Raw genomic sequence first — 69,750 nt, forward strand, 5'->3', positions numbered from 1 at the left:
CCGCTCGGTGTGACCCCCCAGGAGGCTGCCCGGGCCCCCCCCGCCCCGGACACCCCCACTTGCTCTCCAGGAGGCTTTCCTGCCCACCCGGCATCACGCCTTGGATCCGCCACGTGCTCACTTCTCTTACCGTCTTTCCTGCGAGCCCACTGCTCCTTCGGGGCAGGGCCACGCCTGTCCTGGGCGCGCAGCCCAAGGGCGCCCAGAGCTCTCGGGCACTGCCCCCCGCCTGCCACCTGTGTGTCACGCTCGGCCCCCGAGTTCCGGATTCAGCTGTCAGTTCTGCTAACTCTTCCTTCAAAACCTTCTCCTACATTTCGGTTTTCCTCTTTCGTCCCCCCCCGGGTCCTGTGCCGTCCCCCACCCTGGGTTCTCCAGCGGGGGCCCCGCGAGGAGGGCTGACCGCTGGCCACACTCGGATCGACAGAAGCTGATTCGGACGGCATTGTGTTTACTTGCGGGGGCGCCCGGAGATGAGTCCCCCGAAGGCTGGTTGGAGCGCGGGCCTGGACACCGTCGGGGAAGGGCCAGAGCTTCTGGGCGGGGGGAGGCGGGCTGTGGGGGGACGGCCAGGAAAGTAGGGTGAGGAGGGCCGCGAGTCAGGTTTGCCGTGCGGAGTTAAGCCTGTGCCTGCTTCGCCGGGGGAACTGGTGAGGCCCCCGCTTCCCGGGCTGGGGCAGGGGGACGTGCCCCTTTCCCCACGAGAACGTGTGCCAAGCTTTAGAACTTGTTCCCACATCTGCTGGTTCTCAGGGGGCTTTCGTCCAAAACAATCTGTACGCCAGAGAGGCAGATTTTGGGGTGGCGTGTCCCTTGCCCTCGCTGTGTCCAGACTGCTGCGGTGGTTTACTTAACTCGTCCGCCTGCCTCTGTTTCCTCCAGCTGACCGGGCATCCCGCCTCCAGCACACGGACCATGCTGTAGAGCAGTGTTCAACCTGCTCACCGGTGCATGACCCTCAGGGGCTCTGAGGGCCTCTGGCTGTAAGGGTCAGGCGGCTCTCACTGCCTCGGACCGACCTGATCTTGCTTCTGCCTGCAGACCCCGGCGGGTACCGACGGGCCGTCCGGCGTGACTGACCATGTGGGCTGTTCTCACGTGTGCGGAATTATTCTCGTAGGACCACGACCCCCCGAGCGTATTTGGACGCGGCATAAAACCCGTTGAGCGTTCCTCTTTGAAGCGTTGCCCGACGGTGTATGCGGTGGGACTGTCTCCTGTCTCTAGTCCTCCCCGTCCCCCCCGACCCCAGGCCTCCTTGCTGCTGACCAAGGATCCTGAGGCTTTACTATTTTTACACCCCGAAGTGAGTTTTCTTACACGGGCGAGCGCGACGTCCCACACGGCAAATTCGGGCTTGAAAAAGCCGAGTCAGAGCCTCTTTATTCCTGTCTCCTCTCCAGGACGAAGCGTGCTGATCCCGCCTCCCCACCCCCCAGACGCCCGGGTGTCCTCCCCTCGTTCCTTTGTCCCAGCCGTCCTTCCCCGCGATGTCCCGATGCCCACGCTCTCCTGCCTGCGTCCTTCAGGAGACAGCGCAGGGGTCTGGCCGCCGACCTCACCTCCTTGAGAGCCCGTTTCCTGCCGCTCCTCAGGACCGTCCCCGGGTGTCTGTGCCCCGGATCGAACCCCCAGGGAGGCTGTGGTTGCGTTTTCTTATCTTTTGTCCCCGTATCAGCTAGCCGCGGGCCGTCCGAACACACACAGAAAACTTAAATCGAGCCTCAAGTGAGGTGCGGTTGGCTTTTTCTGCTATACCGTGGACGAGCTGTCCCTAGACGGGTGGCCCGGGGCTCCCTGCCCCCCACTGTCCCCTCTCCCCAGGGTGGGCCCTCTGCGCACACGCTCAAATGCCGCGGACGCCTCCCGGCCAGGCCCTTGTGACGTTGCCGCGCTAGATGCTGCCAGGCTGCTCTGCAGACCCAGGCCTCTGTCCCAGGGGCCCGCGTGTGCAGGCAAAACGCCCACCAGGGTGGGAGACAGGGCCACGGTCTGGGGGGGAATCGGTCTCTAGGACAGCACTCTCCCTCACCGCCATCACGGGGACCTCTGTCACGCGTTGTGACTCGCCCGCGGGGCCACACGTTGGTCCACAGACAGAACAAACTCCCGGAAAGTTTCGGCGGCTTGGGCCGAGGCTCTGGCTGGCTCGCATGAGATGCCCTCCTCCGACGGTCTTCCTTGAGCCCCGTGGGGCCGTGTCGTCTCTGCGTTTCCTACGGAAGATGCAGTTTTAAGCAGTTCAACGATCGGAGAGTGTGCGTGTGAGCGGTCAGAGGCTGGTGGCTTCGGGAGGCGGGGCCCCTAGCGGAGAGCTGCGCCCCGCAAAGGCGGCGGGACGGCCTCGGTGCTCAGCGCCTGTCACCCCGGGGCCGTGGAGAGAAGAGGAAGCCGGCCTGGGTGGGGGGGACGGCATCGAAAGCCCGTGTGGTGCAGGCGGCCCGCCGTCGCCGGGACAACCAACCCCGCAGGGTTTGTTTGGTTACAGCCGTGACCCTCCAGGAAGTGAATGAGGGACTTGGGGACAAAATAAGAAACAAACGCCTTTGTGAACAAGAGGAATAGGCTCTTTCCGGGCTGCTTAGGGTACGTGGCCAGTGACTTTTACTGGCAACAGCTGAAAAGACCAGTCACGGACAGAAGTCATTTCTGTCTCTCGTATGTCCAAGGGAATGTCCTAGAAACCAAACTAAGGTCGTGGTCCGGGAAGATACCCGGATTCTCGAGAGTAAACGAGGAGCGGAAGTGTGGACTCGGAAAGTCCTAACGAATCCTGAGGTCCCGATAAACGTTAACCCAAAGGATCACATTCTAGCATGAATCAGACTCTCGGTACGTACTGACCAAGTGAAAGAACTCTATTTGAGGAAAGTTTTGTTGACAAGTTTCTTCAGGTGGTTGGAGAGAAACAATGTTCGTGAGTTTACTCTTGCAGTCATCTTTTCTTTCTTTTCTTTTTATTTTGTTTTACATTTACTTATTTTTGGGACACAGAGAGAGACAGAACATGAATGGGGAGGGGCAGAGAGAGAGGGAGACACAGAATCCGAAGCGGGCTCCAGGCTCCAAGCTGTCAGCGCAGAGCCCGACGTGGGGCTCGAACCCACGAACCGTGAGATCATGACCTGAGCCGAAGTCGGACGCCCAACCGACTGAGCCACCCAGGCGCCCCTGCAGTGATCTTTTCATAAGGGCTAATGTGTTAGTAAATATCTGAAGAAAGTTGAAGAGCCTGGAAAGGAAACTAGGGTCAAAAACTCCCCGAACTATGATTGAACGGTACACAGACTCTGATTTTTTCAGTGTACATCCTGTGCAACCACGAGCAGCAGACCAGCTTACAGCTACTCGTGTGTGAGTTAACGTTCAAGTGCCCGGGGGAGCTGTGGCTGTGGACGCTTGGTGCAGGGTGGACGCATAGCCTAGAACACGAGAGGGTTAAGGAGGTGGCTTCTGTGGGAGTGTGGGTGGCAGCCCAGAGTGGGGTGTGAGGGCCAAGGCAAGTGGAGACGGTAGCTTCTCGGGACAGCGGCAGTGGTGATGGGAGCCTGGTTGGCTAGAGGGAGGGTTGATCCGAGAGATAAATATCGTGAGGATTGTGGAAGCCACGTTTCTCGTGGTCAGGGAAGGGAATTACGAAGATGGAGAGAGAGAAGACTAGAATAAATCATCGGGTGCTGAATTAAAATTGGGGGTATTCGTGGGGAGTCCTGGTTTCAGCCCATGTGGGCAGATACGCGTACAGGGGCACGTGTGTGCTCTAGCAGGTGAGTGTGTGTGTGTAAACGTAAGTGTATCCCCCAGCTTTTCCACCCAGAGGGCCTGGGAGCAGACACCCCACAGCAACGCACCCGCTAGAGCTCACGTATTAGTTTCTATATACCGTTCCCCGCAGAAAGGAGCCAGACTTGGAGAAATGGCAGATTCCGGGGCGGGGGCTGGAGAAGAACGGGACGGGCTGGACGCAGGATGTAGGAGGTCCCAGCCTGAAGGGGCTCCCACTGGTCGGCTCTGGAGTGACATTCCGGCAAGATAAAGAATGATGTTAACGTTAGTGGAGCAACAGCGGGTTATTCAACAAATAGAGTAGGAATCCATGAGTCTGTTCTGACATCGACGGATGGGGAAAAGAGGAAGCTTTCAGCAGGAGGCCAGTCTCTTGACGTCGAGGGGCTGGGGGAATGGACAGTCGCCCCTGGACGGTCGTGATGAGTAACGCGAGAGATACCCGGGAGTGAGGGCGCTGGCGGGGGGCGGGGACATGTGCAGAGCCTCACCAGCTGCTCCTCTTATGATGGGTATTCATTCCAAGGTGGAAGAGAATGATTTGCCAGAGGTGAAGTCTGGTAGGGCCACCTCCGTCACGGGGTCACTGTCAACACAGGCCCGGGGACACGTCCCGGCCGGGCACCAGCCGGCAGGACCCGGGGATAAGCGCACAGCGTCACCTCTGTGATATCTCCGCCAGAAGTGGGTATCCCGCGTCGAGGCTTAAGGACAAACCCAAACTGAGGAACATTCTGCAGTCATCAGGAGTCAAGGTCTTGAGAACAGCAACAGACTGGTCTCGATTCTGAAGGAGACCTTGAGAACGGGACAGGCCCCGGGACTGTAGACGGGCCGTTTTGCTCCGAATGGCTTTAATGGGACAAGTGGTGACCCCTGAAGGCAGCTGGCGACGGGTCTGTGCTGACGGTGAAGGTTTATCGGCTCTTGCGTCCGTGTCGTCACGGGATCCTTACCGCTACTCCGTAACATGGCGAACCGCAGCCTGGCCACAGATAGTTTCTTCTACGTTTGTTTGCTGCCCACTTAGAGCCGGGAAACGCGGGATGATGCGAAAAATGGAAGGTCCAGAGGAAGTGACTTAATGGAGACCTCGTAAGACACCAGAGAAGCATGTTCAGCGGTCGGATGGTACAGACCGTGGAGTCAGCGTTTCAGTTTTGTCATGGTGACCCTTTTCCCGTCAGACACTTGGGAGCTCACTCTATTTCGGAATTCCCTTTGCACTTATTTTCACGAACGAACCTTCCGTTTTATCTGACCATGTGTTGGTTCCGAAGCACGAACATAAACAGGGAGCATCACTGGAAAGCCGAACGCCCGAATGTGACCGATGTTTAGAAATTTAATCTTGGGAGAGATGTAAGGCAGCGCGTGGGACTCTATGATCATGTTCAGAATTTGACTATGACCTCACGTCGGCCCCTCTTCTTGGGAGCCGTGGGACGGCCAGGGGGGCCGAGGAAACGTTGAGCCGTTTTGTTCAAATCCTGGAAGCTCTGCCTTTAGGTAATAATCATGTCAACCCAGTACGCAACAACGGGTGCCAGCAATGTTTCTAAATAATGAGATCTCACTATGCACTAAGGGAAGTCATTACCACGAGGGTTAGAATGAACAGCCTTCATTACTTACACTCGTACGGAGTCTCAAACTCCCCGCGTGCACTAGCACACTCCCTGGTCGTGTTACTCGTGGTTATTAGTGGTTCTTCTTTAAAAAGAATCGAGTCCTGCGACGTTGTTCCGTTTGGCAGTAGGAGGCAGATTGGGCCCATTTTACTCTTTCAGAATAAACGAGTTTTGTGACTGGCACTGGTTTCCTCCTCAAACGTTAAGGAAGTCTCCTGCCTACCCTGCCAGAGCCCCGTTTGGTGTTCTCGCAATCGTGTCTTTCAACAAGACAAAACGTTTAACTGTGATATCTTTTGCATGTTTTGAAAAACAATGTATGTGTTAAAACAATCAAAACAAGGCACCTGGGGGGCTCAGTCGGTTGAGCGTCCGACTTCGGCTCAGGTCGTGATCTCGCGGTCCGTGGGTTCGAACCCCGCGTCGGGCTCGGTGCTGACGGCTCGGAGCCTGGAGCCTGCTTCGGATTCTGTGGCTCCCTCTCTGTCCCTCTGTCTCTCTCTGAAAATAAAAAAGTAAATAAAACATTAAAAAAATTAAAAAAAACCAATAAAGGCATACATTTATCTCAGGGCAATGTTTACAAGTTTTATGAGTTCTTTGGCATTTGCTGGAAACGGGCCTTGGGTTCGAGCTGGGACTCGCTCTGTGTGTTTCCGTGGGCTCAGGTGACTCAATTATTCCGGGTGGTGAAAAGTCGGGCCAGCCAGCTCAGTGGAGAAGAACTCACTCGGAAGGTGACTTACCTTCCGACTTCCTGCTTATTGGTAGCACGTGGGAAGCTCTGTGTGCGACCTGGGTCATCGCGGGACACCTATAGGGGACTCTCAGGGCCACCACACCCTGGTCCCGCCGCCTGCTTTCCCAATGGTCCCAGGGTTCTGACACTGCTCTCGGCCCCTGGCCACACAATTGCCCTTTCGGTGCCTAATTCCGAAGACCTTCTCTTTTCCTTATTCCCGTGCCTGTGACGCTCCTCTAATGTCTGGCCAGTGTCCGGGGCCGGGTGTTCCCTCCAGTTTAGGGTTAGTGGAGTGCTGGCTACATCACAGGCGAGGCCAGGGCAAGCTAAAATCAAAGGTTAGAAATCTCCGTGCCCCCAGATTCTTGTTATTTTAACAGGGTAATGTCTCCCAAACCCCAGCCCAGGTTGGTCTCTGGGCCTACATTTGATGTCTAAGAGCACCCATTATTAGCAAGCTTTCGGTATCAGTACGGGCAGGTAACCCCAAGACCGCTCATACTATTTATTGCACTCGCTAAGAACGCAGAAACGATTTCAGTTAGCTTTCGCTTAAGTAGCACTTTTACATGCCTGCAAAATATCTACCGCGTAAACGGCCCGATGCAGCGATCGTTATTATCGAGGACGTTCCTGTACGACACGTGGGCTTGCCTGCTAAATACCAGAACACGAGAGTGTATTAGATGCAGCGTCGGAGACAAAACTGTGGGTTGGCTAAACCCTGTGTCTGAAGCTAGATGGTGATTGTTATTTTTTTGGGGGGGGGTGTTATTTATCTTTGGGCCGTCACCGGGATATCCTGGTTGGAGGGGTCTGTCCATGGGCCATCACTGGAGTATCGTGGGTGACGTGGGTAGAAGGTAGCGTAATACTTCTGTTGCACACTGTCACCAACTGGCACTCTCTCTGTCTTACTCAGCTGGCTAAACCACGGCCCGGCTTGAATTAACCTCTCCTCCTACTCAGCTCTTACACCCACATAACTGATACGTCTACAAAAAGACAGCAAACAACGATGGTGGCTGGCCTCACTGTGGATTCATGGTTGCTCGCCGACTCTTGTCTGGCGGCTAGAGAATTCTCTATCTTTCCCCCCGTGGCTGCCTCATTCTGCTTTCTCTCTGGTCAAAGCTCTGACACCTCTCTTTCCATCGTTCCTCTCAGGGCATGGCCCGGTTTCCTGTCTCACTGAGAACTCAGGACCAATCGGAAAGGAACCTGCAGAAGCATGACCACCCCCACCTGCTCCCGGCCTCGGTGCCCACGGGTGCTGCCTCCGTGCAGGGTGGGGAGGGAGGGCCGCCCCGCTCCTCGCCCGCCCCGGGCCTCCCGGCCCTCTCTCCCAGACACCTCCGTCTCCTCGGTGATGGAGAGTGAGCACGTCTCCCTCTCTTGCATCGTCAACGTTTTCTTCTTTACTGGGCCATTCCCACCAATGTGCAAACCTCTCCCTTATTTCTTGCATCTGAACCAAATATTTTTGACTCTAGTATCATATCTAGCTACTGCCTATTTCTCTTTCCCTCATGCAAACTCCCTGAGATAAACGTCTGTATTCTCTATTTTTAACTCTCTTCCAGTCAGATTTTTTTCCCCTACACCACTCGACAGAACCCACGTTGAGGTTGCAGGGATTTGCATGTTGCTAAATGGTCTGGTGGTCAATTTTTTCAGTTTTGTGTTGCTTGATTTGCCGGCAGCATTGACATGGTTGACTATTCTCCCCTTCTGGAGACACATTTGCACTTGGCCTCCAATTCTCAGACCCCGGGCGTCTTCTCTCGTCCATCTACACCCACTCCCTTGGTGACCTCATAAGCCCATGAGCCCAGACAGTCCACGTCCGGCCCCGTGCTCTCTGGACTCCATAAACATGTATGTGCTAAATATCGCCGCTGGGATGGTCCACTTGTTCTCTGACGGGAAGGCAGAGGTGAAGTCATCACCGTGGACGGCACGGCCCCACGACCTGGCTCCTGTCACCTCTTTGACTTCAACTCCGGTCGGCCTCCCCTGGCCCACCCCACCCACACTGGCTTCGAGCATGTCAGGGACACGTGTGCTGCAGGGATGCGGTCTTTGCTGTTCCTTCATCCTGGAATGTTCCTTCCCCAGGCGAACGAACGTATGACTCACCCCCCCCCCTTCCTCAGGGCTCCCCTTAAGTCCTGCCTTGTCAGTGAAACTTTCCCTGGTTATTCTACTTGAAATGGCCTCGACAGTCCCTGTCTGACCCCCCTGCTTGATTTTTCTCCCTGGAGCTTACCACCATCCACCATACTGTATATCTTTTTATTTAGTTTATTGTCCAGCTCCCGTGACTCCCACGGGCTCAAGGATTTTGTCTGTTTTATTCACTGCTGTAAGTAACCCTTTTGCCTAGAAAAGTGCCAGACGCGTAGCAGGTGCTCAGTAAGTGTTTCTTTCAGCAAATATGGTGTAAGGAGACTCGGAAGACCTGGGGCTTGCTTTTTGAGGCCACTCACTATTCCTGATTTACAGACTCGGGCAAATCACTTAACGTTAACCTGGAATGTTAACATAAATTAACATCTACGTGCTAATTTCTTTCCATCTGTAGAACATTTCTTTTTTTTTGTCTTTTGCTTTTATTTATTTACTTCGAGAGAGACAGAGACAGTGCAAGTGAGGGAGGGGCAGAGGGCGGGGGGTAGGGATCCCAAGCGGGCTTTACGTTGACGGCATAGAGTTGGACGCGGGGCTCGAACTCATGAAACCACGAGATCATGACCTGAGCCCAAACCAAGAGTCAGACGCTTAACCCACTGAGCTACCCAGGCCCCCCCCCCATCTGTAAAACATTTCTATTCGTAAAACACTTTACGGAAGCTGTTTGTCAGGATGAAACGAAATGATAAACATGAAAAATACCTTCTAATTTGTGTCTACACAAGTGTTAATTGACATTAACAATACTACCGATTGTCCTCTGAAAAAGAAAGGAAGCAGACGAACCAGGGGTGTGTATTATCACTTTTGCCCAACAGAGTCCTGTGTTTTATATTAATGGTCGAGCTGGGACCTTTCCTGGGGCCTCTATAGCTTGAATAAGCCCATTTTAGATAGGTAGAGATGGTAACTCAGATTGCCCCTTAAATTACAGGGCTGTCCCCAAACTGAATTTTGACAGTTGCTCTGGGGATATGAAAACTCGGGTTTCTGCTCTCCTTAAATAGGTCAAGTTGTGATATAATGGCCACATGCTGCAGAAAACAGCTAGGAAAACAACAGGGGGGGATTTCTCCTTTGCAACTGGGTGATGTCTTCTTTCTGAGGTGATCACTGGCTGGTAATGTTTGCGACACACTGATCTCTATTCGTTGTATTTTTACCTGCAAAAGCATCACTCATATTTTCTTTCAGGCTTTTTGTTCTTTTCAGAACAGGAACGTGGGTAGTTGATTATAAAGTTCATTAGGTATTGTGTGGAGCTTTTCAGAGAACTTTAGAATTATTCTCATTAGTTTGGAATTTCCAAGAAGAATGAAAAGATATTCCACAGACTAATAATTCTGAAACAAAAAGAATGTGTATCTAAAATTGAGATTATCAAGTGACCTACTTGCATAAACTCGTCTTCCTTCCTCCACGTTATTTGTTACTTCTGTGTGATCTGAAGTATGTTCTGGAAGAAGAGAATTTGTGGTGAGGCAGTTCACCACACCGCCCAGCGTGTGGGCCAAGAATGAGAGAGCCGTCGCTCGGGAAGGTCGCCCGGCAGTGAGCGCGAGGACACCCAGGGCGCAGGGGTCCTTGGGCGGGACAGCATCCACACGGTCTTACGTGGCAAGAAGGCCAGGGTGTTTACGCCGGTGAAGACAACCCTGAAGATTTAAGAAATCTGAGATCGAAGGGGAAAAGGCAGTGGCCGCTTCTTTGTGGAACAAAGAGCTCCTTCTCCCACTGGTAAGTTTCTGGTTTGTTTTGGAATTTAGAAAATGTCGTACCTGTGTTGTCTTAATAACTGTTTAATGCCTTGAAGGTGAAAAAAAAAAAAGTTGCAAAGTTGATATCCTCAAGTTCCGATGACGGTCCTGGGAGGCGGGTGTGATTCGGGACTCGGACAAAGTCACCCGGTCAGTGTGGGGCAGTGGAGGGATTTGGGTCCAGATTTGTCCGACGCCAGCGTCGGTGCTCTTTCTGTCTCACAGAGACGTCAGACACGGCCTTCAGCTGCCTGTGACCTGATGCCCGGGGGCTTGCCCACTGAGAGGCCCGTAGCATTGGCCAGGAGCCTAGGAAAGTAGTAGCAATCGTGGGCATGAGCCATCACTGTAAGGGAGAGAGGCACACTCTACAAACCCAAGCCCCACACAGTGTCCCTGACTTGCCGTGCACGCCGTGGGCTGTGTTACGACACGGGGTGCTGCTGTGTGTCCGCATGGATGGAGTACAGAGGAGGGGAGAGGCTGTGTGAGGGAGGGAGTGACAAGGACGGCTGGAGAAAGGGGTGGGGGAGGCAGGAGGAGAGAGAGGGGTGCTGGCCAGCAGGGGTGATGGCAGGAGGAGGGGTGGGGGGGCAGGAGGAGAGAGAGGGGTGCTGGCCAGCAGGGGTGACGGCAGGAGGAGGGGTGGGGGAGCCTGGAGGGAGCTCGGCTGGGGGCGCTGGGCCACCGGTGAACACGCGTTCGTATGGGCACGTCCTCCTGGGTGCGGCCCAAGAGGCTTCCCCATGGTCTAATTCATGGGAAGATATTCTTGTGATAACATCACTTCCAGGCGAAAGTGACAAATGGGTGACAAATGGTTTCACCGTGTTGTGGGTTACGGTATTGATGCCATTAAAAAAATACCGTTGCTGCATTTACACAACGATGCTGGGGACATCTGCCTGGTTCTTGCCTTGAGTTTGCTCGTATTAAATGTCTCAGACCTTCTGAGCCGTCCCTTACCTGGAGGTCTCTCATCTAATAATATCAGGTCCCTAAGGCAGACTCAGAAAGAGGAAATGAAGCCGCAGAGAGAGGCTGCGCCACCAAAATAAGTCCCGCTGAGCCCGGACCTCAACCTTGTGAGTTTTTTCCCAGGGGAGACCCTCAGGTGCACACTCAGATGCGCCGACTCTCATTTTAGGCGCAGTTCTGCTAAGTGAGGCTGTTTGGCTTCCCGAAGTGGAAAGGTCAAGTGCCTGAGTCAGACCCTGAGAGCCGCAGGCCGACGGCAGCCGTCAAGGGCCTGGGGGGGGGGGGGGAGGGGAGGGGACGGATCCCGAAGGACAGCCAGGACGGCGCCACGCACGTCGCCGGGGGTCGCGTGGGGCCGACTGATGGGCGGGGCCCCGGGAGGCGAACAGCCGGTGCCCGGCAGTGGGCGCGACGCGGCAGAAGCGCAGGCTCCCCGCGCTGGGGACCGCGGGGACACCGGGGCGGGGCTGGCCGGCGGCCCGTTCGAGCCGGCGCGTTCGCGTTCGACGACCAGGTCTCGGCTTTCGGTGCAAAGTTGCCCACGATCGCCCTTCGTCGGAGTCACGTGGAACCGCCGGGCGCCGCCGAGTCGCGGAGGGAGGGAGGCTCGGTGCTCAGGTCCGTGGTCACGGCTCGGAGGACATAATGGCCACACACAGGGCTTAAAATCCGAGAAGGGTTCCGTGGCAGAGAGGCCTGTTTCGGAAACACAGACATTCCTTCTTGCCTTTTCAAAACTTGTTTCGTTTTGGAGGAAGAACGAGGGAGCGGGTGTGTCGAAAACAGCACCGAACAAAGAACACAGGTGCGAGAGACGGGCGGCCGGGGAGGAAGGGCGAGAAGTCGGAGGAGAGGGGCAGAGGCTGCAAAGGGGGGAAACCGAGGCAGGGCCGGCGGCCTCCCTGGCGGAGGGTCCCCGCCCACGCGGGGGTGTGGGGGTCCCAGAAGCGGGGGCTCTGCGCCTCCCCGCTCAGCGCCCTTCTCCCGCGATCGGCGTCCTTCCAGGTGGGGAGCACTCTGGGCTCCTCCCAGCCCCGGGCACACCCTCCTCCTCGCGGTACCGCGGCTGAAGTCCTGGGGGCCAGGACACCATGAGCTTCCTGAATGCAAACTCGGAGCACTTAGCGGAGGCCGTGTGGACCCTTCCTGCTCAAGCGTGGTGTTAGGATTGGGGGATCGCAGGCCCCACCCGGCCTGCGGGGGTGGGGGCTCCTCATGGAGCCTCAGCCGTAGGGACGGGCCAGGGTCTAGGGACGGGTCAGTGTAGGGACAGGTCACTGTAGGGACAGGCCAGTGTAGGGACAGGTCAGTGTAGGGACAGGTCAGTGTAGGGACGGGTCAGTGTAGGGACGGGTCAGTGTAGGGACAGGCCAGTGTAGGCACAGGTCACTGTAGGGACAGGCCAGTGTAGGGACGGGTCAGTGTAGGGATGGGTCAGTGTAGGGACAGGTCAGTGTAGGGACAGGTCAGTGTAGGGACGGGTCAGTGTAGGGACGGGCCAGTGTAGGGACGGGCCAGGGTCTAGGGACGGGTCAGTGTAGGGACAGGTCACTGTAGGGACAGGTCAGTGTAGGGACAGGTCAGTGTAGGGACGGGTCAGTGTAGGGACGGGCCAGTGTAGGGATGGGCCAGGGTCTAGGGACGGGTCAGTGTAGGGACAGGTCAGTGTAGGGACAGGTCACTGTAGGGACAGGTCAGTGTAGGGACGGGTCAGTGTAGGGACGGGCCAGTGTAGGGACAGGCCAATGTAGGGACGGGTCAGTGTAGGGACAGGTCAGTGTAGGGACAGGTCACTGTAGGGACAGGTCAGTGTAGGGACGGGTCAGTGTAGGGATGGGCCAGTGTAGGGATGGGCCAGGGTCTAGGGACGGGTCAGTGTAGGGACAGGTCAGTGTAGGGACAGGTCACTGTAGGGACAGGTCAGTGTAGGGACGGGTCAGTGTAGGGACGGGTCACTGTAAGGACAGGCCAGTGTAGGGACGGGTCACTGCAGGGACAGGCCAGTGTAGGGACGGGTCAGTGTAGGGACGGGTCAGTGTAGGGACAGGCCAGTGTAAGGACGTGACAGTGTAGGGATGGGCCAGTGTAGGGATGGGCCAGGGTTAGGGACAGGCCAGTGTAGGCACAGGTCACTGTAGGGACAGGCCAGTGTAGGGACGGGTCAGTGTAGGGACGGGTCAGTGTAGGGACAGGTCACTGTAGGGACGGGTCAGTGTAGGGACGGGTCAGTGTAGGGACGGGTTACTGTAGGGACAGGTCAGTGTAGGGACGGGTCAGTGTAGGGACAGGTCACTGTAGGGACAGGTCAGTGTAGGGACGGGTCAGTGTAGGGACGGGCCAGTGTAGGGACAGGTCACTGTAGGGACAGGTCAGTGTAGGGACGGGTCAGTGTAGGGACGGGTCAGTGTAGGGACGGGCCAGTGTAGGGACGGGCCAGGGTCTAGGGACGGGTCAGTGTAGGGACAGGTCAGTGTAGGGACAGGTCACTGTAGGGACAGGTCAGTGTAGGGACGGGTCAGTGTAGGGATGGGTCAGTGTAGGGACGGGTCAGTGTAGGGACAGGCCAGTGTAAGGACGAGTCAGTGTAGGGATGGGCCAGTGTAGGGATGGGCCAGGGTTAGGGACAGGCCAGTGTAGGCACAGGTCACTGTAGGGACAGGCCAGTGTAGGGACAGGTCACTGTAGGGACAGGCCAATGTAGGGACGGGTCACTGTAGGGACAGGTCAGTGTAGGGACAGGTCACTGTAGGGACAGGTCAGTGTAGGGACGGGTCACTGTAAGGACAGGCCAGTGTAGGGACGGGTCAGTGTAGGGATGGGCCAGTGTAGGGATGGGCCAGGGTTAGGGACAGGCCAGTGTAGGCACAGGTCACTGTAGGGACAGGCCAGTGTATGGACGGGTCAGTGTAGGGACGGGTCAGTGTAGGGACAGGTCACTGTAGGGACAGGTCAGTGTAGGGACGGGTCAGTGTAGGGACGGGTCACTGTAGGGACAGGTCAGTGTAGGGACGGGTCAGTGTAGGGACAGGTCACTGTAGGGACAGGTCAGTGTAGGGACGGGTCAGTGTAGGGACAGGCCAGTGTAAGGACGAGTCAGTGTAGGGATGGGCCAGTGTAGGGATGGGCCAGGGTTAGGGACAGGCCAGTGTAGGCACAGGTCACTGTAGGGACAGGCCAATGTAGGGATGGGTCACTGTAGGGACAGGCCAGTGTAGGGACGGGTCACTGTTGGGACAGGCCAGCGTAGGGACGGGTCAGTGTACTGATGGGCCGGGGTTAGGAGGCCGCCGGGGCTGCTGGCCTTGGTCTCCCTGTAAACTTGCTGCAGGGATGAGCAACCCCCCTTCTCTGGTCCAAACCATGGAAACAGCTGCCTGCTGTGACTCCCGGAGGGGTTTGGGGTGTGTGTGTGTGTGTGTGTGTGTGGTGTATGTGGTGTATTTGAGGTGTGAGGCATGTGCGTGTGGGCGTGGGGTGTGGGCGTGCAGGGGTCTGAGCTGCGGCGTCTCTGAGGTGTGGGGGGGTGGGAGCAATCTGTGACCGTCTATGCCCGCGTCCCCTTTCTCATGTCTGTAGCACCTTTATAAATCAGCCTGGCCTTTGCCATCAGAATGAAAATGCATCTGGTCCCGAATCTGGGTCACCGGGGAACGCAATGAATCGGCGGAGGCCTCCGGCCCTTTGCTCGACACCTCTCCCCTGCCATGCAGAGCGAGCCCCATGGGGAACTGAGGCGACGATGTCTTTACGGGCTCAAGGAAGGAGACTTGAGCCTTTCTTGTGGCTTTATCTGACATCAAAGTCATGTGACGTGTGGCTTCCAGATTTCTCTCTGGCAGATAAACAGATATTTGAGCACAACACCGTCCCCCGTCTTGTGCGTACAATTAAATGAAAATACGATGGGACAAGTCCGTGTCCTTTGCTCTCTTGGTCAGTTTGAGCTTTCTCGGGGTCTGTAGGGTCAGCTGGACTGAGCCGGGGAGTTCCTCCCACAAGCGCTTCTGAAACCGCGGTTGGCACAGGGGCACGGGGGTCTCTTGTCTCCAGCCTCGCGTGGGCCAGGGGGTCCGAGCCCGGCCCGGAGTCCTCTGGGCTCCCGATCTGGCGGAAAGGTGCCGAGCACACCCTCCCGTCGTCCTCGCTCTATCTTGTGGCGAAACTAGTCATGCCCGCCTGGAGGCATTTTGTGCTAGTTTTCAGTAAGTCTGAGACAGACCCGTCCCGTTGGAAGTCCGTTTTAGGGCTACTTAGAGCTGTTTTCTTCATCGCGATCATGTCGTCCAGTAGAGGAGGGCATGTTCCTTGGCTGCCCGGACCGAGCCGGGGCTGGTGCCCAGCAATCCGACATTTCCTGGATCTGCCTTGAAGCAAACTAGCCTGCTCACGGTTCTGGAAACTGACAAAAAATGGCACTTACAGGAACACCCAGACAGCGCAGATGGTCGGGAAACATCTAGAAGGCGCAAATTTTCCAGCAGTGGTACCTGTCATAGTCGTTGCCGTCCCCATCTCCCTGTTCTTAGAAATTGTTTCATTGTGTGAACGGCGTATCTCGTTGTTGACCGTGTGTCTGAGAGACACGGAAAGAAAGGGACACTTCTTATATTAACCCCCCAAGCCCTCACCACTGTCGCTGTAATGTTTCCCATCCCACGCTCCATTCTGCTCAGAGTTTTCTCATCCTTTCTCACTTTGACTTATAACAACTCATAATTTTTCACACTTACGGTGTCTAGAATGTTGTGGTCAGAGTTAGAACTTTATTTATTTATTTTTGAGAGAGGGAGAGGGGGAGAGAGGAGAGGGAGAGAGAAAGAGGAAGAGAACCCTAAGCAGGTTCCACGCTCAGCACAGAGCCCGACGTGGGGCTGGATCCCACGACCCTGGGATCATGACCTGAGCCGAAATCGAGAGTCAGAGACTCCACCGACCGAGGCACCCAGGCGCCCCAGAGTTAGAGCTTTAAACGTGGGACCTCGAGCAAAATTTTGTAGAGGTGGCTATCGGCGTGAGGCCAACCCCACGCCTTGAAAACCTCGCCGTCGTGCTGTGTCTCTGGAAGACGGGGGGAGCCCGCACCTGTCTCGCTCCCGCAGGAGCACTTTCCTACGCTGCCTTGCTCGCGTCCCTCGTTCTCCTGGACTCCCCAGCTATCCCAGACCCTCTCGCGGGGCCCCAGACTGCCTCTTCCACACGCTGCCCTCCCAGCCTTTCCCTGCTCCCACGACCGCCTAGCTCCTTAGCTTCAGGTCAGACTAACCTCCGTTCCCCGGGTACGTGAGGCCACAGACCCGCCGTGTCCAGTCTCCTGACTCGGCTGCACAGCACATCTGGGGAGGGGAGGGAACGGCTCCAGGACCGGTGAGCCAGTCCCCCCCCCCACCCCGCCAGTTCCTCCTGTCTCCCAGCTGAAGCATCTCCGTGTCTTTTGGCCCAAGTTTTCCTCTGGTACAACGGAGAAGGAGGCCAGCAGGCGCTTGTCCCGGGGGGGAGGCAGCCACCTTCCCCGTGGCCCCCCGGCCCCGGGCCGACCAGCCTCCCTCCTCCCCTCGTCCGTCCTGGTTTCAGGCCCAGTCATGCTCTGCCACGAGGCAGCCGGCTGTCCTAACTGTGGGAGGGTGGACGGGCTCCGTCACCCCAGTCCCCGGGGCCGTGACTTCCGTCACACGCAGAGTGACCGGCCCAGGACCGTCCTGGTCTCAGCCCTGAGGTTGCCGCATCCCGCGAGGCCCTCCCGTCGCTGGCGAACCCGGCTGGTCGGCCCTGATCCCGGCAGCCCCACGAGGGGAACGAGGAGGCCAATGCTGGCGTGAAGGGCTGACCCCTGTCGCTGTGGGCTCGGGGGTCCCGTCCAGGTTTCTCAGGGGCCAGGGTCTCCTCTGCACTCGTGGGCTGTGCCCGGGGGCTAAGCAGAAACAACCCGAGTCAGAGAGCCAGAGGGGGCGGTGTCCGTGCCTGGGTGAGGGTCCCGGGGGTCCGGTGTGGGGTCAGAGGCACTGAGTCTTGGAAACTGTGCTCATGTTTGCTGCTCTCCGTCGCCCCATTCCGTGGCCTCCAGTCTCACTGCTGATCTCTCGGCAACACATTTCCTACAGCTGTGGCCTCGGTTTCCTCAGTGTCGTCTCCTTTAAACCCTCGCAACCAGCCCTCACCTGGACATTTCCACTGAGAGTCTGTCCTCAGGGAGCACGGTGAACCCTAGCGACCGCACACGAAGGTCGCGTTTGAGTCTTCCCTCCCTCTGCACCCGCCTTCAGGCCCTGTCCTGCCCTGTCTGCCTCAGTAACGCCGTGGCAACTCTTGTGTGGCGTGCCCTTCCGGCCACTTCTTTTCCGTTTCCCTCACTTCAGTTTGTCCTTCTGCTCCTAAGCATAAGCGCAGGCTCCGAGAGCTTCCGTCCACACCTCTGAGCTCAACCACACCCTCTCCCCACAGAGCTCTTTCTGCACCTCCGCTATAGCTGCTCATTTAGGACCCAACACCACCATCACCATCACCAGCATCCCCACCATCATCATCACCATCATCCCCAGCCCCATCATTCCCATCATGACCACCGTCATCCCCACCATCATCATCACCGTCATCCCCAGCCCCATCATTCCCATCATGACCACCGTCATCCCCACCATCATCACCACCGTCATCCCCAGCCCCATCATTCCCATCATGACCACCGTCACCTCCATCACCATCATCACCGTCATCCCCAGCCCCATCATTCCCATCGTGACCACCGTCATCCCCACCATCATCACCACCGTCATCCCCAGCCCCATCATTCCCATCATGACCACCGTCACCTCCATCACCATCATCACCGTCATCCCCAGCCCCATCATTCCCATCGTGACCACCGTCATCCCCACCATCATCATCACCATCATCCCCAGCCCCATCATTCCCATCATGACCACCGTCATCCCCACCATCATCACCACCGTCATCCCCAGCCCCATCATTCCCATCGTGACCACCGTCACCTCCATCACCATCATCACCGTCATCCCCAGCCCCATCATTCCCATCGTGACCACCGTCATCCCCACCATCATCACCACCGTCATCCCCAGCCCCATCATTCCCATCATGACCACCGTCACCTCCATCACCATCATCACCGTCATCCCCAGCCCCATCATTCCCATCGTGACCACCGTCATCCCGACCATCATCATCACCGTCCTCCCCAGCCCCATCATTCCCATCGTGACCACCGTCATCCCCACCATCATCATCACCATCATCCCCAGCCCCATCATTCCCATCATGACCACCGTCATCCCCACCATCATCACCACCGTCATCCCCAGCCCCATCATTCCCATCATGACCACCGTCACCTCCATCACCATCATCACCGTCATCCCCAGCCCCATCATTCCCATCGTGACCACCGTCATCCCCACCATCATCACCACCATCATCCCCAGCCCCATCATTCCCATCATGACCACCGTCACCTCCATCACCATCATCACCGTCATCCCCAGCCCCATCATTCCCATCGTGACCACCGTCATCCCGACCATCATCATCACCGTCATCCCCAGCCCCATCATTCCCATCGTGACCACCGTCATCCCCACCATCATCACCACCGTCATCCCCAGCCCCATCATTCCCATCGTGACCACCGTCATCCCCACCATCATCACAACCGTCATCCCCAGCCCCATCATTCCCATCATGACCACCGTCATCCCCACCATCATCATCACCGTCATCCCCAGCCCCATCATTCCCATCATGACCACCGTCATCGCCACCATCATCATCATCAATTTTTGTGGGCCAAACACTGTGCGTGATAAGCACTTTATGAATCTTCACATGAATCCTTTATAAATCTCTAACCTTTATCTTATCAAGGAGGAGACAGACCCCCAGATTAACTTGACAAACAACCAGTCTGCGGCTGAGATGGATCTAAGTCTTGTCAAGAATCTCCAGTGACACAAGCCTCCATTTCCTCACAACCCGTGTGCCTTACATTCAACTCGTTTCCTTCCCCCTCAGATCAGTGTCTGTGATTTCTCCTCATAGGAACACGTTAGAAACTTAGAAATAACTTCCCCGGGCTCATCTCTCTACCCCGTTGAGATGAAAACTTTGGCATCATTTCTCTTGCTTCTTACTAACTTTTCAAAACATCTCCCAGACATGCCTGAACTTTGGGATCAGATGGCATGATGTTGAGCCTCCTCAAGTTCTGAAGCGTATGAATTTGAGGAAGTTGCTTTATTTCTCTGAGTTTCACTTGGACAACGCCAGCACGGTGTTGTGTGAGGATTAATGAAACAGAATAAGGGCAGCGCCAACGTATGCACCCACAGTGCCAGGTGCCAGTCCTTGGACAGCTTGTCCCTAGTCCGCCGGCTCCCCCCTCTCTGCATCACGATTCCGGTGTCTCTTCCTCTGCGGTGGGTTCCGTGACCTGTCACCGCACGACTCACCAGACTCGCCTGCTGCTGGTCTCCTGTTCTGGCCCCTGTTTGTGCTTCCCTCTCGGGCGCTGCTTGCCCCCCTGCCCCTTCCTACCTGGCTGGGTCCCCCTCGCGCTTCCTGGCCGAGCACCGTCCTTCTTCCCCAAGGCCCCTGGGACCATTGCAGCGGCCAGAGCGTGCACCCCCTCCTCCTCTCCACTCCCCCCTTCTCGACGCGTCTCCTCGGTGATGAGTCACATTCAGCCCTGCCGCACGGCACAGCGCCGTGCGAGGTTCTTAAAAGCAGGAACTAGACTGCGCCAGACATCTGTGTTCATGGGACCACGCACGCGGTAGGTCATCTGGAATGTGAGCTTATAGCAGGCAAATTAGGTCGGTGTGGAGTGCCTTTTACAAGTGCAGTTTTCAGGCCAGAGAGTTTAGGGCGTAGAGTAACCGTGTCGAAACTCGGCAGGTGCAAAGCCATAGCAGGCAGTGGACCCGAAGGGTGTACATCTTGACGTCTTTGCAAATCCTAAAGTTTGAGATGTTGGCAAAGCCGGTAAGTCCCCTACGAAATGCACTTTTATCCTAACTGGGGGATTTGCTGACATAACTCGATGAATAGCATTTTCTTATTTGTATACGGAAGAAAAGGGATAGACCCAAACGGTGTGGCACAGGTCTAAACCGCTGCTGGATTCGATACCCTATCACCGACGTACCTGCTCCTGCCTTTCCCGGAATACCGCCATTTTCCATTTCTCATTCCTTCCCTCGTCCTGCCCCCACTTCCGGCACCTGTGCCAACTGCTGCCTTTCTTGGGGAGGATGTGTTTTGTTCCTTCCTTCCTTCCCTCCTCCCTCCCTCCCTCCCTCCCTCCTCCCTCCCTCCCTCCCTTCCTTCCCATATAATTTATTGTCAAATTGGCTTCCGTACCACACCCAGCGCTCATCCCAACAGGTGCCCTCCTCAGTGCCCCTCACCCACTTTCCCCTCCCCCCCACCCCCACCCCCCCTCAGTTTATTCTCAGTTGTTAAGAGTCTCTTATGGTTTGCCTCCCTCCCTCTCTGTGGCTTTTCTCCCCCCCTTCCCCTCCCCTCTGGTCTTCTGTTAAGTTTCTCGCGATCCACAGAGGAGTGAAAACATATGGTATCTGTTTTTCTCTGCCTCACTTACTTCACTCAGCCTAACACCCTCCAGTTCCATCCACATTGCTGCAAATGGCAGGATTTCCTCATTTTTAATGCCTCTTGATGATTTCACGAGAGGTGTAGAATGCACGATGAACGGTAGAGAGCATTCCGGTTACCTATCTGCTGGCAAACCACGGCCAGCCGTGGCTCACAACAGTGACTTGTTATTAACTCTTGTGGCTCCGGGGGCTGACTTGGCTCAGCTGAGCGGCTCTGGTGCACGTGCAGTCAGAGGGCGGCAGGTACCTGAGTCCTGCGAAGGCTCCGGGGGGCTGGCTGGTGTCGGGGACCCCAGCCGAGCTCCCCGCCAGGCTGCTTCCGGCCCCTCCTCGCACGGTCTCAGCCGGGGTCCCAGAGGAGGCCTGCACCCCGGCCGTGGGGGGCCTGCCTTTCTGTGACTCGGCCTCCGAAATCCCCGATCACTACCCACGCTGGATGCTAGCGGTCAGGCCGCTGGCCAAGTGCAATGCAGGTTCAAGAAGACGGAAATTAGATTGTACCTTTGGACGCACGAGCGGCACTCCCAGTTGGGGAGGAAAGGAAGTGAAAGTGGCCTCTTCCAGGGCCATCCCAGGGAGGAGCACAGCACCGACCCACAGGTGCCCGGGTCGGCGGGGTCTCACCATGCCAGCACCCCGCCGCCCCAAACAAGACCCGGATGTGCTCCCCACAAACGCTGCAGATGACTCCGCTGTGACCCGCACCCTGGGCCGCGGGGACTGCTCAGTAGGAGTTGAGTCAGCGAGGGCCACGGGCCTTCCCAGCGGTTGAAGGGGCATCGACTTTTCCGGCCACGCGCCCACCAGCAGACGTCGGTCACCTGAGTGTCAAACACCTTCTGACACTAACCTCCAAGCTGAAAGCCCGTCAGACCCTCTGTCATCCTCTAAGGAAACAGTACAAACTGTGAGGAAGGCGACTGGACTGAGAAACGTTCTCTGCACGACTGTGGCTTGAAATCGTTGACATTTTGACGATTCTATACGTTTTATGATTTAAGAAGCAGTTTCTTCATGATTATCGACATTTGCCGAGTCCCTGGTTTCCCTTTGAACTTCTTCTTCCTTAAGGGAGCCAGAGTGGGTTCTCGGCCGTGGCTGCCCGGCCAGGGCCTCACTTTGGTGCTGTAGTCGAGGGTCCGGGGAGGCCCTCTCAGGCCCCAGGGCTGCCGGCCGGCAGTTAGTGTGGAGCAAACAGCCTCACCTCGGAGTCTAAAGCGATTCCTACGGCTGCGATGTTCATTCACCAAACCACACCCGGAATTTGTCCCGAACGGACTTCTCACATTCACCGTCAAACTTCCCGGACTGGAGCGTCGTATATAGAAAATGCATCCCTGCAGGCCGCATTTCTTGCTTTCACGCAGCTCGCCGTGTCGGTGCGGGTGAGCGGCCCGATTTAAGTTTGGGGGAGATCACGTAAGGCTGAGACCTCACAGGGTTTTCGACCCGGGCAGGCTCTGGAGAGATCAAGGCAGAGTGGGCCGAGCCTCCTAAGGAAGACCTGTGCTATGGATTTGCTTTGAAATACAGAAGGACTGTGGAAGCACAGGACACAGCAGGCACGTGTGGGACACTGGCCCCAGGGTAGCGGCCTCAGCCGTGGGGCCGTGGAATGGAAGGGCGCCAGGCCCGCGGCTGACTCTGCCCATCCGTGTCTCCCTGGGGGCGGGAGAGGAGCGCGAGGGGAGGGGGTCGAGCCTGGGGAGGCTTTGTGCCACCTCTGCCTCCTCGCGTTCCACTTCTGAAGGGTGGCCCGCGAGTCGGCCACAGGTGTCCCTGCCCCCCAGGTAGGGCGCTGTGACTGAGCCCCTGCTCTGTGGCTGCTTCCCTGTGTGACCGCACTGTTCAGCTTTTCTCCACTTGCTACTTTGCTGGACTTGGGGTCCTAGCACAATCAGATTTCCCTTTCTTTCTTTCTTTCTTTCTTTCTTTCTTTCTTTCTTTCTTTCTGTTTATTTTAATTATTTTGAGAGAGGAACCACAAGCAGGGGAGGGGCAGAGAGGGAGGGAGACACAGAATCGGAAGCGGGCTCCAGGCTCCGAGCTGTCCGCACAGAGCCCGACTCAGGGCTCGAACTCACAGACTGTGATATCGTGACCTGAGCCGAAGTCAGACGCTCAACCAACTGAGCCACCCAGGCGCCCTTACATTTATTTATTTTTGAGAGACAGAGACAGCGTGAGCAGGGGAGGGGCAGAGAGAGAGGGAGACACAGAATCCCAAGCAGGCTCCAGGCTCTGAGCTGTCCACACAGAGCCCCACGCGGGGCTCGAACCACGAACCGCGAGGTGGTGACCTGACCTGAGATCAAGAGCCGGACGCCTTCCCGACTGAGCCCCCAACGCCCCTCCTTTTAGATGCGGACCAGCTCCAGGCTGTAATCGCGGTGGAAGGGCTGACCTTCCCATCTGCCTGTCACACACGGCCATTGCAGGGGAGGTTAGCAGAGACAGAGAGCAGGACACACGGGGACCCGGTTCCCCAGGTGGCCTGGGGCCCCCAGCAGGCGGCCCTTCCAGCAGCTTCCACCTCCGGCAAGGGGCAGGAGCGCGAAGGGCGGAGGGATGGGCAGGAGGAAGAGCGGGGAGGCGGTCCCTTTTCTCTCCACCCAGCCCCGGCCTGTCACAGGGACAGAGGGAAGTCACTTGGAGGCGGGCCTCTCAAACAGCAGGGGACAGGGCACCTGCGTCAGTGGGAATCTTAAGCTCTGCCACAGACACCACCTCGGGACTCAGGGAGGAGAGATCCTTATTCAAAAGGACTATTGTAAGGCAGGGCCAACGGGTCCCTGCGACATAAGGTCTGTGAGTGGCTCGGAATGAACCAGAAAACGTTCTTGTTCTGCAGGGTGAGGGGAAGGAGGAGAAGAAGCAGGCGGTGTGGGGGGGAAGCTGGACACAGGGAAGGGCCGGTCCTGCCAGGACGAGCGACCGCCGTGGCCAGCCGGGTCCCGGGAGGAGCGCCGAGGGGACAGAGTGCAGGGGTGTGCGGGAGGCCTGAAGCCTGACTGACAGGCGTGGACACCGCGCAGGGTGAGCACGGGGCGGTCGGGGGCGCCCGGCGAGCTCAGGGAGGGGAGGACCGACAGCGCCGGCCGGTCTGGCCTCGGGCCACGTTGGTCTCTGGGTCCCGTCGCTCTAAGGCCTTTGGTACTTGCTGGGCCTCGACTTGCAGCAACACACGCTACGAAGACCTGGATTATGGTTCCAGAATTCTTTCTCCATTTCTTTTTCTTTTTGCTGTTTTTAAGCTGCTCGCACCTAAACATGAGCCCCCCGGGCGAGTCCTGGGTTACTACGTCGAACCGCAGGGCGCTCCCGCCTGTCACCTGCCGTCTCGCAAAGGGCCCAGGCCCAGGGCTTAAGGACTCGCGTGTTGGACCCAGACTCGCCGAGAGCCCCGTCCGCCTCGGCACCGTTCCAACTGCTCCACGGGGACGGCCGCCGATGCGTCTGGGGACACGCCGAGGCCGCTACCTGACTGGGGACGGGACCGGGGTGTGGAGAGGGCCAGTGGTCTACCTGTGGGGGCACAGGTTTGGGGGGAAGGCGGGCACAGGGGCTCCAGGGGCCGCCTCACGGAACACAGTCTCAGGCGCCCTTTCCCAAACATTTCTACGGCCCCCCGGGCAGGTTGCAAAGCGCCCTGGCTCACAGGAAGTAAACGGGCGCAGGAGGGGGAAGGCGCGAGGGCAAACCACAAGCGGCCACACGTGGAAAAGCAGCTCAAAGGCACCCTGAGGAGCACCCAGCTCGGCTCCGCGGCTGGCGTGAGCCTGCTCCCGGGGTCATGTGATCGCTCGATCACCTACGGGACGTACACGGTTAACCTTCTGCATTTGGGCACATAGGCGTCACTCTTCAGTAGGAAGTGGTCGCAGTTCAGCAACTCGCTCTCGGCCACTTTTGGTCTCTCCCTGCTTTTTTTCTGCACGACCAGTAGAAACTGCATCGGGTCAACAGCATCCCAGTGCTGACGCGAAGCATCCCCGGGGGCCTCGGGCAGGACGGTTCCCGTCGGATCCCAGCGCTTCTCAGGTGAGCCCGGCCGAGCCCCTCCCTTCTTTGAAAAGCATCTTCACGTCCCTGACGCCCCCGCCTGATGGGTGCCACACGTGGAACGGTGGCCCTCCGGGGATTTCCAGAAGGCTGGCGTGGTGACTGCGCCACTGGAAAAAGCTCAGTCTGGCCTTCGCCAAGACGCTGTCCTTCTGGGTTGAGGAACAGGGCCGGGCTGTCGGGGATCTTGCCTTTCCTCTCAGCGTGCGGGCGGCGATCTCATCTCCACCGCCCGGACGACTCGGGCTTTGCTACTTTATGGGGTTAACCCCCCACAGGGCAGCAGTCTCGCGTGAAATGCAGCCGTTTATGTAGCTAAGCACACAGAATCTGAAGAGCTAGCAACCGAGCTAAGAGATGTTTTGGAAGCAATGCAGAAAGCGATTTGTGCAAAGAAACACGGCGAGGGGCCGTCTTGCGCGGCTGGAGATTGAGGGGGAAGGAGCTTGTCGGGTGTTATTTAAGAGAAATCGATGGGGTGGAAACTTTTATGAGAGTCAGGGAAATACAGAAGAAGCTCTGATAAGGGCTGCAAATGCCATCACGACTGTGAAGTCAGTGTCTCGTGACCACAAAAGAACACATAACGATCTTCAAGATCTCAAGCCTGTCCCTGGCTCCCTCCAAAGCCTGTGTAGCAGCAAAATTAGGTACTGTGGAGATCGGCGCCGTGAGGCCGTACACGCGAGGTCCGGATTAAAACTATTCTTGAAGGGATGAAAAGTTTAATTTCTGCAACCGAGAAAGCAAATGTAAAAGCGAGCTTCCAAAGAAGCAAAGGAAACCAAAAGAAAAAAAAAAAATCACCAACCTATATACAAATCATTGGAAAAAACCTTCTGGCTTCTCTCTTAACCACTTATTCGAAAGCAGAAGGAAGCTGGCCTAGAGTTTCAGCTCTGCTGCTCTTTATCTAAAAAAGGATAAAACACCGTGAGCCCGCGGTTCAAGTGATTGAGAAAACACACGTTTATGAATACCGACAACTGCAGTGTGAGAGATTCTGGTATCAGTTAAGAGGCTGTACGATGAGTAGGTTGTTTAAGATCTTCTGGGGATTTCTGGGGCTTGAGTAAAACCCTCTGGAGACAGAGTGAACGGGACGGTAAGGGTGAACAGCCCTCCAGCCTTCCATCTGTAAACTGGGTATAGCGTCTGCCTTAAAGGGTTTCTGTGGTTAAATGAGATGATAGAGTAGTGACCCCAGCGGCCAGTGTGCACTTATAACTTAACGTATAGTACACCCCCACAGTGCTCTCACACACGTGCACACAGGCATGCACGCATATACGTACACACGCCCGCATGCACACAACATACACACGCGGGCACACACAACACGCATGCACACAAACACACGTGCACAAAAATACACACACGCACACACGTGCCCACCTAAGACACGCCTGTACAAACGCACGCACACGACATACATATGCAGGCACACACATAACACGTCCACACGTGCAAATATACACACAGAGCCCACGTATACTCCTACACTTAGGCACACAGGTACACGTGCACACGGGACGCACATACCCGCTCGTAGTTGGTTCTCGTTCTGTACCCTGCGGGCCACCGCTATTTACGAAAGCAAACACAGATTTAAAACCCTCTGCTTTAATTCCACTTATGACAGACCGTGAAAACGACGATACAATTTGTTTTCATTCAGACGTGAAGCTTTCCTTGCTGATGATATTTTGATGAATCCTAGGAACGTTTTCCCCTTAGTGTTCTTGGGCAGAGTCTGCCCTTGGCCAAATGGGCAGTGGAAGCCGGCCTGTCGGCCGCCCCTTCTGCTTTTTCAGCGCCTCCTCCCTTCTCTAGGGGATCCTACTTCCCTTTCGCTGCCCTGTGTCGGCCACCGCCCACTCCCGGTCCCAACGGGCGGCCGGCCGGCCCGAGGCTGTGTCAGTTAGCCGTCCCAGCTAGGACACTCGCAGTGGTGGCCACCTGCCCCCGGTCAGGTGACCGAACACCCCCCAGAGCCCTCAGGGCTCCAGAGCAGAGGTGCGGCGGGAAGGGTCCTCCTGTTGGGGGCGACCGGCCGGCCCGCCCCTGCGCTCTCCTAAACTGTAGCCAGTGGATGGGCCGCTTTCCTGGGCTTCCTGGGCGGGGTCTTTTAGGTCACAGACCATCAGACGGTCTCCTCGTCTGTGAACGAGTCAACCAATTAGCGGTTACTTTCTGAGACTCTCTTGCCTGTGGTCTCCAACAAAAACCACGCTAGTTTATTGCGATAAAACCGTAAGTCAGTATTTTTTCAACATTTATTTATTTTTGGGACAGAGAGAGACAGAGCATGAACGGGGGAGGGGCAGAGAGAGAGGGAGACACAGAATCGGAAACAGGCTCCAGGCTCTGAGCCATCAGCCCAGAGCCCGACGCGGGGCTTGAACTCACGGACTGCGAGATCGTGACCTGGCTGAAGTCGGACGCTTAACCGACTGCGCCACCCAGGCGCCCCCGTAAGTCAGTATTTTAAACGCTATCTTTAAAAGCGTTACTCCACTTAGGTAACATTACATTTTTCTGCAAGTAACACTTTCCTTTCACGTGTGGTCACAAAACCTTTGACGTGTCGACACCCAAAAGCAGACACTGTGATCACTTACCGCACGTCTACGTGTTGTCCTCGGATTTTAGCACATTTGCTTTTCGCTTAGAAGGGCGATGTATCTGTACAGTTTCAGAATGTGACTGCGCAAGTCACGCGACATTTGACCTGTCGTCACGTGACTCTAAAACAGGAAGGGGAGACCCACACAGGCACGTCTTCCAATGAAAGTTAATTTCTGAGTCGGGGCCACTGCGAGAAGAGTCAATCAGGCATCAGCGTGAGGCCCGCATCGTTTTTGTTTCTTGCGGTTTCTGAGCGAAGGGATACGCCCCAGGTTAAAGACTGAGGACGCCGCGCGATGCCTGAAGCTGGGTGACCCTCTTGCCTTGGTGGTGTCCCTCGCACGCTCGCCGTATCAGGCACCGTCAGCCCTGGCGGGACCGATCTATCGGCGAACGGCAGGTGTGCCCGGAGCGTGGCCCTCTCTTTGAATGAGCTGATGGATACCTCCTCTGGGTCAGCTGTTTCCCAAGTGGTTTCCAAAGAACACTGGCTCCAAAGGGTCTGTGGGTGAAGTAGGTTTGGGAGATTGTGATGGCTCAAGCAGGGCTGAGAGCCATCAACAATACACTGCCATGTAAGGATCCAAGAGGAGGGTGCGGTTAGTGGCATTTCCCAAACTTACTTAACCACAGAGCAGTCTCTTCCCTCTTCCCTTCCTTCCTTTTCTCCTTCTACCCAGAACCTTTCTGGGGACTCTCTTTTATTTTATTATTATTATTATTTAATGTTTATTTTTGAAGGAGAGAAAGCGTGAGCAGGGGAGGGTCAGAGAGAGGGGGAGACACAGAATCGGAAGCAGGCTCCGGGCTCCGAGCTGTCAGCCCAGAGCCCGACGTGGGGCTCGAACCCATGAACCGTGAGATCATGACCTGGGCCGAAGTCAGACGCTCAACCGACAGAGCCCCCCAGGCGCCTGGGGACTCAGTTTTAAAGTCTGGTCCGTTCCAGTGACTGCGTCGGTTGGTGCCGGAATCCCCCCTGGGAAGGAGCAGTTCCCGCACGGGAATAAGGGTGACGGTAACGTGCAGGGTGTGTGGACTCCAGCCGCCGAGTGGTCAAAGCAGACATTCACGGGACCCACAGATCTCACCTGAATCAAGCTGTTCTAACAAATCAGAAGACCCAGGCGACCACCAGGCACAGAGAAACGTCCCTCTCCTGGAGGAGCCCCAAACCACTAGACACAGCTCACTACAAACGGGCTTTGGTGACAAACTAGCATAAGGTGTGGGTGGAGAGTGAGTGTGAAAACAAGGTTTTCAGACACCCCCAGTCTACACCCACTCATCACACAGATGGAAGGTCCCGGGTGCCTAGTTCCCATCCTCCCGCGGACCATGCTCCCGGTCCCTAAACTCGGGTTTCTCTGCAGTCAGAAATGTAGGGGCACAGGGTCGGTCTGCTTAAAAGCATGTTTAGGTAGGGACCCCCGGGATTCTCTCCTGCGGCAAATGCCATTAATGTACTTCCAAGGACGGCTGGTCAAGGCTCCCGGTCCCTGGCGCCCCGGCTGGAAGGGGCCACTTGCAGCCTCCTTTCCAGAGGCTTCTAGCGCGAGAAACGCTGACTCGGTAGGTCCCATCCTCCTCACGCCTCCTCATTTTCAGTACAGACTCACCCCCCTGTGCTTGACAGATAAGCATCTCCTGGGGGAGCCCGGGGCCGATTTTGCAAACTCTTCCTGATGTTGGGGGTGGCGATGTGTTTGCGGAACCTCCGCTTGTTGGTGGGCGGCTGAGGCCGGACCCTCGTTCACAGGACAGCCTTGCGGGAGAGCTGGTGACTTCCTTCCCACCTGACCCTTGATCGTTTTTAGGCGAGGCGGCTTCCGTTCTGATACAGTCGTTCCTTGTTTTCATCGTGGCCGTTTGGCTCTAGCTGAGTCCCGCCGGCATTTTTCCCCAACTTACTCAAAATTGCTCTAAATCCGACGGAGCGGAGGCGGAGACCCATCACCCACCTCACTGCAGACCCCGCAGTTCTGCTTTGGCCCAAGAGGGTGAACACATTGAATTCAACAGGACGCACGGGCCGAGCACTGTTTTGGTTTTCTGTTGCTGTCCTCACGACGTCAGCCGCCTAACCCGCACACTCTTCGAACCTCCCAGTTCTGGAGGTCGGGGGTCTGATGCGGGTCGTGCGGGCTGAAACGGGCGTGTTGGCAGGGGCTGTGCTCCTTTTGGAGTCTCTACGGGAGGATCAGCTCTTTGCAGGGGCAGGGGTGGGTGAGGTCCCCGTTGTCACGTTGGCCGTCGGTGGGGGCCGGGCCCGGCTCGTGGAGCCCACTCACCTGCTTGGCGTTCAAAGCGCGACGGACTGAGTCCCCCCCGTGTTTGAATCTCTCTCTCCCGCTCCCATCTCAGCTGGGGAAGGTCCCCACTTTTAGGGCTGCACAGCTACACCAGGCCTACCTGGGCAATCTGGGGTCTGCGCTCCATCTCAAGGCGCTAACGCTTGGTCCCATCCGCAAAGCCCCTTTTGCCGCATGAGGGCACGCGCGCGCAGTTTCCGGGGATTCGGGCGCGGATGTGGGTCCTGCTGACCACCTTGTCAGTACGGTGTGTTTGTGTGTGTGTGTTAGTGAGTGTGCAAGCGATACGTGACCAAGGAAGGGGGATACGATGTGGGTGAAAGGAAGCTTATGTTAGGTGGCTGGCCAGCAGGCTGACTGGTGGTGTTCCCTCTGCATGGATTTAGTCGTCTCTCCATGAAATATCATATAAATCTCTTAAAATTTATCCTGCTGCCACACTTTCCGTGTGATTGCACCTGCGAGTTGCAGCCTTCGCACCCGTGTTGCAACACCTCCTACTTTCGCCACGGAATTTCGCCATATTGGATTTGCCTCATTGTTCGATTCTGTGCAGAGTTTTTTCACACTGATTCACCCAACATAATGATTATATTTTCAGGCGTCTGGTCACCTCAGACGTGATGAGCCTGCCTCCTCTCTTTTTGTGCCTGACATTGATAAAAATGACGGGCAGCACAGGGTTGAGGACAGGGCCCAACATGGGGCCAGTTGGGGTCTTTGCCCAGGCGGTCACCCTACTAGTGAGCCACCGAACTGTCCTCCATCCAGATCGTACACCGACGTCTTTGTTACTTATCAATTTCAGATTCTTTACACGTTTATTTATTTTGAGAGAGAGAGAAAGAGGCAGAGAGAGAGGGAGGAACGGAACCCCAAGCAGGCTCCATGCCGTCAGCCCACAGCCCGACGCGAGGCTCGGACTCACGGCCGGTGACATCACGACCTGGGCCGAGATCAAGAGTCGGACGCTTAACCTACAGAGCCACCCGGGCGCCCCTGCAAATTTCAGATTTAATCGCAGATTCGCGACGTCTGCAACGCCTGATCTGCAGGTTCGTGGCCAGGACAGCCAGGCGTGGAGTGCCAGCCGGGCGTCTCCGACTGAGCGCCCACCCCCTGGCGTCCTCGGTAACACGCTTCAGCGCCCTGCCGGGCATCCTCGCCAGACGTTTGACCCCACAGGAGGCGTTTACCTTCTCTCCCCGCACATGAGTTTTGAGAGTTCCTACACGGTCCGTCCTCTGCTGGGACTCCACGGGCGTCGGTCAGCGGAGGAGGACGCCGTGCTCCTCGCGTCTCACTCGGTGCGATGCCACGGCGGGCCCGGCGGGGTGCGAAGCCTCTGAGGGGCTGACACCCAGGCAGGTGGTGACAGTGAGTCGCCTCGGAAGCAATGCTCAACGCTTCACTCGAGGCGGCTGCACACCAGGGAAGGACAGTCTTACCTGCAAAACCAGATTGAGTAGCATAATATTTCTAACTGCATCATCACGATTTCCACCCGAGGCCTCAAAACTTCCTCCCAAGGGCAATTTAGAACCGTCTGTCCCACAGATTCTCTTAAAACCAACTGGTTTTGTAGGCGTGTCTGTATTCCCGTCAGTCTGAGAGGCAGCGACTTAGGAAACACTTCCATTTCAAAGCTAAGCTCATTACATTTTGGGAGTCAGTTGGGGCCCATGCACTTACATGTGATCTAGCGACTTCGAAATAAGGAAGGCCTGGCGGGAATGGTGGCGACGGTGAGGACGTGAGAGAGAGAGAGAGAGAGAGAGAGAGAGAGAGAGAGATGAGCTTTAAAAACAAGGTCGGGCAGGACTCCCGTGTCCGGAAGTCTCACAACTGTGGGTTCGTCGGCTCGGCAAAGAATGATCAGATTTGGTGGTAACGCCGGCCGCTCCTGTCAACCACTGGCGGCCAACACACAGTACCTGTCACCTCTGGTTCAGGGACACAGGTCTTCAAAAACGTCTCCGAGTCTTTACCACCCCGGTCTGTGCAGCGACGACAACGAAATGCAGAACTTGTGTCTCCAAAGAGGCGATCTTGCAGCTCAAGATCGGAGGTGAGCGAGATACGTGAGCAAAACGCCTTCTCTGCGTGACGTGGAAGCACAGATGCCAATCTGTCACCAACACGGTTTCCTTAAAACAACTCACATGATTTCCGTGGTGAAAATGGTGGCCGGGCACAGGCTGAATCATTTCCAGGCGCATCCACGTGAACTTGACGACGCTTTTTATCGAGAACACGGATTCCCGCTTGACCGCAACCGCGTTACCTTCGCCATCATCCAGACTTGCAGGCTGTGCCTTCCGAGCGGGCGCGAGCGCCATCCCCGCCCCGCCCCCCGGCTGCTGGGCTGACCTCACCACGGAGCGTCTCTGGCCCCAGCCTTCTCTTCGCCAAGAGCCAGTCACCTGTTCTTCCAGACCTTCCGGGGCCCCACGCACGTTCCCAACGGTCTGTTCACCCGACAGCTTCCTGGAGCTGGAGCTGGTGCACGACTGGTTTCTGTACCTACAGTGTCGTCCTCAACAGATGGTTCCTGAACGGTTGTTGGGCTCAGTTATATTTGAATTCGGGAAACATGCTGTGTCACAGTGTGGGGGTCCGGCTGGGCGCTGAGCACACGGCAGGTGGGGACGTCCCTCCGGGCCTTTCCACGGCTCCCTTGTCAGCCTCCCAGCCTCCGTGTGATCTGAATGTCACCGTGTCCCCCCCCCCCACGTGACCCCATCTCCCTGGGCCCCTCGGATTGGCACGTGGTCCATCGTCTCCGTCACCACGCGGCTCTGTTCCCTCTGAGCGTTTCCTGCCGTTCCCCGCAGTAGCCCTGTGGCCCCCGTGCTACGGCTCACACGCTGCCCTGTCCCCAGCCCCCTCCCGCTCACCTGTACCCCTTCTTTCCCAGGTCCTTCCTTGCGAACCTGCCACAACCCCCTCAGTCCTCTGTGAGGACCCTGACCTATGGCACCTGTTGTCCGAAGGTATTTCACTAGCCTCGTCAGGGCACGGTTTACTTACCATTGAGGTCACCGATTCGAAGTATGTGATGCGATACGTTGTGGCAAGGCACGCCGACGTCACCATCCTGATGGGGAACGTTTGCATCACCAGGACAGGGTCCCTGTGCCCCCTCAGCCAACGCTGACCCATGACAGTCGCCGATCTGATTCCCACTGCTGTCGTTTTTGCTTTTTCTAAAGCTTCACATAAATGGAATAATGTGGTAGCTGGTATTACACGTCTGGATTCTTCACCCGGCGGGAGGCTTTTGCGATTGGCCCGTGTTGGAGCCTGTATCTGTGGTCCGTTCCTTCTTGCTGCCGGGCGATGCTTTATCACCCAGGGACAGCGCGATGCGCTGCTCTGTTCAGCGGCTGATGGGAGCTTCCGTTCTTTCCACTTTCTAGCGATGAGTGTGAACGTGCCGTACACATTCAAGCGCTAGCCTTTCATTTTCTTGGGCTACGCACACGAGCGTCGGCTGCCGGTTCATGCGGTAAGTGCGTGTTTTACTTCGTATCGAACCACGACCCTCTTTTCTCACCGTGGCCGTGGGGGTTTGCGTCCCGCCACCAGAGCGTGAGCGCTTGGACGGCACATCGTCACCCGCACCTTCTGTCTTGTCTGCTCTTACTTTCAGCCACGCTTCCGGTGGGGAGCGGCGTCTCAGCGCAGTCTTAATTTGCGTTTCCCCGATGATTAATCTCCTCGAACATCTTTCCTTGTGCGGTAATTGCCATCCGTGTATGTCCTTTGGTGAACTGACTTCAGACTTTTTGCCTGTTTCTTGTTGAGTTGTGTCCTCCTGACACCGAATTGTAAGAGTTCTCTGTATCTTCTGGATACAATCTGTGATCAGATTTAAGGTTACAAATTTTTTCTCCATTCTGTGGTCTGTGTTTAATTTTCTGAAGCATTTTTCAAAAAGCAGAAGCTTTAAATTCTGATCAATTTATCAAAAGTTTTTTGTGTGTGTGTGTTTTTTTTTTTTTTTCCCGTTCATGCCTTTTGCAATTTAGATAAGAAATCTCTACCACTCCCCAGGGCACAAAGATTTTCTCTTCTGTTTTCCTCAGATGTTTCATGGTTTGGGCACTCGCATTAAATCTATAATTTATTCTGAGTTATCTTTTTGTTTGTAGCAGGAGGTCAAAGTAAGGATCAACTTCCTTTTTTTTTTTTTAATGTTTATTTACTTTTGAGAGAGACAGAGACAGAATGTGAGTGGGTTGGGGTAGAGAGAGAGAGAGGGAGGCACAGAATCGGAAGCAGGCTCCAGGCTCCGAGCTGTCAGCACAGAGCCTGATGCAGGGCTCGAACTCACGGACCGTGAGATCATGACCTGAGTCGAAGTCGGACGCTCCACCGACTGAGCCACTCAGGTGCCCCAGGAGACACAGAATCCGAACCAGGCTCCAGGCTCCAAGCTGTCAGCACAGAGCCCGACGCGGGGCTCGAACTCACGAACCCGGAGATCATGACCTGAGCTGAAGTCGGACACTCAACTGACTGAGCCACCTAGGTGCCCCAGGATCAACTTCTTATGCATGAACATCCAGTGTTCCAATACCATTTATTGCCAAGATTGCGTTTTCCCTATTGAATCAGTCGTCCGTTGACGTGCAGTCTATTTCTGGACTCCATTCTCTTCCATTGATTAGTGTGTCCGTCCTGCTACCAACAGGGTGCTGTCACGACACCTGTAGCTTCGTAGGAAGTCTTGCAATCAGATAGTATGAATCCTACGATTCTGTCCTCTTTTTCAAAACTGCTTTGGCTCTTCTAAATCCCTTGGATTTCTATATAAATTTTGGAATCGGCTTGTCGGTTTCTTCAGGAGTCCTGCCACAATTTTGATTTGGATTGTGTTGTATCTGTAGATCAATTTGGAGAGAACTGACACCCTAATATCGAGCTGTCTAATCCTGAACCCGATACAACTCTCCTTTCGTTTAGATCTTACTTTCTGTCAGCAACGTCATATAGTTTTCAGTATGGAAATCTCGTGTCGATTTCGACGACGTAGTCGTAAGTATTTTATTTCATGTTTTTGATGTCACTGTGATTTTTTTTTCCAGTTTCAATGGCCAAATGTTCCATATATTGCTAGGGCAGAGAATTACAACTGATCTGTGTATGTTAATCCTCATCAGTGTTTGTTTTGTTTTGTTTTTTACATATTATATATTTCATCTACAGAACATTGATTTGGGGCTTTTTTGTATCTTTTGTCATTTTCTCCACTGTATTTATGCTTTCCTCTACCTTCCTGAGCATTTGAAGTGTATTTGTACTAGCTACAGAGCAGTTTTTTCTTTCTTTTTTTTTTTTTAATTTTTTTTTTCAACGTTTATTTATTTTTGGGACAGAGAGAGACAGAGCATGAACGGGGGAGGGGCAGAGAGAGAGGGAGACACAGAATCGGAAACAGGCTCCAGGCTCTGAGCCATCAGCCCAGAGCCCGACGCAGGGCTCGAACTCACGAACCGCGAGATCGTGACCTGAGCTGAAGTCGGACGCTCAACCGACTGCGCCACCCAGGCGCCCCCAGAGCAGTTTTTTCTATCACCTCTGTTATTTTTCTGTTTGTTCATATAGATTATGGGTCATATTTTCCTGTTTCCTCAAATGTCCGCATTATAGTCCGTTAGTGGCTGTGACAGGTTACCTCAGGGTGGCTTGAACAGCATACATTTATTGCTACAGTCGGGGAGGCTGGGAAGTCCAAGATTCAGGTGCTAGCAGGTCCATGTCTAGGGAGGACCCCCTCCTGGTTCAGTCTTCTTGTCGCCTTCACGTGGCGGAGAGCAGACAGAGAGCAAGAAGGCTGTCACGTGTCTCTTCTTCTGAGGACACTAATCCCACACGAGGGGAGGCCCCACCTATAAATGCCACCACCTTGGGATTAGGCTTTAGCGTCTTTCAGGGAGACACAGACATTCAGCCTACGGCGGTCTAGAGATTTTTGTTTGGATGCCTGACATGAACTTCACATGGTCGAAGGCTGCATTTTGTCGCATGTTTTTGTTCTGGAATGTAGTTATATTACTGGAATCACATGGATCACATCCGAGACTTTCTTTTGTCATGGCAGGATCAGAGCAGCGTTTAAGGTAGGTTCATTTGAGCGGCATTCCTCCTAACACGGTATTGTTCTGAGGATGCTGTCCCATGATCTGGGACTGAGAAGGTGCCGCTACTCTTCCTGCGGGAGGGAACCGTTCCTAGCCCGCGAAGATTCCGAGGATTTGTCTGTCTCCCCTTTCTGGGATCAGTCTTGCCTTGCTTCCTCTCAAGGACACGTCTCTGCCGCTGTCCTTATTTTTCTGTGTGTGGCTCCCTCCTCCCCCGTATTTTGTCTTGCAAAGCATAGCTGCCTTGGCCTCCCAGGACTCCGATCCCTGTGTCCTCGGTGGGGTGGCCATGCCCGGGTCAGGTAGCCCCCACGCCCTGCACTTGGAAACTGCTCCTGTGTAAGTTGGGGCTTCACAGAGCTCGGGGCCATAGCGCTCTCTGCCTGCTCTCGTCAGGGGCCATAACCCTGTGACACCAATGTCTGAAAACTGTTATTGGACATACTTTACAGGGTTTTCTGGTTGTTGAATGCCGTAGGGTGCATTCGGTTTCCGTTAATCCCTCCTGGCTGGAACCGTTAATCTTGTAGTCGTGTTTGATTGATATGGTTCACCTGATGATCTGATTGCTATATCCACCCTCTCCTATTCTTTCACACACAAAGGCTTTACTTTCTGGTTCTTCTGCACGCCCTAAAGCCCCGAGAATGTATGCTGGAGGTGACTGCAGATGCGCACAGGTGACCCACGCCTCCCCCTAGTGGCACATCCAGGGCAGTGGCTGGGAGGCAGCAAAGACTCCCCAAGTGACAGCTCCAGGCATCAGAGAAGGAACGGGCTGGGGGCCGCCCCATCCATGACTGTGGAAGCAGCAGGATGAGAATCCAGCGATACGACAAGTAGGCTCAGAAAATCCTTCAGGGCGAGGGCGAGCTTTGCGTTATCCTGACTTCCTCCCAGAATGTCAGGTATGGGTACTGACTGTGTAGGTGATAGATTCCCTGCCGGTGAACCTGGGGCGGGGGGGGGGGGGGGAGGGGAGGAGGAGGATGAAGACACATTTGACACGATTATCAGCGTCCTGGGCCAGGGAATTTATTGGGGACGGGGAGGGACAGACGATATATCAGGACGGTCACACTCAATAACAGGGAATGGTTGGATGTGAAGATAAGAGAATTCTCCGTCCTTTCCTGTTTGAGTTTGTTTCAAACGCCAGTGGTCAGAGCCCTTCCCTCTGAGACTCCAGCTCCGCACTCACTCGTATCCCGGCGAATTTCTTGAGCCGGGCCCCGGGCACTGCCCCTCTTGGCTTTGACCTTCCTCCCCGCGGTCTGGTTTCTGACGATTAGGATGTCGCTGTCCCTGCAGGTTAGTGTAGGCTGCAACAGCCGTGACTTTTAAGAAGCATATACACGTCCCTCCTGCCTTTCGAGCCCAGGAATCGTAGTGTATCTTGAGAATGACTGTCACGTTTAGACTTTAAAAAAAAATTCTACGGGAGATTCTCACATCCCCAGCAGGATGAAAAACACCGAATGATTCTGTCAACTAGTTGCAGGCAAAGACTGTAAATTCTAAGTATTGTAGACACACGTATACTTCTGTGGATGTTGTTCAGTGGAATCTTATTGAACGTAATTAAATTGACTTTTGCACCAAGATTTCTGTGTAGGTCAGAATCTGTGGTTTTGCTGCTATCACCCTTCTTTTTTTTTTTTTTTAATTTTTTTTTTAACGTTTATTTATTTTTGAGACAGAGAGAGACAGAGCATGAACGGGGGAGGGTCAGAGAGAGGGAGACACAGAATCTGAAACAGGCTCCAGGCTCTGAGCCGTCAGCACAGAGCCCGACGCGGGGCTCGAACTCACGGACCGCGAGATCGTGACCTGAGCCGAAGTCGGACGCTTAACCGACTGAGCCGCCCAGGCGCCCCCACTATCACCCTTCTTTACGCTATAGATCGGGGATTGACAAATGATGCCCCATGGACTCAAGCGCATTCATTTGTGAAATTGTTTATGGTTGCTTTCACGCCACCGGGGCAGGTCTGAGTAGTTGGGACAGAGACTATATGACCTGCAGAGAGAAAATATTTACCATCTGGTCCTTTACAGAAAGAGGTTGTGGACCCCTGTTCTAAATGAATATTTTGAAACAAATATTTTGGGGGGGCGCCTTGGTGGCTCGGATGGTTGAGCATCCAACTTCAGCTCAAGCCGCCATCTCAGGGTTTGTGAGTTCAAGCCCCGCATCGGGATCCTGCTGTCAGTGCAGAACCCACTTCGGATCCTCTGTCCCCGCTGCTCCCCCACCCCCCGCCTCTCTCTGCACCCACCCTGCTCACACTCTCTCTCTAGAATAAAAAATTTTAAGTTGATGTATTTATTTTGGGAGAGAGAGAGTGGGGGAGGGGTAGAGAGAGAAGGAGACAGAGAATCCCAAGCGGGCTCCGTACTGTGAGCACGGAGCCGATACGGGGCTCGAACACGCGGACCGTGAGATCATGACCTGAGCCGCAGCCCAGAGTCTGATGCTTCCCTGAGCCCCCCAGGCGCCCCCCCCCCCCCCGAATGGATATTTTCACGTAAGCCAGCATGCCGCGCACGCTCTGGGTCCTCGTGAGACGGAATGCTGGTAACGCGATTCTCCGGCTCCCTGGGAACATTTCTGTCTCAACTACAGTGTATCTTGCTTTCTTTCCTCCTTAGACTCACTTCTCTACTGTCTCCGCTGGTGAGCCGGAGGGGCTGGACGCCCACCCCCTTCCGTACCAGGCCCGTATTTTCCGCCGAAAACAAGAGCGCGATGAACGGGGTGAGCGTCTAGTCTCCTTTGGCGGGGGGTACCGTTTCGGTCAGCCGGGGCTCCTCGGAAATCACACGGCAGCTAACTCTACCTCTGTTCGCCTTCCAGGAACCGATGAACATCAGCGACGTCTTCGGTCTGAGTGAGGATTACTTTGGGTCGGGTAATAATAGCTCGGATTACTCACTCGATGACAACACGTTACTGTGCTCCCTGCAGGAGGTCAGAACGTTCTCTGGGCTGTTTGTGCCCATCGCTTACTCCCTCATCTGCGTCTTTGGCCTCCTGGGCAATGTTTTGGTGGTGGTCACCTTTGCCTTCTACAAGAAAGCCAAGTCTATGACAGACGTGTACCTCTTGAACATGGCCATCGCCGACATACTCTTTGTCCTCACCCTCCCGTTCTGGGCCGTCAGCCACGCCACCGGCGAGTGGATCTTCAGCAACGCCGCGTGCAAGCTGATGAAGGGCATCTACGCCGTCAACTTCAACTGCGGGATGCTACTCCTGACCTGCGTCAGCATGGACCGCTACATTGCCATCGTCCAGGCCACCAGGTCCTTCAGGCTGCGGTCCAGGACGCTGGCGCACCGCAGGGCCATCTGCTTCGTGGTCTGGGTGGCTTCCGTCCTCATCTCCGGCTGGACCTTCACGTTCAACCAGAAGTACGACGTGCACGGCAGCCACGTGTGCGAGCCCCGGTACCAGGCGGTCTCGGACCCCATCAGGTGGAAGCTGCTGATGCTGGGACTCCAGCTCCTCTTCGGCTTCTTCATCCCGCTGGTGTTTATGATCTTTTGCTACATGTTCATCGTCAAAACGCTGGTGCAGGCTCAGAACTCCAAGCGGCACAAGGCCATCCGCGTGATCATCGCGGTGGTGCTGGTGTTCCTGGCTTGCCAGATCCCCCACAACGTGGTGCTCCTGGTGACGGCCGCGCAGCTGGGCAGGATGAACCGCTCCTGCCAGGGCGCCAGGCTGCTGGGCTACAGCCAGAACGTCACCGAGGTCCTGGCCTTCCTGCACTGCTGTCTCAACCCCGTGCTCTACGCCTTCATCGGCCAGAAGTTTCGGAGCTACTTCCTGAAGATCGTGAAGGACCTGTGGTGTGTGCGGAGGAAGCAGAAGGCGTCGGGCTTCTCCTGCGCCAGGCTGCACTCGGAGGCCTTCACCTCCAGGCAGAACAGCGAGACCGCGGACAACGACAACGCGTCGTCCTTCACCATGTGACCGGCCCGGGGCCGCGGCCCCCCCCCCCCCCCCCGGCGGCTCGGGGAACGTGCGCTTGGACCGGGACCCCGTCCCCCCGTGGGACCGGCCGCGGGGGTCTCATCCTGACGGGGATGCCGGGGCCCCCACGTGGCGTGTCCCCACTTTTCTTCCCCGCAGCCCCGAGCCCCCCGGGGCTCCCCACGGCTGGCGTTCCCCAAAGCAGAGAGGACTCTTGGCAGACGTGGACGTTTTCGGAAGCAGGCGCGGAACCGCCCCCTAGAGCACGGTGTCTCCTGGTCACTTCACACACGTGCAGGGTTCGCCAGACGGAAGCAGAGAATGTCACACGAGAGCCTCACACGAGGCAGACGCCGAAACGCGTTCCCCGGGCTGGAGAAGCGGCCTGGGGGACGGGAGAGAGCGGGTCGCAACGCGCCGTCGGGAGAGCAGACGTTTGCTTTATTTCCCTGGGAAAACAGTCACTGCAGATACAATTCTCCTCCAGAAATCTGTTCGACAGAGTTCCACGAAGACGCATGCCATCGGCACACTTTCAGCACTCGGAGGGGCTTAATAAACACTTGTTACACAAAGCGTAGTGAAATTGGGGGTTGGAGTACAGTCGGGAGTGTTAGGTGTTTACATCTGAGTTTTAGAACGGAGCAAGGAAGCTTCCTGAGACAGTACACAGACAACTTTTGCTGCGCGTCCACAGCGGGTCAGAAGCCACACACACACGGGGGGATGTGGGTAGGAAGCGCTTCACGCTGGTGGCGAACAGGGAGGGAGGGAGGGAGAGAGAGAGAGAGAGAGAGAGAGAGAGAATCTTAAGCAGGCTCCACCGTCAGTGCAGAGCCTGATGCGGGGGCTTGATCCCGAGAACTGTGAGATCATGACCTGAGCTGAAACCAAGAGTTGGACGCGTAACTGACTGAGCCGCCCAGGCGCCCCAGTCATGGAACCAGACTTTAACAGCGCTCCTCAACTTTGCAAAGTTCCTAGACTGCAAGTTTTGAAAGTGCTTTGTAAATATACGAACGTGAGTGGAAGAAGGACGAATACTACAAAAATGCAGGTAGTGTTACAAAGACGCTGACGTGTTTAATCCTGACTCACGTGTTATTTGAAACTTTCTACCGTTCTTGCAAGCTTCAACCGCATCTTTCTATGAAATTCGAAGTGATAGCTTAGGACCCAACGTCTGTATGTTTACAGATAGTTTTGGCTTTGCAAAATAAAACTACTTTGCACGGGAAGTAGGATTCGTCTTCCGGAATCGGTGTTCTGACTTGGGAGACTGTGGTGTTCAGAGGTCCCACCTCCTTGGAACCTGTCAGCGTTCGACTCCAGAAATCAGAGCACGGGGACATTACTCAGATGCCCCTCTCAGGACGGCCGATGCGCCGAGCGGGTCTCCGCAGCTCGGCATGTGTCCCCGGCTGGCACAGAAGCACCGCGTCTGCTGGGCACAGCAGGAATAAGTTCTTGTGTATAATTTTTCAGATAAGTGAAGCTTACTTCTTTATGCATTAGCCCGTTTAAAACTTCAGCCATAATGAATAAAAACGTTTCTAAAATATGACACATACTTTATTTCATTACGTATCGTTTCTTGCTGCCTTGGGCACACCCGTAAGTGTTCGGTGCCGAAATGCACTGCCGCCCTAGGGGACCCAGAGCTACACGGATCCGCTCCCATATTAGGTGGCTCTGGTTTGTTCTTTAACAGTCCCGGTGTCTTCTTTTCATTGGTTTCCCCAAATCCGCTCCCGTTGCAGGCTCTGGCTGGACCTTATGTGTGTCTCACATTAAGCCACCCTCCGCGCCTTGGCGACGCGACTCTACGGTGGCTGGGGAATCACCTATCTGTTCTTGCAAGAACCGTCTTCCCAGGGGCAACGACTTAGGATTTGCCCGTGTGTTGTTCGTAAGTTAGTCGTATACATGTGCTTACGTTGATTACATACGCACGCGTGTGGATTTATATACAAGCACAACTACTTGTACTGGCCAGAAGACAAGTTCTCTTGGTTCCTGTTCCAGAGTAGTTGAGGCGATCCTGAGCACTTATTTCCGGACAAATGAGATTTCCCTACCCATAAATCTCGACAAAGGGGACACCGTGGGCAGGGAAGCATCACCTTGCAGACAGCGTCGTTATTTGCTTCCAGACAGATAGGCTAGTTTTAAAAGGAGGCCGGAGAAGTACAATATTTTCAAATCCTTTGAAGATTTCTGATAACGCGTGCCAATTCCAGGCACTGCGGAGGTGCAGGAACAGAGAACCTGGTCGAAAGGAACACAGCGTGCGTGCGAATCGCGCGTGAGTTTGGGAAGGTGCCGGAATAAAATGGCACCGACCCCGCAGCCGCCGTGGTGGACCTTTACTGCCTCACGGTCCCGGAGGCTGGATGTCTGAGATCCAGGCGTGGGCAGGGTCGGTTTCTCCGGCGGCCTTTCTCCTGGCCGTGTAGACGGCCGCCTGCTCCCTGTGTGTGACCCGGTCACGTTGGGTCAGGGCCCACCCACAGGCCCTCACTTTGCCTTACTCACCTCTGTAAGGCCCCGTCTCCAAATTCGGTCCCATCCGAGGAACCGAAGGTGAGGACTCCACCAGGTGAATTTGGGGCCACAAGTCAGCTCCTAACAACCCGTTTTCTGAAGGCGGAGCAACTTTTCACACTCTGGTTAACGTCACACACTCGAGAATTCTTTCCCGGGGAGTCTCCTTCTTCCTGACAAGCTGTGTTGCAAATACCCGCTCCTTTTTCAGGTTTTCAGACGCACATCCCCACGGAACGAAGGTGGGAAGGGGCGGCTGCCTGGGGTCAGGCCACGCCCGCCGCCTAACCAGTGCGGTAACTGAGCACCCGCACCCACCCACCCCCACCCACCCGCAACACTCCGCGCGGAGAGCCTCCGCCCCAGGATTCCAGAGGCCGGTGGGTCCCAGCCTCCCCAGGCCGCCCTCCAGCTCCTCTGTGCTGGGGTGGACAGCGCCCTCTTGTGGGGGCGGGGGACGCAGCGTGGCCGCGGAAGGGGGTGCCTGGGGGGCCCGGTTGTGCCCGCCCCGGTGCACACGCAGGGCGCTCCCGCGGCCGAGCTCGGGTGGCCTCTGCTGTCGTGGCGCCGTTCCGGGAGCCCTCACCTCCTCCCTCGCAACGCTGGGAAGAGCCACGATGTCCCACGATGTCCCACGTCTACTGTTAACTCTGTGGACGGTCATACCCCAGCGAGTCCAGCTCCTGTGACACTCTGCGCCCGACACTCTGCGCCTTGCCCTACAGGGAACCTGGCACGTGCGGTGTTTGTGCTCAGAGATTTTCCACCAGCGGGGGGCGGCAGCGTGCGCAGCTCGGAACCACCCACCGCGGCTTGTTTTCGCGTCTCTCGGCTCAGTGCGCGCACCTGCAACACCGCAGCCGACGGCCAGCGCGCAGTCTCACGCCCCTCCCCGGCTTGCATTGGCTGATGTAGTAATTTGTCTCGTGTTTCATTTCGGAAATCCATAAGGGAGCTAGAGGCAAGCTGACCCCTAGGCTGATTTCTCTGTTGTTTTTGAGTCCACGGAGCCGATCCACGATGACCAGTAGGGCGGTCCTCTTGGTGCAGGGGAGCCGCCCCAGCTCCCTCCGTCACGTCTCCATCCCGGCCACCGGAAAGGGGAAAAGGGGAAAGCAGGCGGCCTTTTCTTTAACGGGATGCCCTTCAAGTTGCGGGAGTCGCTTCTTCCTTGGCCTTACCTTCGCCGTGGGGTTACGAGCAGGGGAAAAAAGCCGGGGAGGAGTCCCCCGCCGGCTGCCCACGAGTCGCGTCCACACACCTGTAAAGGCAGGGCACACACAGCGGTTCCGCTGCTGTGTGCGAGGGGAGAAGGGGCGCCGGCAACCCGAACTTCAGGGACAGGGAGGACGGCGGTACCGCTCACGTGACGCAGGAGCAGGTGCAGCCGCGGGGGGGGGGGGAGGCCCCGCCCCCACCGCAGGGGCCAGAGGCCGGCCCCCTCCCCCGCCCGGCGGGCAAACGCTCCGGGAGACCCCGCGGGGCTGCGGCCGGCTCCCCGGCGGGGCGCTGCCGCCCCCTGGTGGCCGCAGGCGGCGCGCGCAGGTCCCCTCAGCGCTCAGCGCCCCCGCACGGTCGCCGGGGTTGCCGGCAATGTGGCGGGCGTGCCCCGGGACTCTTGGGGGGGGGGGGGGTTAGGCTCAAAAACAAATATTCGACGTGGAAAAAAAGGAACCGCCTGAAAACGTGTACTTTGCTTGCGCTTCGAGGCTTCTGAGTTCAGCGTGGCGCGTTTTCCGCTTGTGCTCTGTACTCTGTCACTACATCCCAGGATTTGATGTTGTGTCGTGCCTTACTAACTCCTGTTACGTAGCACGCGTCTCGGTGCTTGCTAAGTAATCGTTTCGTTTTGTGTTGTGCTGGGATGATGCTGGAAACAAGGTGGGGACCGGGAAGGAGGCTCTCCAGGGAACGTTCACGACTCTGTGCCAACCCCCCTTGCTTGCTTCCGCCGCAGGAAGTAGGTTACCGGAATGCAAAGCTTTAACAAAGCGTGGGGCTATACTTCCTGATTTGGAAAATAAACAAAAGGAAAAGTAACCGAATGGGCGATGACGGATCCAGGAGCTAAAATACTGGCTCTGACGGGAAAGGGGCATGTAATAAAAAAGGAGATTCCAGATCGTTAGTTCCACCTTTTGAGGGGAGAGAGACAAAAATAAACTAGATGCCTTCGGAGTTGGTAGTTTTAGTAGGAGACCATTTATTTGCAACGAATAAATCTGTTTCACAGAAAGAAACCAAACGTACAAAACGAATGGGATCTTTTACCATTCCTCCAGAAACTGGTATTTCCAGAAACCTCCAGAAACTGGAGGCATTTCCTCCAGAAACTGGTATAAAATCGTTATAAGAACTATTAAGTTTGAATCCGATGGCAGCGTGGCTCAATTCATTTTTAAGTTGCCTTTCACATTCACATAACAGTAGATTGGCTCTTTATTTTAATTTTTTTCCACGTGAGTACATACAGTTTGGTTTTCAGGTCATGGTCTATGCATATGTGTTTATGAATGTGTATGTATTTTATTAATGATCTAGAAAATACAGTATCTATATACCCTTTAAAGTATATGTTTGAGGACAGTTTTTAGGGTCTCCTAAAGTCATAAAGAACAGACTTTTTTTTAAAGAAGAGGTATAGTCTCCTCCTCACCAGAAACAAATTCTCAGATTCTAAAATTAAACACTCATTTCCTCAGCTTTCTAAATTCTGGGTCGACCTGGTTCATTTTCCTCGAATTATTAGGACGACAGGGCAGGAGCGTGGCACTGGGGCGAGTCAGCACGCGGGGAGAGTCCTTATGCTTCCGGTCTGTGCCGTGATGGCCCGGGGCGTGGTGGGTCGTCCCCCCTGCAGACCCCTCGCCGGTGGCACCGGGGGAAAAGCCAGGAGCCGGGCCTCACCTTTGGGAAGAGCCTCTCAACGGAGCCGGAGCCGGGCCTCAGTCATCCGGAGAGGGCCACGCAGCGGCCGCCACGGGACCCACTGTGGAAACGCGCGGGAGGGACCTCGACAGCCAGGTCATCAGCTGTCTGTCCTTCCCCTCGGACTCCCGGGTGGGCTCCAGGTTTTCCGTCACTGTGGCACAGACACGACACGCCTACCGCCTTCCGCCCGGTGACTCTGTTCTAGCCGGAGATGCCGGGTACCTGTGTGCCCGTCATGCCGGGTGACCCGGGTCCCGCTGGCCGGTCCACTCCCGGGTGCTCCCACGGGAACAAGAAATCGGGTTTGAGCCAACCTGCCTTTTGCTGTTACCATTACAGGGCTGGCCTGGCCGAGCAGGGCCTGGCCTGGGCCTGGCCGACCTCCTCGGGCACACGATGCTTCCCGCTGCAGGCCGCGCCGTCCTCCCACTCACTCCTCCACGCTGTCCTCCCCCTGCGGAGGGGGAGCCCCGAGGGGATGCCATCACGGGGAGGCCGGTCACCTTCCGCAAAGATGGCCCAGGCGTCTGCAGCGGGTTGATCATTGATCTGAGTGCCTCTCTCCCTGTTCCCCCCCAGCCTGCGCCCATCGCTGCCCCTGGCCACGGCCCCCCGTGGGCCCCGCACGCGCCCGACCCCCTGAGTTTTGAGCCATGGTTAATAATAACAAGCAGAAGGCAGAGGTGGATTAAAGGACACGTGTCGCGGAGAAGCAAACTCGGAGCCCTCTCTGTAGGTCCGATGTGGGTCCTGCTGGGAGGTGACGGGTTTGGCTTCCCGCCCCTCTCCCGGGGACGCTCACGCCCTGCGCGCCCACCCTGGGGTGTTGAGGACTCTGTCAGGATCTGACACGGAAGGAGACCCTCAGCCCAGCAGCTCACCAGGCGGCTCCGGCTCCTGATGGTTCTCCAGGCTGTGGACGGTCACCACAGTCACCACGGTCAGCCACTCCAGGGGGTCTGGAGGGGGCGTGGGCAGGACCGGGAGGAGAGCCTCGGACGTCCCCTGGGACATGCTGAGCTGAGGTCTGGGTGGGAGTGGGCATCTCTCCTGCCCTCTCCCCCCACTGAGGCTGGCAGGCTCTGTCTCCCTCTCTGCTAATGACCCTGTTCCTTTCCATCGCCCCCCAGGCCCCTTACATGTCAGGTTGGGAATGTGGTTTTCAAGTGATGTGACCTCCCAAGTCACCATGGCTTCTGGTGAATTTCACTACATCATTTTTAAATTTAAAAAATTAAAAAAAAAATATTTATTTATTTGTGAGAGAGAGAGAGACAGAGAGAGAGAGCAGGGGAGGGGCAGAGAGAGAGGGAGACACAGAATCCCAAGCAGGCTCCAGGCTCCGAGCTGTCAGCACAGAGCCCGACGCGGGGCTCGAACTCACGAGCCGCGAAATCACAGCCTGAGCTGAAGCCGGACGCCCAACCGACTGAGCCACCCGGGCACCCCTTGCTACATCATTTTTGTAGTTCCTTTCCTTTACTTTCACAGCGTTCACCTTTAATTGCAGAAGATAGAAGCGATGTGTTTTTCCAGGCAGCTAGCTCCGAAATGGTCTCGTGCTGGGGCTCGAAATCACAGAAACCCCGTGTTTCAGAATTTACGAAAAGCTCTGACTGCTCGTAACGTGTTGTGGGGAAAATAGTAAACCAGGGGAGGGTTTCACAGTTATTTAGTCACGCTAACAGGTTTGTGATTACACAGCCGATTGGAGTCTGAAAACCTAGAGGTATGATCGCGTCGGAGCTCAGCAAAAATGCAAACAGTGCGTCATGAAAGGCTGGGTCCCTCCCCGACAGCAGCCCCGCGTCTCTTGTCCCGCATCCGGGCTGCGCTCTCGTGGCCTCGGGCTCGGGGAATCACTTCCCGGGAGCGTATTTATTTTCTCTAGAACGTGCACTGTGTTTGCTCCTCAGGCTACTGCTCAGGCTTAGAGTGGCTTCTTCGGCCTGCGTTTTTGACGCTTAGAAGTAATTACCAATTATTAAATATGCCTTTTGTGTGTTTTAACTAGAAACGAGCACACCGCTCAGAATCGGCGATTCTGTTTCATGCCGGTGTTAAATGGGGTGGGTCTGTGGGGAGGCTGTTTCCTTGTGGCTAAATATAAAACCTGTCACACAAGTTTATTGATCATAGAGCTTTGAGGTTGAGCTTTGGTGCAGAGGTAAAAAATGCACCTGGGTTTGGTAGCTGGACGGGCAGTGGCCTGACCCATGTGGTGTGGCCGTACTGTGAGATTTTTAAAAAAATGTTTCTTTTACGTTTATTTATTTTTGAAAGACAGAGAGAGACAGAGCATGAGTGGGGGAGGGGCAGAGAGAGAGGGAGACACAGAATCCGAAGCAGGCTCCGGGCTCCGAGCCGTCAGCACAGAGCCCGACGCGGGGCTTGAACTCACGAGCCGCGAGATCACGACCTGAGCGGAAGTCGGACGCTCAACCGACTGAGCCACCCAGGGCCCCCTGTACCGTGAGGTTTTTGGTGTGACACAAAAACCAAATGACGAGCTTTGGGGGCTTTGGACTGTCCTCAAGCCGGTAAAGGAAGACCGAGTAGGAGAGTCGGGGGTCAGGTGCCGCGTGTGTTGGGAGGAATGAGGGGCTCCAGGGACAGGAGGGCGCTTGGACGAGGAAGGGACAGAGCCTGGGTGAAAGTCTGAAGAATGTGAAGGAGACGTCAGTGGGGGCTGCAGGTGACAGCCACAGGAACAGAGTGACAAAGTAAACCTGAAAATCGCACTGACAGGTGACAGGTGTCACCAAAGTCGCTGCTCTGACACATGGGAATGGGGGGCAGCAGGGCACAGAGTTTGTGAGGGCTGCAGAGAAACAGCCCTCCGGGGTGCACACAGACACAGGGCTTTACTTACGGGACGTGGCTCGTGTACCTGTGGGGCGGGCAAGTCTGAAACTCAGGGGACAGGCTGCGAGCTCAGGCGGGGTGGCTAATCCCAGTCTGGAGGCACACTCAGAGTTTTGGCTTTTCAGACCTTCACCTGATTGGACGAGGCCCACCACACCAGCAGGGACAATTTTGTTTACTCATAGACAACTGGCTGCAGATGTTAACCGCATCCATAAAACACCTTCACACCTCACCTGGGTTAGCGTCTCACGAATCATTGGCCACCGACGTGTGGCCAAATGGACACAAAGTCAACCATCACATTTATTAAGGAACACTGAAAAAGCATGCTTGGAACACGGTGGGCTGTACAGGAGGGGCCACAAGCTAAACGCCCTCAGGGACCAGGAAATGACACACATCCGTGGACATGGGATGGGTAGGCACGCTCCACCTCACGGGGCAGGGCTCCGCCCCCCCGCCGATGTGTGCAGGAATCAGGGTCCAGGGCTTGTAAATCTTCCGGTTTTCAAGAAGCGCTGAAAACCTAGACTTTTAAAAATGTGGTCTTTTTTATAACTACATGTACTATGAAAATATAAAAATAACTCGTGAGCTCATCAGAACCTGTCTGTAGGGCTGAAATGCAGCTTTGGGCAGCCAGTGAAAGAATTCTGAGATGGACAGTCATTTAACGGTCTACACCCGCACACACACCGGGACACCCCGCCGGCCCCCCTGCTCCTGTGGCTCCGTAGGCCTGGGGGTCTGATGCTTCTCCTCCGGGTCCCCCGCGCGGCCTGCCCACCGCCTGAGCCTGTCTGCGGGGGCCGCCTGGCCCTGGGGGTCCCTGTCGTCTTCCTCATGCACCTGTTCTCTGAACCTGCTGCAGGTGCAAAGGGAAGACGGCAGAAGAAATGTCACAGAGTAGTGACTCCATTCCCTCCGGTCAAAGTGGCCCATGAGGCAAACCACCTAGTGAACGAAAATGCGGAAAGCCTTCTGTGCTCCCGGCAGCCGACTGGAGAGAAGATTCCGGGGTGTTCCCAGAGGCCGCAGCCTGGGGACGGGAACGCTTCTCGGGGAGGAGATCCTGTGCGCAGCTGGGGTCCGACCCTGTGCGGCTCGGAAATGCCGCCCCTGCGTCTCACCAGCAGGTGGGAGAGAGGCAGAACCCCGGGGGGCGGGAAGGAAGGCCCGAAGGAAGGAGGACCGAAGGAAGGAAGGACCGAAGGAAGGAAGGCCCGGAGGAAGGAAGGCCCGGAGGAAGGAAGGACCGAAGGAAGGAAGGACCGGAGGAAGGAAGGCCCGAAGGAAGGAAGGCCCGGAGGAAGGAAGGCCCGGAGGAAGGAAGGACCGGAGGAAGGAAGGACCGGAGGAAGGAAGGCCCGGAGGAAGGAAGGCCCGGAGGAAGGAAGGCCCGGAGGAAGGAGGGCCCGGAGGAAGGAAGGCCCGGAGGAAGGAAGGCCCGGAGGAAGGAAGGCCCGGAGGAAGGAAGGACGGAAGGAAGGAAGGCCCGAAGGAAGGAAGGCCCGAAGGAAGGAAGGCCCGAAGGAAGGAAGGCCCGAAGGAAGGAAGGACCGGAGGAAGGAAGGCCCGGAGGAAGGAAGGCCCGGAGGAAGGAAGGACCGGAGGAAGGAAGGCCCAAAGGAAGGAAGGCCCGGAGGAAGGAAGGCCCGGAGGAAGGAAGGCCCGGAGGAAGGAAGGCCCGAAGGAAGGAAGGCCCGGAGGAAGGAGGACCGGAGGAAGGAAGGCCCGGAGGAAGGAAGGCCCGGAGGAAGGAAGGCCCAAAGGAAGGAAGGCCCGGAGGAAGGAAGGCCCGGAGGAAGGAAGGCCCGGAGGAAGGAAGGACCGGAGGAAGGAAGGACCGAAGGAAGGAAGGACCGAAGGAAGGAAGGCCCAAAGGAAGGAAGGCCCGGAGGAAGGAAGGCCCGGAGGAAGGAAGGCCCGGAGGAAGGAAGGCCCGGAGGAAGGAAGGACCGGAGGAAGGAAGGCCCAAAGGAAGGAAGGCCCGGAGGAAGGAAGGCCCGGAGGAAGGAAGGCCCGGAGGAAGGAAGGCCCGGAGGAAGGAAGGCCCAAAGGAAGGAAGGCCCGGAGGAAGGAAGGCCCGGAGGAAGGAAGGCCCGGAGGAAGGAAGGACCGGAGGAAGGAAGGCCCGGAGGAAGGAAGGCCCGGAGGAAGGAAGGCCCGAAGGAAGGAGGCCCGGAGGAAGGAAGGCCCGGAGGAAGGAAGGCCCGGAGGAAGGAAGGCCCGAAAGAAGGAAGGCCCGAAGGAAGGAAGGCCCGGAGGAAGGAAGGACCGGAGGAAGGAAGGCCCGAAGGAAAGAAGGCCCGAAGGAAGGAAGGCCCGAAGGAAAGAAGGCCCGAAGGAAGGAAGGCCCGGAGGAAGGAAGGCCCGAAGGAAGGAGGACCGAAGGAAGGAAGGCCCGAAGGAAGGAAGGCCCGGAGGAAGGAAGGCCCGAAGGAAGGAAGGCCCGAAGGAAGGAGGACCGAAGGAAGGAAGGCCCGGAGGAAGGAAGGCCCGGAGGAAGGAAGGCCCGAAGGAAGGAAGGCCCGAAGGAAGGAGGACCGAAGGAAGGAAGGCCCGGAGGAAGGAAGGACCGAAGGAAGGAAGGCCCGGAGGAAGGAAGGCCCGGAGGAAGGAAGGCCCGGAGGAAGGAGGCCCGGAGGAAGGAAGGCCCGGAGGAAGGAAGGCCCGAAGGAAGGAAGGCCCGAAGGAAGGAAGGCCCGAAAGAAGGAAGGCCCGAAGGAAGGAAGGCCCGGAGGAAGGAAGGACCGGAGGAAGGAAGGCCCGAAGGAAAGAAGGCCCGAAGGAAGGAAGGCCCGAAGGAAAGAAGGCCCGAAGGAAGGAAGGCCCGGAGGAAGGAAGGCCCGGAGGAAGGAAGGCCCGGAGGAAGGAAGGCCCGAAGGAAGGAGGACCGGAGGAAGGAAGGCCCGGAGGAAGGAAGGCCCGGAGGAAGGAAAGCCCGGAGGAAGGAAGGCCCGGAGGAAGGAAGGCCCGAAGGAAGGAAGGCCCGAAGGAAGGAGGCCCGAAGGAAGGAAGGCCCGGAGGAAGGAAGGCCCGGAGGAAGGAAGGCCCGGAGGAAGGAAGGCCCGAAGGAAGGAGGACCGGAGGAAGGAAGGACCGGAGGAAGGAAGGCCCGGAGGAAGGAAAGCCCGAAGGAAGGAAGGCCCGGAGGAAGGAAGGCCCGGAGGAAGGAAGGACCGAAGGAAGGAAGGCCCGGAGGAAGGAAGGCCCGGAGGAAGGAAGGCCCGGAGGAAGGAGGCCCGGAGGAAGGAAGGACCGGAGGAAGGAAGGCCCGGAGGAAGGAAGGCCCGAAGGAAGGAAGGCCCGAAAGAAGGAAGGCCCGAAGGAAGGAAGGCCCGGAGGAAGGAAGGACCGGAGGAAGGAAGGCCCGAAGGAAAGAAGGCCCGAAGGAAGGAAGGCCCGAAGGAAAGAAGGCCCGAAGGAAGGAAGGCCCGGAGGAAGGAAGGCCCGAAGGAAGGAGGACCGAAGGAAGGAAGGACCGAAGGAAGGAAGGCCCGAAGGAAGGAAGGCCCGGAGGAAGGAAGGCCCGGAGGAAGGAAGGCCCGGAGGAAGGAAGGCCCGAAGGAAGGAGGACCGGAGGAAGGAAGGCCCGGAGGAAGGAAGGCCTGGAGGAAGGAAAGCCCGGAGGAAGGAAGGCCCGGAGGAAGGAAGGCCCGAAGGAAGGAAGGCCCGAAGGAAGGAGGACCGAAGGAAGGAAGGCCCGGAGGAAGGAAGGCCCGGAGGAAGGAAGGCCCGGAGGAAGGAAGGCCCGAAGGAAGGAGGACCGGAGGAAGGAAGGACCGGAGGAAGGAAGGCCCGGAGGAAGGAAGGCCCGGAGGAAGGAAAGCCCGGAGGAAGGAAGGCCCGGAGGAAGGATGGCCCGGAGGAAGGAAGGCCCGGAGGAAGGAAGGCCCGGAGGAAGGAGGCCCGGAGGAAGGAAGACCCGGAGGAAGGAAGACCCGGAGGAAGGAAGGCCCGGAGGAAGGAAGGCCCGGAGGAAGGAAGGCCCGGAGGAAGGAAGGCCCGAAGGAAGGAAGGCCCGAAGGAAAGAAGGCCCGAAGGAAGGAAGGCCCGAAGGAAGGAGGACCGAAGGAAGGAAGGACCGGAGGAAGGAAGGCCCGGAGGAAGGAAGGCCCGGAGGAAGGAGGACCGAAGGAAGGAAGGACCGAAGGAAGGAAGGCCCGGAGGAAGGAAGGCCCGGAGGAAGGAAGGCCCGAAGGAAGGAGGACCGAAGGAAGGAAGGCCCGGAGGAAGGAAGGCCCGGAGGAAGGAAGGCCCGGAGGAAGGAAGGCCCGGAGGAAGGAAGGCCCGGAGGAAGGAAGGCCCGAAGGAAGGAGGACCGAAGGAAGGAAGGACCGGAGGAAAGAAGGCCCGGAGGAAGGAAGGCCCGGAGGAAGGAAGGCCCGGAGGAAGGAAGGCCCCAAGGAAGGAGGACCGAAGGAAGGAAGGCCCGAAGGAAGGAAGGCCCGGAGGAAGGAAGGCCCGGAGGAAGGAAGGCCCGGAGGAAGGAAGGCCCGAAGGAAGGAAGGCCCGGAGGAAGGAAGGCCCAAAGGAAGGAAGGAAGGAAGGCCCGAAGGAAGGAAGGCCCGAAGGAAGGAAGGCCCAAAGGAAGGAAGGACCGGAGGAAGGAAGGCCCGGAGGAAGGAAGGCCCGGAGGAAGGAAGGCCCGGAGGTAGGAAGGCCCGGAGGAAGGAAGGCCCGAAGGAAGGAAGGCCCGAAGGAAGGAAGGACCGAAGGAAGGAAGGCCCGAAGGAAGGCCGGAAGGAAGGAAGGCCCGGAGGAAGGAAGGCCCGAAGGAAGGAAGGACTGGAGGAAGGAAGGCCCGGAGGAAGGAAGGCCCGGAGGAAGGAAGGCCCGAAGGAAGGAAGGATGGAAGGAAGGAAGGCCCGAAGGAAGGAAGGCCCGAAGGAAGGAAGGACGGAAGGAAGGAAGGCCCGAAGGAAGGAAGGCCCGAAGGAAGGAAGGACGGAAGGAAGGAAGGACGGAAGGAAGGAAGGCCCGAAGGAAGGAAGGCCCGGAGGAAGGAAGGCCCGGAAGAAGGAAGGCCCGAAAGAAGGAAGGCCCGAAGGAAGGAAGGCCCGGAGGAAGGAAGGCCCGGAGGAAGGAAGGACCGGAGGAAGGAAGGCCCGGAGGAAGGAAGGCCCGGAGGAAGGAAGGCCCGAAGGAAACACCGTAAGGAAATTGGTAACCGTCCTGCTAATGACACCGTGAACGCAGCCTCTTTCCCCAATTCCTGCTGCGCTGTGTTCAGAGGGTCTAACTTAGAAAGTAAGAATATAGTTTGGGTCCAATATCCCTGCTGCTATCCCTGATTAGAACGTTAAAAAAAATTGTTCCATGTTATTGTACACTTTCCGAATAAAATATGTATGTAGAAGGGAAGCCCTGTGGCGGTTTTCGTTAATACCTCTTGCATTTGTAAGTTTTCTTTTCATTTAATATTCTTAATAGTATTTCATTCTAAATCGTCTGAATCCCCTACCACAGATGTGCCGCTGTTTCGATCACTCCTCACGGAAAGGGGGAGAGGGCTGACCCCCGGCGGGTGTGGAATCCGGGGTCTCCAGGCAGGTTGGACCTGGGAGCCCTTTGCCGTTGAGCACGTGGGGAGGGAAAGGGCGTGGGTGCCACCAGAAGGACCTCGATCAGCAGGCAGGAGGCGAGCGGAGTGGCCTTGCTCTGGCTGGTAAGTGACAGCCCTCGAGGGGAGGAGCTGGGATTTTGTCCCAAGAGCGTCTGGCTTCCCCCGGAGCTTGTGGCTTTCAGTCCCTTCGAAAGGCGTCTCAGAAGCCTTTATGAAGAGCTTCCACTGCAGGACGTTTCCAGAAGTTTCCACGGGACATACACAAAGCTCTGCTGACAACAGGCGGGGGGGACAGGGTGACACTGGCCCGGGACACGGGAGGCTTCCCTTCCCCAGCTCTGCCTTTGTAGTATTCTTGAATTTCTCCGTGGGCGTCTCCATGGGCAGTCTTCGTCCGTGCATCTCGCTTCTGTCCGTCTCCCTGTCTGCACGGTGACAGCGGGGGAGGGTAGACCCGCGGGGTTTTCGGGGACTGATGCCAGCTCGCAAAGGAACAGAAGGGGGGTACAGCAGTGCTGTGCTGGCGACTCAGCTGTGGAACATTCTGGAATCGGCGAGCTGGCCACGGGGGGCTAGCAAACCTGCTTTTCTCCCAGAGGACCAGTTACTGGGACGCCACCAGATAGGAGGAAAATCAAGATATAAGTAAGCAGTGAAAGGCCAAAGAGAGGTCATCTAGGAACGCATCGTGCCAGGTCAACAGGCCAGACACAAAACCACGAACGCCATTCAAGTCCACTCACACGAGGTCTCTACGGTGGCACCATTCCTAGAGAGCGGATTTCTAGGAGGCGGGTGGGCGCCAGGGGCGGGGGAGTGGGGACTGCTGTCTGATGGGGGCAGAGTTCAGTCTGGGAAGATGGAAAGTTCTGGAGACGGATGGTGGGCGCAAGCGCAGCAGTGGGATTGTCTCACCGCCACTGGGCTATGTGCTAAAAATGGTTAAGATGCTACATTTTCTGTGATGTACATTTCACCACAATTTCAAAGGAGACATTTCAAGGAGGACGTTGTTTGGGGATTCCGTGAGCACTCCACGAGCACTGGAATGTTCCAGAAGCCTCTGAGAGCCACCGACGCACCTCTCAGCCCCCGACCCAGCCCACAGGCAGATAGGCGGTCGGTTCATTCTCCTGACCCCTCAGCAAATCAAAATTATTGACTTGGCTGTTGGCAGAAGTGACCACGAAAATAGGAAAATCTTTCTCCAAAAAATATGAAAAATCGTCATATTTTCGTTTGTATTAGTGTCTTCCTAGAAGACTCGGGAAGATACATTGTAAGTTTGCCTTGGGATCCTTGCCTGAGAATTTCAAACTGTATTAAAAAAATCACTTTTTGTAGCCCGTGATAAAGTTTAAATCAGGTTAATTCGTTCATCGATTTGTTATTGAGTCCACAAGGGCACCGTGTGCCAGGCCTTGCACACAGTGCTGGGGACACAAAGATAGGTGGGCATTTCCCAAGCTTCAGGGAGGTGACGCAGAGGGGAAGGCGGGCGTGAGCACCGGAGGGTGGCCTGTGGGGTGTGGGGAATGTGTTGGGGTGCAGGTGTCGTGTTGTCGGGGGCTCTGTGAAGAGGCAGGTCTCAGGGGTCAGACCAGGAAGGGCAGGCAGGAAGTTAGAGGACAGAGATCAGAACGTTCCGTGAAGGAGGCCCAGCACCCGGAGGACGTCTATGTAGCCGGGGAGGAGTCAGTGGCCGACTGGATTTTGGAAAAAGACAAGACAACACTTGCTGACTTTAAAAACACTGATAGCATCATCTGCCTGGGGAAAGAGACTCATCGCTCAAGTTGAAATTCGGGCTCCCGTCTGTCCTGCCACAGTTCAGACAATGCTGAGATTTGCAAGACTCACAGATGGGACTGTGCACCTGCTCTGTTAGAAGAAGCGAGTCAAAGAGAAAAGAAAGTAAGACTTGCGGCCGGCATCGAAGTGGTTGTGGTTCTGAGGCCCGTCATCTTCTGCCTGCCCACGGTTCCCTCTGACCCGTTTCCTCACCCAGAGAAGAGAGTTTGGAACGGGACAGCTCCTCCTCGGATGTCTTTGGAGGAGACAACCGTCTGAGGGCAGAGCTCCTGTAGGCTTCTGTGATGGGAGTGACAGGACAGGAGGCCAGAGAAACATCCCCAGAGGTGGGTGTTGGCAGGATCCGGAACCTTCCAGCGTACCGAGAAGTTATCCCCTTTCACAGATGTGCAAAATAAAACTCGAGTCAGACAGAATGCTCGCAGAGGATCTGGAGAGGATTTACCGGAAAGAAAGCGCGCAGTAACAGACCTTGGATCTGGCAGAATGTTGCTGGCGGTGTCCAGGTCAAGACCGGCCATCCCGCTCCGGGCTCTGTGTTGAGGGCGCACAGGTGAAAAGCTGTGTCCCTAAAGGACGCCCAGTCTGGCTGGGGACGTAAACAAAGTTAAGATCATAAACCGATGGCTTGAAAATAGCCAAGGGACGCCTACCGAGTGCTGATCGTGGGCCGGGCTCTGCGCTCAACGTTTTATGTATTGTTTTACTTAAACCGTGCAATGGTCCCGGGGTTTGTTACTCACAGGGCAGTTGGGTGGCACGTCCCAGGTCACAAAGCTAGGAAGTGACAGAGCGGGATGTTGACCCAAAGGCCCTGACCTCGGCCACTAACCCGTGTCTGACGTCAGCTCTGGCTGTGCGTTAACAGAACTAATGAGGAGGCTTCAAAAACACCAGCGCCCGGGACTCCGCAGACAGGCTGAGTCAGAACACTGGGGTTGGCCGAGGCATCAGGGTTTTCTGGGCCCCCCACCTGCCACGCGGGCGTCGTGCCGGGCTAACAATGAGCAGGGATTGGTGGGAGGTGTGGCCGGCTGAGCCCGGAGACAGACGTGGCCGTGCTGGGGGCTTTGGGCCCCCAAGGGCACGGCTGCAGTGAGGTCTATGGGGGCTGCGTGATGTCACAGGGTGATTTACCTGTGACAGGACTGCAGATCATCGCGTCCAGGCTCAGGGACGTGGTGAAGAGACATCTGGTCGGATTATTGCGTAATCGAGTAACGAACTGCCCGGGGAGAGCTTATCACGACGCGGGAAATGTTTACGGTAAGTGTTAGATTTTTAAAAAGCAGCACGTAGGACTGTCCGCGCAGGAAGCCGGGCACAGCGGGTCACACCTGCGTTCCAGGCCCCTGAAATCCCCTCCCCGGGGAGGACACAAAACCCACGAAAGTAGGGAGCATCGCTGAGAGACGGTGACCTCCCGGGGACTCTGTGAGGCAGGTCTCGACATACGTCACGAGCTGGGCACGGTGAGACGAACACACTCACATGTTAAATTCGGTTCCGAGAAGGAGCCTCCCTGGTAGGACAGACCCGGGACGATCTGCCATTTTCTACTGCCTGATGTCACCCGTGTCCACCTTAAGTATGACAGAGGCCATGGGGTGGCCCGGGGAGAAGCGTGGGCCATCTGTCTGCGTGGGCAATGCAGGTGCGGCTCCAGGCAGGGTGACAGGTGTGGGCCTGGTTGCGAAGCCGATCCTGTGTCTAAGCATCCTGGGGAGTCTGTTTTGGGGACCACACTACCAGCTTTGGACAGAGAGTGAGAGACAAGGCAGTTAGGGAAGAGGTTGTCACCATCATGAGCTCCAGGCTTGGGACATAATTTAGAAGTATGACATGGGACGATGCAGCTGTTGCAGGAGCACCAGGGCTGGGCTGGGGTGGCCCCCCCTCCACCCCCCAGTGTCGGGTGGGGACCGCGGTTTGGGGTCTCCCCCTGTGCGTTTCTCCCACGAGGCATTACGTACAGTGACTTCCCAGAGCAGGGAAGCAAAGTGAATTTCACAAGCATGTAGACATTCCGACTTGAGAAGAAAGTTCCAGAGGCAATTTCGACTCGCTTAGTAGGAACGCGTTTCTTAGGATAAACTAGGGAGCCGCGTGACCTTGGACATAAGGCACCGTCTGCGCAGACGAGGCAGAATTTTATGAAATGGAGAACCTTCCGCGCCAGGCAGGGCCCAGCACAGAGCACGGGAAGGTGCACGCCCAGAGCCTGGCCGAGCAGCCCCACGTCCCCACTTTCCCGAGTCCGTTACGAGTCCGTGCAAGTGGGAAGAAAGCAGACTCGGTGCGTTCGGGGGCTGAAGCAGACAGACAGCAGGCGACTCACCGAGAGCGGGCAGCGCGGGAACCCACGAGGGCGGCTTCCCCCGGCGGGGGCCGCCCGCGGCTGTGTGTTTCCAGGCCGGCCGTGCCGTCTGCGTCGTCGTGGGCGCAAAGAGCCTCTGGCTCGCCGATCCGAGGTCCGATCGCGCACAATAGTCGCGGGAAACACGGTAGGCCGCGGATAGGAGACGTTCGCTGCGGGTGCGCCGGAGTCGGGGTCCCCACCTTTGTAGCGCAGCCCGGGCATCTCCTCGCTCCGGAGCCCCAGGAGCCGGTCGTCACGGCTCAGCCCGCGGGGGCGGGTGGCCGGCCGGCCTCAGCAGTAGGAGCCGTTGATGTCGCCCGGGGCCTCGCCCTCCCTCCCTCGGCCTCTGAGGGTGTTGAAGACCCTGCGGTAGGAGCGTCTGAACGCGGGGGTCGGAGGAGCAGTGCCCCGCTGGGTTCAGCACGCTCTGCAGGTACGTGAGGCCGTTGCTCACGTCTGGCACGTGCACCGTCGCTCCCAGGACCCTGCAGCCGCCCGCCCCTCGGGAGACGGCCACCGGGACCCGGGCCAGGAAGCTGGGCAGGAAGCAGGCCGCGAAGAGGACGACGACCACGGTCACCAGCGCCCGGGCCCTCTGCAGCTGGGGCTGCCGGTCCGGGTCTGGGAGTCGCCCCCGGAGGGTCCTGACGATCCTGGCGTGGCAGAACAGGATGAGGCCAAGGGGAGGACGAACTGCGCCGAGAACAGGGCTTCCTGCCAGAGGGCGCCGAGGGAGAGCTGCCCCCGGGGCTCCAGGCCGGGGCGCTCGGCCTCCGACACGAGCAGGCTCCGGTGGCTGAGGCCGAGCAGCAGAGGCCAGACGCAGCCCGAGCCCCCCCAGGCCGCCCGCGGGGACAGCAGGTTGACCCTGAGCCGGGGGTGGACCACTCGGAAGTAGCGGTCCACGGCCACGGCCGTGAGGAAGGCGACGCCCGCCCCGCGGCTCAGCACCTGCAGGGACAGGAGGCCGCGGCAGGACGCGTGTCCCAGGGGCCACGTCTTGCGGCGCAGGGAGAAGGCGGCGTGGAAGGGCAGGCGGACGGCGAGCAGGAGGTCGGCGGCCACCAGGTTGAGCAGGTACACGGCGTCGGGCTGGCACGCCTTGAGGCGGAACGCGAAGGGCCACAGGGCCACCACGTTGCCCAGCGGGCCCAGCCCGCGCTCCAGCGCCAGCAGCACGGCCACGGTCCCCTCCACCGCGTCGCTGTGCCGCGAGCAGTTGGCGGCCGGCACGTCCCCCCGCTCGCGCCGCCGGGGTCCCCCGCGAGGTGGCCGAGGGCCGAGAGCCCGGGCTGCGGGCGACGCGCCTTCCTGCAGAGGGAGAGACGCGGGCTTCTCCCTGCCGCGCGGGGACGGGAGTTCTGCATTTTCGCAGTAGGAAGAAACACTGAACAGGTTGAAGTCAAAAGCAAACTCAAACGTGTCTGGGGAAAGGGGACCGGGGAGGGGAGGGGAAAACACCCTTTCGGTTTTGTTCTGCTTGGTTTCGCCCTAAAAAGGAGAAGCTGTGTTTCGCTTCACGTCATCTGCGCGCCACTGAAGCCACGAGGCCCTCAGGAGCTGGGCGAGCACAGGTCTCCGTCGGGGGGGGCCGCGGAAGGAGCCGGAAGGCCCTCGCTCCGTCAGGCTTCTCGTCTCGGCCGTCAGAGGGACGCTGGCGGCCACAGGCTCCGCGAGCGTCGCGGAGCCTTGCGGGGAAGCTCTCCTCCTCCACGGAAGGGGCATTTCCCAAGACCCTTCTGCACGGCGCTCCGTTTCCCACATGGGCGGTCCGATCGGGTCACGGCCGTCACAGAGGAGGCTCTGCGGAGGCCCGGCCACTTCACGGCTGGCCGCTGATGCTTGTCCCCTTTCTTTGCCGGATTTGATTTTCTGCCGAGGGGCCTCCCCCACCTCCCACTCTACCCGGATCAGGGTCCGGGCCCATGGGCCTCCACTGGCCCTGAGAGCCGCGTAACACCGATGGCTGGTCAAGATGCACGGATTCCCCCCAGAATGTCAGGGGCATGAGCCCGGGGACAGGCACTGTGTGCCAGCGATAAAAGAGTGTCTGCGCAAAGCCGGCGTCGATCCACAACTGTCGCATGAGTCCAATTCTCCCTCCCCATTGTGGACCACGTTTCACTTGTTCTGGGCCATTCTCGACCCTAATTCAGCGGGGGCCTGCACACTGTTGACCCTCCCACCGTCGACCCTCACTCACCTGGGTCCCGACCCTCCTTTGACCCTCACGATCTGGGTCCTGACCCACTGTCGACCCTCACTCACCTCGTTTCTGTTTAGCCTGGTTTGAGCTCTGGAGTCGAATATATTCAGTTCCAACTCTGGTTTCTCCGGTCGGCAGCGGTGTGGCTCAGGGGAAGCAAACCAACACGGGGCCCCTTCGCTGAGGAGTGACGGTGATGGCCCCTACTTGCAGGGTCGTGACGAGTGTCTGAGACGCCATCACAGGCAGCGCACTTCGCACCTGGGGCGTCTCGCCCGCTGGACCCACCTGCGCTTATCTTGCTCACCTGTACGTGACGCTGACTTTCACCACAACTCCTTTTGCTCCCAACCAGCGCTCCGCTCCTGCACCAAACATCCATTCCAGGCTGCCCCGATGCCTTCGCTTCTGAGACCCGACTGCAAACCTCTGGAAACATCTCCGCGATGATCATCGCTGAGATTGGCGGCCTGTTTGTGAGGTGTCGGGCGCTGCTTTCATTGTCTCAGGGTTTTCCTTTCCGGCCGGCCCACCGGCCCACGCGTCCCCCACCTCTGCTGCATGCGGGTTTGCCCGCCTGTTTCCCAAGCAGGTGCATTTGGAGAGTCCCCCCCCCCCCGCAGTCAGAACTGGCACGGCCACGGCGATGCCTTCTCACTGGGAGTGGCTCCTCGGGAACACGGGAGGGTGTGATCCAACACGTTCCGGGGCGGTGGTGCCCACAGGCCACGTGCCTCTCCTCTACGGATGCCATCGGCACACGCCGCCGCCCAGGAAAGCCGGCGGCTAAGTCTTCGGGGATGGAAGCTACTTGAATGTGTTTCTCTCCACACACTGAAAGCTTTGACAGACCCTAAAAGCTACCCCTTAATTGCAGATTTCAGCTTCGACCCCAGACTTGCTAAATCAGAGATAGTCTAGCTCAATAGGTAACACAAACATTAATAACTACCCATTTTCCTTTTTAGATACAGGAACTAAAAATAACCGAATTTAAACTTCTGCTTCTTCCTCTCAGTATACATTTGTCTTCCTTATTTCTAAAAGACTGAATTGTTCTTTTCTTCCTGGCTTTTCACGTTATGATATCCGAGCTTCTCCCTTAGGGATCTTGTCTCTTGAAATCGCAGTAACCTCAGGAACTCTTTCTTCAACCATTACTCTTTCTTCAATGCTCCTCCTGCTTAGGAAGCTTCTCTGTTCTCACCCGTTTTTGTGATGAATGCTTTATTTAATGCACCTGTTCCTAAATTTATTTATTTATTTATTTATTTATTTATTTATTTATTTATTTATTTTTGTTCTTTTTTGTGTGTGTGTGTGTGTGTTCCTAAATTTAAATGAAAACTGAATCACGGCTTGAAACCCACACGCATACTTAATGAGATTTTTCCTCTCTGGTTTTCCTTTCTTGTGTCTTTTTTGTCTCACCAGGTGGCAGACTTCGTAAAGCCTGCATGAGCACTCTGAGTCAGACTTTCCCATCGCTTGCTGTGGAGTTAGCCAGCGGTGGGGTTTGGAGCGACAGGGCGGTCCCCACAAGACCACCTCCTGTCAGACCCCAACTTTAAGTCAGGGGTCTCCAAGACCACCCCGGTTTTGATAAATCTCTGGAAGGACCCGAGAACTCCCTGGACATTGTTCTGTTTTGTTCCAGAGAAAGGTCACAGATTGGGATGCTTTGAGGGAGGGCGAGGGTGCCCGGGCAGATTCCGGGAAAAGAGTCAGTATGAAGCTTCCTTTGTTCTCCCCGCGGTCAGGATGGGGTGGCTTTCCCAGTCCCCACGTGTGCCAACCCCCGCCGGGCATGGTCAACTAGGGGACCCCCCAGCCTTGACATCCAGGGTCCTTACTGAGATTTGTGACACGGGCGCGGCTGTCCGCGTGGCCCATCTCAGGCTCCGGCCCCTCTGGGGGGCCAGCTGACGTGTGTGGCCCCAGGCCCCCACCCCTCATCACAGTGTTTCTACCCCGCTGGCCCAAGGCCCCTGCGGAAAGTTGCCTCCGCCAAGCATGACCTTCCAAGGGCTCCGAGATGACCTCCCAGCAGCTGGGGCCAAAGGTCACACCTCTTTTTGGACAAAGTTAAAAACTTTACTACACACTTATTTATTTAAAAAAAAAACATTTAGAACATATTAAGTGTTGTTCCTTTTGTGCTGGGGATGCAAATACTTATAATGCTAATAATACTTCCTGACTTTAAGGACTCGTATTCCAACGGGGCAGGGAGGGGGGCAAGGAATACACTCAGACTTGTAAGGAACACATGATAAAATTAAATAATAGGTTTACAACTGGAATGGGATGGGGGAAGTGGGGTCAGGGAAGGAGGAGAAACATTATAGTCAGCAATGCTGGGGTGGGGCTCAGGGCAAGGACAGTGCAGCTGGGGAGATGGACCCACGGCTTGGGTGGGTGGGTTGTGATGATACATCTACAGCAGGAGGACTTCCAACCCCCATCAGTGTCTGTCTGTCTGTCTATTTTGAGAAAGAGAGAGAAAGAGCAAGCATGAGAGGGAAAGGGCAGAGAGAGAGAACCCCAAGCGGGCTCCGGGCCGTCAGCGCAGGGCCCGACGTGGGGCTGGGGGACCCACGAGCCATGAGATCATGACCTGAGCTGAAATCAAGCATTGGACGCTTAACCGACTGAGCCACCCCGGCGCCCCTTTCGTGGCTGTCTTAGAGACTCTCAGCAGTTCACTACGTTTCATTTTCTTTTCTTGTTTTCACCCCTGGCCCGGGGAGGGGGAGCCTTAGGGGAAAGGAGCCGTGGTCATTTCCGAGAGAAATGATATTGTTGGCGAAAACGAGCTGGAAGTGAAGTCTCCGAGGTTGGAAGTCACAGCACTGGGGCCGGGTCCTGTGACGGTCCTGAGCGCACGTCTCAGCTTATGGTTTGGGTAAAAAAATTTCAGCAACCTCAGAATATCCCTACGGTGTGGACACCATCGAAAGAGCGGATGGCTGATGTAGTCGGTGTTTCACGCAGAAGAAATCACGCGGAACGTAGGTTCTTGTTCTAGAAAAATTTGAACCCTAGAAAAACAAAAGTTTGAATTCTCACACTCAAGCTCCAATGGGAAAGTGTACAGGAGGCTCTTTGCAGCAAACACAAGCAAACAAAAGCCCAACAGCGTTCTTTGTCGCCATTTTTTGGGTACAAGTTAAACAGCTTCACGTTCAGAATGATGGAAAGCCTCCAACTCTTCCATTTGCTAAGTGGACCCGCAAGACGATGGTGTTCACGGCAGCAAAACCGAGGGCATCCAGGCGAATGGGACCAGGTTCTCAGAGATACTCTTTTTCGCTTCTTTGCTACTGGAGAAATGGGTTGAACATAGCAAGAAATGGCATTTCTTTTCTAGATTTTTGTGAAGCTGATAATTTTTAAGTACGCTATTCATGAGTGCGTCCGATAAGTCTATGGCATACCAACTACGGTCCCATCCCGTTGGTGAGCCTGGAAGCCCCTTTACAGAATAATCTTGAATGTTATCTGATTGCACATCTGGTATGTTCTCGAGGCATAAGCATGGAAAACATGCAAAAGCACAGCGGAAAGGGAAAAGAAATGAGCTGCAACACCCCAGCAGAGGCACGCGTGTCTTTTTCTCAAATGTTTTTAATCTCGATCTTTTAAACATAAGTTATTGTCAAGTTGGCTAATGCACAGTGCATACAGTGTGCTCTTGGCTTGGGAGTAGGTTCCTGTGATTCATCGATTACGTACGACACCCAGGGTTCCTCCCAACAAGTGGCCTCCTCAGTGCCCATCACCGTTTTCCCTCTCCCCTGCCCGTCCACCCACGGAGGCAGGCGTGGCTTTTTAAACACACGTGGTGCCACACGCAGCAGCTGTTTGTCTTTGTTCCCCGTCCCCCGACCCCGACCTCCCAGGGCCAGGTCGGGGACCCCGGGGAGCTTGATGGCTGCCCCCACCGCACCCCCCGCCGGCTGGCTGGCTCTGTCTGCGTTTCTTCTCCTCCTTTCTGTTCTTTCCCCTGACGCTGAAACGGGACAATGCCGTTTCTACGGCTGCAAGACCTATTGGAAAGGTTCCTTACATTCTCACGGCCGTGAGGCCAGTGGCAAAGTCGTAATCACCCCAACGTCCCGTGTCTCTCCTCCCAGGAGAGCGCGAAGCCCGTGTGAGCATCGCCAGCATGTGGAAGCAGGCCCTCCCTTAGTCTGGGATGGCTTCTTCCCAAGACGGTGCTTCTCACGTGCGCGGTCGCACCCTGATAACTCAATCTGTAAATTTCCAGGCATTTTCCTACTACGAAGATTATTTTCGAGCTGTTCTGTCATCGAAAATACAGGCGGCTGTGAGGTCAAACGGGAAATCGTGGATGATCCCGGCGCGCAGGGACAGGTGCGGGCTACAGTTTTGGGGAGTCGGGGCCCTGTGCGCGGCTTACAGCGTGGCCGTTCCCTCCTTGTCATCCGCGGTGGAGAACGGCTGCTCGCCTCGTCGCTGTTGGAACATTTAGCACATCAGCAGTTTAGTGTCGGGGCACCACAGCAATGCTTCTCCGCTAAGTCTGCACCCCGTCAGCCGTCTCTCTGTGGAAGCTGCAAGGACATAGAATTGTGGCTGAGGCATAATTCTCTCCCTGTGTCCTTGCGCTCGGGCGCGGCGCCAGCGGGATGTGAGTTTTAGGGGAGGCGCTCGTTTTCCTGCCTCTCAGGCTCGTGGTCATGAAGCCTGACAGGTCCCCAGCCGTGTCGCCAGACCGGCCGTCCTCCTGTGATGAGTGCTCGTGCCCACAGGGCTTGGGGCGAGGGAGTCCGAGGGGATCACGTTTTACCAGCCAAGTGCTCTTCTGCATTTAGCTACGGTCAACCAGAAACCGAAGCCGCGTTCACATTTGAGTTCTTGCGGTTTGGGGGAACCTAGGGAGAAACGGGGCCTTTTGACCTGACCCTCAGCAGGCAGAGAGGGGACTCCCAGCGGAGGCAGGATCAGCCCACAACAGGGAGAGAAGAGCGGCTCATGTTCACAGAGGACCCCGTTCGGGACGCGCTGGGCTCCTCTACCGGAGGCGTTCGTGGAACGGGGGAGGCAAGGGAGCATTTAAAATTATGCCCCAAACCAAGACATCTTGGTCACAGTTAAGCAGACATCCCCCCCGCAGTGTCTGAGGACCGTTGTTCTCTCCCGGGGATGATCTTAGCACAGTCACTGGTCTATTTTCAAACTGTTTTCTCAGTGGGCATCACCAGCTACATCTCATCTTTCTACTCAATCAAAGAATCACAGCACTTTTTAGGGCAAGTGAGATCTTCGCGATTAACCCAGCTTTTCATTTTGCAGACGGGGAAACTGAACCCCTGGAGGCCTGCTGCCTCGACCTGGACCAAGTTGCCCCAATTAATGTCTTTTTCCTGCGTGCTCCAGAAATCCCAGCCACAGCCGACACTGCTGATGACACACGTCCCACAGTGCTTGGGCCTGGGAGTCTGTGCCCCTCTGGTTCTCTTGTCCCCGCGCTGTCTTCTCGGCCCGCCCTTCTCTCTCCTCTTGTCCCTGGTCTGCGGTCCGGGGAGCAGGGCCCTGCCCCCGCCCTGCCTCTTCTCTCCTCGAGCCTCCAACAACCTGATCTAGTGTCTCCCCTGGGACCCTCCGTTTGGCACAGTCGCTCGTGGTCTGCGAGTGCGGCGACCCTCCGAGTCTCAGCTGGGGACCCACAGTCCTCGAGGCCTCCTGCCTCCAGGCATCTGGTTGACCACATTGCAGCCACACGTGAGACGTGACTCTTGCCTTCTGGCGACACCTGCCCCGTTCCCTTCCCCGAGTCTGCAGGAAGACACTCTCGCTCCTTCCTCTGGCTGGGACGCAGAGCATGGCCTCCCTCCTCCCTTCTCAGAGCCTCATGGTCTCCGTGACCCGTGCTCTACCCCGCGGGGGCCATAGACTTGATCGTCTTCGGTTCGATTGCTTTCTAACAGCCACGTTTGCCCTAAGTGCCGGTCTTGGAACACGCTCGCGGTAGGTCGGGGCAGCTGTCAGAGGCTCAAATGTCCAGGAAGAACCAAATCAGAGCTTCTGTGGGCAGGGCCGAGGCATGCACATTTTACACCGTGTCCTCTGGATTTTTCCATTTGTTTCGTGTGGCTGCTGGGACAGGTCACACGGACTTAGCGGCTTAAACCAATGCCCGTGAGTCTCACGGAGTCGGAGGCCAGAAGTCCACCCTGAGTCTCTCGGGACCGAGACCAGGGTGCTGGCAGGCCTGCACTTCTCCGGGGGCTCCGGGAGAACCCGCTGTCTTGTCTTGTCCGCCTTCCATATGTCCCCATGTCCCTTGGCAGCCACGAGTTTTGTCGGGCAAACTTGGACGGTTCCTCCCGCTCATCACGTCAAGTCCAACCAAGGCTGAGTGAATGTTGCTGGGGCTGGGTCTGAGTCCACCCCATACATTCAGCCTCCTCCCGCACACTCCTGGAGGCACGGCCCGTCCCGTGGGGGTGGTCTGCACAGCTCCCCTGCTTGGCCATCCTGCAGGACACGGCCCCTGTCCCTCATCCTGCAGGAGCGCCCCTCAGGGGTCTCCCCACAGAGAAACACTCTGTCAGCCCCGTGCGGTCCACTCATTGTCCCTTTGTAGCTGAGACTCTCGCGGCCCAGCTGTGCCCGAGGGTCCCAGGGACCAGGGACCGCGTCTCGGTCTGCCCTCGGCCCTCAGTGACCTGCTCAGCACCGGGCCCGTGGCATTGCTGATCCGTTCATATGCAAGGAGTTAGAACATAAAGGACATAAGAGAAACATACTGTGTTTTTCTTTCATTGATCACTCAGAGGAACCATGGTTTTCAGTATCTTAAGACCAACGCTAGGTCTTTTTTTGTGTTTTTTTGCAACTAGTTAGAAAGTTCTGGTTAACAGAGCTCAGATTAAGTAATCACCAGGTGATGGAATGTTTACTGTGACTTCACACAATGCAACAAACCTCTGTGTCTTACATGAAGATTTTTAGCTAAAGCAACGATTAGATTTTGCTGGAAAGTATCGTAAAATGCACTTTTAGCTACTTGTCCTTAATGGGATATTTGGTATTGGATTCTGTCTGGGGGGTCCCCTGGTGCTGGTCAGCGGATGAGTCCTGAGACCACGGCCGGCTGATGCGTCAAAGTATAACGGGTGTTGGGCTATGTCTCGCCACGGACCCCACCATTGTGTCACAGATTGGTGCCACGTCTGAGGATTTAGTCCTTAAAAGAGGCGATAAAAACTGAGTTCAAATCCTACATCATGTGACTCGCTCCAGGTCAAATAATTCTTTGGTGGAGGAGGACATCTCTGCTAGGGATTTCTTTGTCTGGGCCACGCTGTCTCCACTGTGGCTGAATCCAGGCCACGTATCAAGGAGACAGGAACCAGAGAACACGAATGCAGACACAAGCTCACCATCGATGACGCGCCCCCGTTTTGCTATCGGGACAAGTATGACCCTTCTGTTCGTTGTAGGAATATTTTTGAACGCATGTATCGCTTTTGCATGCACATGGTAGGTGAAGTAATTACATTTTATTTAAAAATGTTATGGTTCAAAACCTCATAGGAAAAAACTGACATAACAGGCTATTTCATAATAGGCTCCGTGCGGTCCAAGTGAACGTACAGATACCCTTCGTGCTGACGTTTTTCTAGTTCTTTCTTTTGGACCATAATAAAGGAATCTGAAGTCTGATCTACTGTAGTTTTTTAAAAGTTTTCTTTTTATCAAATTATAACTGCATGCAACTTTGGGATTCGTAATACAAATCAACAGTGCTTTCCCCGTTGCCCTGTCCCTCCCACATGGAACCCTTTCCCTTTTTTTTAAACGATCTTAGTTGTTGCTCTTTGGGTGTTTACAAAGCTGGTGTCGATGCTTTTTTCCCCTTCAACCTTTTATTTTGAAAAATTTCAAACCCACGGAGTAGATCAGGGATAAGAAAGGAGCCAGTGCCCACGGACCCTCGCCCGGATTCCACCCCCGTTCACGCCTGGGCTGCTTGCTGTCTGCACGCGTGTGTGCGCACAGGTCTGTGTGGCACGTGTGAGTCGCCATATGGAGGATTCCAGACGCCGTGGCGCCTCAGCCCCGGTGCCCGCTGAGGACGAGAACCTTCTCCCATGTGACCCACACGAGTCTTGCGGTCGGGAAGCTGAACAGACACACTTCAGTGGTTGAAGACGGAGAAGGTGTTCCTCGCCCAGGGCCCAGCAATGTCCTCTTTGCTGGTTTTCTTTCTCTCCCTCTTCCTTCACGTGTAATTGGGGACCAGGATCCATCAACTCCTGGCACTTCTCTGCTGTCTCTCTCCCTTTTACTTTAGGAGTGCTCCTAAAGACGCCAGCTCCTCCCCTGTCCTGTCTCTCCTACACCCACCTGTCTGCGGGACTCAGGGCGTCGTTTTGCAGAAAGGTCCTCTCTTTCGGTTCGTCTTATCGTTTCCTCACGACAAACACAAAATTTTGGATCCTGTTTTCTACTAAGTTGGGAAATCCTGTCCCTGTCCCTATCCCCTGTCCCCGTCCCCATCCCCATCCATGTCCCCTGTCCCTGTCCCTGTCCCCTGTCCCTGTCCCCATCCCCATCCCTGTCCCCTGTCCCTGTCCCCTGTCCCCATCCCCTGTCCCTGTCCCCATCCTCATCTCTGTCCCCTGTCCCCATCCCCATCCCTGTCCCCATCCCCTGTCCCCATCTCCATCTCTGTCCCCTGTCCCTGTCCCTTGTCCCTGTCCCCTGTCCCCATCCCCATCCCCATCTCTGTCCCCTGTCCCCACCCCCGTCCCTGTCTCTGTCCCCAGTCCCTGTCTCCATCCCCATCTCTGTCTCCTGTCCCTGTCCCCTGTCCCCATCCCCTGTCCTTGTCCCCATCCCCATCTCTGTCCCCTGTCCCCCATCCCCTGTCTCTGTCCCCTGTTTCTGTCCCCGTCCCCTGCCCCCTGCCCCTTGTCCCTCCCCATGATGCCTCTGCTCCTCTACAGCATGTCTGCTCCACATCGGACCCCTCACTTCCCCACGGGCTGTGGGACTTGGAACCAGGGGTAACACTCCTGCTGACTATGGGCCACTTTGGACGTGAAAGACTGAGTTGTGCATTAAAAGGCTATGCGATCTCACAAACCAGTAACAGTCCAACAAAAATAGGAATCCGTCACTGTGGTTTGGAGGTGGCAGAAACCCACAGGCGGCTGCATCTACAGGATGCGGGACTGAAAAGAAACAAGATTCCGCCTCAGAGTGGGGTGGCCTGCTCCCGAGCCCCCGCTCAGTCCTGGCCTCACGCCGTCCCCGGGAGCTTGTGTTTCTCTCCATTCAGGAAGCTTCAGGTCTGAGGAGCCCCCTCTGGGCCCCTGTGGGAAGTCGCGGGGCTGCCGCTCACCTAAGCGGGGCGTCTGGCCAAGTGCGGCCAGCCCCCACCCCCGCTCGGCCGCGCGCTCGGGACACGGAAGCACGCAGGCTTCCTCCGAATCCCACGAATCTTCTGCAAAAGCAGAGCCTCACAAACCAGGATAGAGCATTGCGGTGGCTAACGGTCATTGGACGCTTCTCTCTGGAAAAAAGCAAAGCTGCCGAGAAAGACGTATTTGTCCCCCCCCCCCCCCCCCCCCGCTCCTCTCCGGC

The 69,750-nt window shown here is 56.5% G+C and overlaps 2 protein-coding genes across 4 annotated transcripts; one reads left to right on the forward strand and one right to left on the reverse strand.

The window, feature by feature from the left end:
* The first annotated feature begins 9,795 nt into the window (after positions 1-9,795).
* CCR6 (C-C motif chemokine receptor 6) lies at positions 9,796-40,605 on the forward strand. Of its 3 annotated transcripts, XM_047093164.1 has the most exons (6): positions 9,796-10,089; positions 33,135-33,223; positions 34,684-34,755; positions 36,467-36,769; positions 38,514-38,619; positions 38,719-40,605. In XM_047093164.1, the coding sequence occupies exons 5-6, from the start codon at positions 38,611-38,613 to the stop codon at positions 39,838-39,840; spliced, it is 1,131 nt and encodes a 376-aa protein (XP_046949120.1). In that variant the 5' UTR covers positions 9,796-10,089; positions 33,135-33,223; positions 34,684-34,755; positions 36,467-36,769; positions 38,514-38,610; the 3' UTR covers positions 39,841-40,605. The 3 variants fall into 3 exon arrangements, with proteins under 3 accessions (XP_046949120.1, XP_046949122.1, XP_046949121.1); XM_047093166.1 differs by lacking the exons at positions 33,135-33,223; positions 34,684-34,755; positions 36,467-36,769; XM_047093165.1 differs by lacking the exons at positions 9,796-10,089; positions 33,135-33,223; positions 34,684-34,755; positions 36,467-36,769 and adding an exon at positions 24,351-24,754.
* A 12,683-nt stretch (positions 40,606-53,288) lies between these two features.
* GPR31 (G protein-coupled receptor 31) lies at positions 53,289-60,009 on the reverse strand. The gene is given in 6 exon segments (XM_047093141.1): positions 53,289-55,940; positions 56,036-56,153; positions 56,702-58,313; positions 58,315-58,604; positions 58,607-59,347; positions 59,829-60,009. Coding segments are annotated over 4 exon segments (1,311 nt in total). The 3' UTR covers positions 53,289-55,940; positions 56,036-56,153; positions 56,702-58,214.
* Positions 60,010-69,750: the final 9,741 nt, after the last annotated feature.

Source organism: Lynx rufus, unplaced genomic scaffold (genome assembly GCF_022079265.1).
Source record: "Lynx rufus isolate CCGP_SWC_20201006 ecotype Redwood Valley unplaced genomic scaffold, mLynRuf1.p SCAF_32, whole genome shotgun sequence".
Lineage (NCBI taxonomy): Eukaryota > Metazoa > Chordata > Mammalia > Carnivora > Felidae > Lynx > Lynx rufus.